The sequence below is a fragment of the Meriones unguiculatus genome, chromosome 1 (genome assembly GCF_030254825.1).
Source record: "Meriones unguiculatus strain TT.TT164.6M chromosome 1, Bangor_MerUng_6.1, whole genome shotgun sequence".
In the NCBI taxonomy this organism is placed as follows: domain Eukaryota; kingdom Metazoa; phylum Chordata; class Mammalia; order Rodentia; family Muridae; genus Meriones; species Meriones unguiculatus.
The window spans coordinates 113,561,713-113,633,801 of record NC_083349.1 but is presented as its reverse complement, the minus strand read 5'-3'; the positions used below and the strand labels follow the sequence as shown (position 1 = coordinate 113,633,801).

Here is a 72,089-nt window from a genome sequence, read left to right as displayed (position 1 = left end):
CTTTCCCCTGCCTTGTCCCCTGTCCATCTCTCTCTCCTTCTCCCTTTCCCTACTCCCCTTCATTCCTCCCTCCCTCTTTTCCTCCCTCCCTCTTTCATAAGAGCCACTGTGTGCATTACTCTGTGCTACTGTAGCTATGGGTGTATGCAGGAACCTCTGAAAACCACCAGCGAAAGAAATCCCTCTGCCTTTGTTTCTGCCATGTATTTTGTCAGAGCAATTTAAAATTAACAGGTAATATCCATAGCAAAACTCTTGGTAACCCTCAACTAGGAAGAGTCTAACTACTCTTTAGTAGGCAAATGAACAGAACCTGTGGTACATCTGTACGATGGACTACTATCCTGCAATGAAAGGCATGGACTCCTGACAAGCCCAGGAATGTGGAGGGTCTCCAGATAAATCATGTTTAAGGAAAGGGGCCACACCTGTCTGCGCTATAAATTTCACTCATAGAAAAATGTTATCGAGGGCAAAAGGAAATTCTTCACTGCAGGGTAGATTCATAGGCGTGCATAGCACATCTGAGCAAACAGCAGCATAGAGATACACTAGTTTTATTAGCCTTTATTTCCCTATTCATCTGTCTTTGTCAGTTACACTTCTATGACATGGCTTTTAAAACTAGACATGAGAAAATCTATCTCTGTGCATATCCATGTAAACCTCAACAGAAGCGATTAGCAAATCATAAGGCCATTGAGATCATGAACTATTTTATAGAGTGCTTAACATTTTCACCTGATAGTAATAAGCCTTTTTCAAATATTTACATTTTTAACATTATAGACTTGCTGTAAGACTGTATTTTTGAGAAAAATAGGCAGGACACTTTCTGTGGCATGTCATGACTGGAGAATAACTCCTTCTTCCAGTAACAGGCTAGATAAGGCCCTCTCCTAACTTCTTGTTCATAACATATTTTGAAATCCTAACTTGAGGGTCTCAAGAATGTGACTTCATTTGGAGATGGGGCTGTAAAGAGGCAATTAAGGCAAAATGAGACCATTTGGGTGGGTGCAGCCAAATTTGATTAGTATCTTTATAAGAAGACACACTTGGGACTCATAGACACGGAGAAAAGACCTTGTGCACACGCCAAGAAGCTGGCCATTCATAAGCTAAGAGGAAAGGTATCAGAAGAAAGGGTGTGCAGAAACCTTGATTTGGGGCTCTCAAGCTGTCTGACCTCCCAGATCAGTGGGTCTCGGCCTTCTTAACACTAGAACCCTTTAAAGCAATTCCTCATGTTGTAGTGATCCCCAACCATAAACTTATTTCCATCGGTACTTCTTTTGCTACCAGTCAATTTTGTTATGAGTCATAATAAAAATATTTTTGGAGACAGAGGTTTGCCAAAAAGGTCTTGACCCACAGGTTGAGAACTACTTCTCTAGCTAAAGACTTTGTCCCCCGAAGCCTCACAAATGCGGTACTGTGTTTTCTCAGTCTTAAGCACACACACACAGCCGCAGCAGGTCTACAACGGCAGACTTCCCTGTCTGCTAGGGCAACTATTTGCCAACATGCCTTTCTCTACAGAGCCCCCAGAATATCACACAGAGCAGCAGCAGGCTGTCAGTCATCTTAGGGCACATTGTAATGACAAGCCTTTCAGCTTCCACACCCAGGCAGGCAAGCACCCTGCGGCACCTCTTTAAGTGCCTGCCGTGGTAGGGTGCCTGCTGGGGTTTGCAGCTGCTGTGTGCTGGGCTCCAGACTCGAAGTTCCTACCGCTGAGAGTGCCATTGTCAGGTACAGCCAAGCCCTAGCTTTGTATAACCAAGTGCTGTGTGCAGGGAGACATCAAAAAGGGAAGGAGACAAATGAAACTCGCAGATTACTTCACTCATGGGGATTTTCTTTCCTAGTTCATTTGTGGCACTTTTCATCTGAAAATTTTATCTTGAAATGTAGAAGCTTAAATATCTTCAATGGAATTACTGTTCCCTTTCTAAGACTGGCGTTCTTTGTATAAAGTAGGGCCTGCTCCTGCTCTCTCCCTTAAGATACCATGTCCTCATTTATTTTCATGCCTTTTAAACTTTTCTTCCCATCTAACAAGCCCCTTGAACACCTCTTAGGATTTTTTTTTTTGATCATAAACCAGATTTTTCACTCTTTGAATGCTTGTTCTCTCCAACCCTCATATTAAACTCCCTGCCGCGTGAATCCATGAGTGATCTGTCAAACATAAGCATAGAAACTCCTTGGAGACAGAGACGTGGTTTTATGTCTCATGCATAGCCTTCTGGGCACTAAGTGTTCTTAATAAATCACCATAATGGCCTCCACAGTGTCTAAAACATTTTCCTTCAATAGAACTCGACAAGTTTTAACATAACTCAAACTAATTGAGAAACAGTTATCCACTCATTTGTCCATTGGATGCATATTAGTTGGTGGGGTTACCGAGTTGAAGAAGAAATTGCTTTGCTCTACAAGAGAGATCTGACAATGTGTAAGAATAGAGTGACATCATGTTAGAAACAGATGGAACATTGTGTAGACAGAGTAGAGGTTTGTTTGAGAAGGCTTGGAGGACCTGAAGGTGAGACTTGAAGGATAAGGCTCCTGCTATATCCTTAGTGTAATACATCTGTCTAGCTCTGGTATAGCTACTCTGAGATGGGTGGGACAGAAGGCTTTTCTGTAAACGTGTTTGTCTACTTATAACTCTCTGAGCATAGGTTATGACAGGGCAACTGAATATTTTTAAATATCTTTTATTTGTAAACAGGCATTGACTTAGGCTGGCAAGGTGATTTAGCACATAAAGGCATTTGTCACTGGGCCTGACAATGTTAATTTAATCCCAAGAACCCACAGAGTAGAAGGAAAGAATTGGCCTTCTGAGTTCCACATAGGTACAATGTCACATGTACACCCAGAGCACACACACATAGAATAGATAAGTAGATGCTTAAATAGCTTAACAAAAAACTTCCCAGGAATTGGCCTGTGAAAAAATGCTTGACAATTTGACTTTTAAAAAGAGTTCCAAGCTAGGCAAAATTTGTGTTTATTTGCAATTTTTTTCAAAGTTATATTAGGTGACAATTTCGTACTCACTTTCTGAAGTTTATTCTAGCTTTTACTACAAAGACCATCAATCCCCTTGGGGGATGGGGAATGGCAATTTATAATGTAACACTTAGAAGGCAATGAGCTTTTGTATTTCTAGTTTGTTGTTGCTGCTGTTATTTCTTTTCTGACATTAGATGTATCTATTATCTCCCCCTATTTTTAATTCTCAAATCCTAAAATATGCAGATATATAACTCATCAGGCGCATTTTATTTATATCCTGTTTCTGGTGATTGCATTTTTATCCCTACTAGGTATCCCAAATTTAGGGTAAAATCTCCCGGAGAAGACACACCATTTCCCAAATTCCCTCACAATTCCTGGCAGAATATGTGAGCCACAGTTGTCATCTTGTCATCATGGACTTGTGGCAAAGGATGCCACTATTGAGAAGGACCCTTTCCCACAAGGGCCGTTGGGTAGATGGCTGCCTTCAGAGACTAAAGAGTTGGTGAGCTTGAGAAATGACCTCCATTGGTGTGGGTGTTCTGAAAAGAGTGGAGTCTCTCTTTGCTTCTGGTGAGCTGAACTTGGGAGGTAGCGTACTGACCCAGAGCCAGTGTCTTGTAAATTCATGTGACACACCCAAGAGGAAGAAAACCCTGAGAAGAGAGCAGAGCAAATTCAGGGGGAGAGGGAGAGGTTCTGAGGAAGGAACCAGTGGCCTTTTGCAGGTCTCCTATGGCTAGAATTGGACAGACACTGAGGTAATCTTTACTGAGATCGGTGGTTTTTGAGCTTATTGAAGGCAAAGCCAGTGAGGTGTTCATCTGCCTTACTCATGCTCCTTTGAGCTACCTATAAAATATGGTGAGATTGTTCTTCAATCAAGAAAACTGTCACTGTATGTATATCTAGGCCATGATTCACCATGGGCCCATTCTTACTTCCTGTAGGAAGCCCCCAGTGTACTGCTGTGGCCTCCATTCTCTCCAACAGAATTACTCACAATTAAAAAAAAAAGATTATAAAGCTAAAATGCTGTTGACCTGAGTGCTAACAAAAGTAAAGACATTTTCAAAAGTAAAGAAATGTCCAGAATGACTGCTTTCCACTGCTTTTTCCTCTAAGATGTGTCCCATTCGCTTGACTGAACAATGAACCACTCTCACTTTCTTTACTTTTAGGAGAACAGAAAAGCCAAAACCATTCTCAGATGGAGTCTGGTGCTGCCAGCCTAGAACTGGCACATGTCATGCACAGAGCCATCATGTCCTCCCTACCTATTTACAAAAACGGATATTCATTTTCTCATGAATGCTGCACAGATCACAATTTTCAATATCATTGCTAATGAAGCTCACTGTGTTGCTTTGATTACCATCCCCGAACTCGCAGCTAATTAGATTGATTGTCTATTTGATGCGTGCTGATTAGCTTATGAAAGCCCTCTGAATTCCTGACTTTGTGAGGAAAGGGCCCCTGACTTTATGATTACTGATTGATGCTCGAATTTCTGATTGCTGTGTGAATAGACACTTAATAGCTGTGCCACCTTGACAAGGGTTTTGGTATTCATCTGATGAGGAGCACACAGCACCCTGCTCTGTCAAACATTTAAAGGGCTCCGGAGTGTAAAGACCACTATCAATGACATCAGAGGCCTCCTGACAAGGCCAAATAAATAACACTACATGGTTACCAATGGCAACACAGAAGGAGACATGCTGGTAGGTGGTCCTGGAGCCTTCCTTCCCCCCCGCCCAAGGTTGTTTTTAGAACCAGTGATGGTCTCCAGGAAGACAGTTTTGTGCTTAGCGTTAATTATCAATTTGACACAGTATAGAATCATCAGGAAAGGGAGTCTCAGTGAAAGATTGTCTACATTAGGTTGCCCTGTTGGCATATCTCTGGGGGCTTATTTTGATCATCTTAACTGAGACAGGAGGACCCGTCCCATATGGGCAACAGCATCCCCTCAGCAGAGGATTTTGTACTGTCTACAGTGGTTATAAACAGGTCAAATAATGACCATAAACAGCCCTCAGCTCTCCCAGGTCTGACGCCCAGAGTCAGAATACTAAACTGTGCCTCAAGCAAAGAATAAGGTGTTTTGTTTTTGTTTTTTGTTTTTCCTCCTCCTGCCCTGTGGGAGATGCTTTTGGAAACAGGCCTAATGTCTCATTCATTTCTTTACTTTCTGCATGCAAGCAGAGTGACATTCAGGTTTACATTGTCCTGTGGTACAAAGGCCTGACAGCACACTCCTTCCTGCTGGCAAGCATTCAAGACACAGAGAAGAGGCATGCACTGATTGCCTGGAAAGGATAGAAGGATAGGCTGGGGTAGAGAAGAATGCCAGGTCAACACTGAAGAAGCAGAAAGGAAAGAGGAGCGGGACTCCTTTCGCGCTGATACTGGCAATGACTCACTTTCATTGTGCTTAATTCAGTCCCCAAATACCAAGCATTAGTTAGAACCATATGCAAACACTCACACTGCCAGCTGAAGTAAAGGCAGAAGGTAACTATGGAGAACATGCTGGCATTTTCTGTGACGATGGTCATCTCCTCTCATCACAGTCTTCAAACTTGAGACCAGTCCTACCAAGAACACACCACTATGTGCCTATTGTTATGTTTTGGTGAGAGAGACGGGAGAGGCAGGCCATGAGAGGACAGATAATTGTCCTCCAGGCAAGAGATTTATTAGTGCTCCAGCGAGCATTACAGTGAGGTCTGAAGTAAAGAAAAGAGCCTGGTTCTAAAGACTGCTTGCATTTCAGGGAAGAATTCTTATTATACATGAACACACACACACACGCACGCACGCACGCACGCACGCACACGTATGACTTATGCTATGGGACTGAGTCAGGAGAGCTGAACACGAATGACTTGGGCTAGGCGAAAAGAGGTCAGTCTTTTCACATATCAGGGCTTGGGATACCGGGCGTGGGGAAGTGTGACCCACGCAGTCTGACACTGCTCAGGTTGCCCTCCACCCCTTGTGGCAATAGGCGTGTGAATCTGGGGATATTCCTGCCCTGGTTACCGCTTTCTCTGTCCAGAAATCGAATAGATGAGAAGGCATGGTATTTTCAAAGGCTCCGAGGCAGGGATGAAGTGGAATATTAAATGGATTTAACTACAATTCCCTAATTACTAATTTTAACATAGTCATGTGTGCATATCATTTATTTTAGGATTGACAGGTTATTTATATTGTCTGAGATGTTCCCACCACCCTGAAATCATAAGGATATTTTCAGCAGTTTCCTTCTGGGTGTTTTAATGCATTTTATCTAATATAGTATAGAGATTTGAGGGTTTTTTTTTCCCTTTTACTTCCTAAATGGAGATGTAATTTTCTGAGTAAAATTCAATGGAAAACTCATCTTTCCCCGATCGAGTGGCAGGTCCAGTGCTTTTACAAACAATCCTTTTGAATGTGTGTGTGCCCTCTTTGCAGAGCCTCTGCTGTTAATTGGATAGGAGTTATAATCAAATTGGACAAAAATCTTTCACTCTTTAGTTTTTATCTTATGTATATGCCACATATCTCTATTTATAGGGCTCAAACACCTTTGAATTACCTTTTGTAGTTTTCTACAAAAAAAGTTCATATACCTTGGATACATTTATTCCTAGGTACCATACATTTTCCTTCTATTTTTAAAGGGAAATCTTTTAGAATGCTTATTGCTAATTAATATAAATGCATTGGTACTTAATGTATTTTTCTTGGGTCAAGAAATTTAATTAATGTTATCTGCAAATGCCAAGCATTTGTCTACAGATTCTTTGGCCTTTTCTGTATAAATAGACATGTGCTCATCTATAATGACTTTTTTTTCCAATCCTTGTCATTTTAGTTTCTTTTTGCCTTGTTCAACCTGTCAGTACCGTGCTATGGAGAAAAGGCAGAATTTGAGTGTTCTTGCCTTTTCCTACCTGTTAAAAAGAATGGCTTGGTGTTTTGTTAAGAATTATGTCTGTTCAATGATTTTCATAGATATTCTTTATCTGAATATGGAGGATTTCTTTTACTTAGATTTTATTTCTTTGTCATTTGTGTCTTTCATAAAGACTGGTTGTTACATTTCTCTGAACATTTTTCTGCAGCTGTGGAGACAGTAATGTGTGGATTTTCTTCTTTAATGAGGCTCTCTGATAATTGCATTAATAGCTTTTAAAAATACATTCCCAGATGAGCTCAAATCGATCCTTGTGTATTATAGTCATAATCCATTCTCAAATTTGCTATGTGTGGACATATTTTAAAGGAATTTTCATCTAATTGTAGAACTGAAATTGGGCTGTATGTTTTGTTTCTTGTGATGCTGTGTGTCACTTTGATGTTAAGCTTCTCCCACCCTTATTAATTTTGTGGTGTGTGTGTGTTCTTTGACTATGTATAATAGAAGATTCCACAGTACCTATTTACACTTAGCTGTTTTTTACATTTTTTTCTGTAACTTATGTATAATCCCAGAATACAACAGAGTTATTTTTTTTTTAGGGAATTTTTATATTTACTCATTGTGTGCATGTGTGTCTACATATCAGTCATGACATGCTTGTGGAGGTCAGAGGATGACTTGGGGAAGTCAGTGCCCTTTTCCACCTTGTGCACTCCAGAAATTGAACTTGAGTCTTCAGGGTCAGAGGTTAGCCCCCTTACCTGAAGGGCAGTCTTACCCACCGTCGCACCCAGCTTTCTTTGCAGAAACTGTTTGTTTCCGTGATTGAATTTTGTGGATATCAACAAACAATTCAGATTTTCGTTTTTTTCTTAGGTAGCATGTTTTCCATAGGTGACCTCTATTTTGCTTGTTTTTGGCGTGTTTACCACATAGAGTTTCATAATCAACTAGTCCCCATGATTGTATCTTGAAAAATATATACCTATTATAATATGCCTGTAATCTCACCCCAGTATTAGTTGTATGTGTATCTTTTATCCTTTTATTTCATGATTCCACCACTTTCTATTGAATTATCAATTTCATTTTCTCAGTGTGATGAATTCTGGGTCTTCCATGAACAATAGGTGTAGATTTTGCATATAGCATTTATTTTTACATTCTTAGGGTTTCTGTGCTTTCAAAAATATTTGTGAATTTTATACAATGTATTTTGATTATACTCACTTCCTCTTCATTCTCTCCTCCCAGATCTATAACCTTTCCCTACACAGCCAATGTTGTATTATTTTAATTTTTAAATTCATCAAGTCCAATTTTTGCTGAGCACCTCCTCCCAGGTGTGTGAGCACCCACCGGAATGTGCTCAGTTTATTAGGAGCCGCATCCCTTTAGAGCCTCCTTTTAGCTCCTAATTGTCAACAGCTCTAAGCTAAGGTTGAGACTCCCTTTTTCTGGCTTGAGCTTGCATGGGTTTTGTCCGTGTTCTCACCTCTGTGATTTTATATGTACAACTGTCCAGTTGAGTCCAGAAAACCTAGTTTCTTTGTGATCCTCCACTACCTCTGGCTCTTGCAATCTTTCTGCACCCGCTTCCACAGTCATTACATAAACATCACATTTAGGAATGAGCATTCTCAATTTTGGCCCCTACTAGAACACCTCTTCCTTCTGTTGTCTATCACTGTCTCTCCTGCCAGGACTTTTGTTCAGGTTAATTTATTTTCTTTCTGACTGAATTCTTTTGCTTGCGCTGTTTTGTAATTGATAACATTCTAATATTTCTCAGGTAATCACTTTTGAGCTTTCAATTGCTGTTGTAAAAAATTACACAATATGGTAACTGAAGAGCCAAGAACATTACTCACAGCTCTAGAGGCCTGGAGCCTGAAAGAAATCTCACTGGGCTCATACAAGCTGTCAGAAGACTGTGTTTTCCCTTGTAGAGCCTCTAGGGAGAGCCAGCTTTCTCTTTTTTCCTTGCTGTTCTAAGCCACCTCTGTTCTACCTCTGCTCTTAAAGACAGCCATGCTTCCTCAAGCCTTTCCCACACCACCTCACTCTTCAATTTCTTCTACATTTAATGATTATTGTGAGCAAATTTTGCCCGTATTCATAATTCAGTATAATATACCGATGTTATCTGTCATCTCAAAGTGCTTGCCAGGACGTGAGTTCTGATTCCTAGGCTACACACACACACACACACACACACACACACACACACACAGTGGTCCAGCGTGGAGACACATCTCTGCAGCCTCAGCTTCATGAGGGACAGAGGATGTAAAGGAATCCTTGAAAATCATTTGCCAGTCATTTTTGCTGAACAGATGAATATAGCTTAGCGAAAGAGCTTGTCTTGAGGAAAAAAAAAAAAGAGAGAGAATGATTGAGGAAGTGGATCTCATATATTGACCTCAGGCCTCCACACCCATACTCAAACTCATACAACTGTACCTATGCATCTCTCTGCCTCTCTCTGTCTCTATGTCTGCCTCTGTCTCTGTCTCTATCTCTCTCTCTCTCTCTCATACACACACACAATTAGGACTGGATGATTGGAAACCTCAAATCCATATTTTCTCTTTTTTTCAAACAGGTGTCCATTATACAGGCCAAGCGGGCACAGATTAGTGATCTTCTTCCTTCAGGCTCTCATAGGCTGGGATTATAGTCCCTCCCCCACCAAAACCTTGTTTCAAATTTATTTTCTACTTCAATTATATATACATATATATATGTATATATATATATATATATATATATATATATATATATATATATAATATGTGTGTGAGGTCTGTAATTAGGTGACAGCAGACACTCCTGGAAAGCCATTGCCAGCTTACAACAAATGACTTACAAGTTTAACTTGGTCTTTTGACTTAAGAAATTGAATGCTATCTCAGACAACCTACCAAACTAGATCAGCTGACACTTGAAAGCATTTAGTTTTATCCTTCTTACAAGTAATTATCACTCAACATTTCAGTTAAGACTTACTGTTTCTCAGGCTCAACTAACAGTCATTGTCACTTGTTGCCTACTTCTGCATGTATCACATTTGTTTTATAGTGTTTACATACCCTTGCACGTCATCTTTATTTCCCTGGGATCATGCTGCTTCTCCTTGCTGGTTTTTGAACTTTTGTTCTTCAAGTGAAGGCCTCTTAAAAACGGGCTTTCCCAATCTTCAGTTTGTGTAAAATGGTTTGTTTTGCCCTGTTTTTAAAGGTAGCACTGCTGTAGATATAAATCTGGATTGAAAGTTTTTTTACATGGTATTGCTGACATGCTCTTTTCTTAACTACTGAGAAGTTGGTTGTCAATCTGTCTTTTTTTTAAAAAAAAAATCCAAACATGGTATTTTGTAGTTGTTGTTTCATTGGTTTTTATTCGTATGCTGTGCTTGTATAACAGTTCTCCAGCTTCATGGACAAGTGTCCTGATCTCATCTGAGAGTGATTTCTTGTTCTTTATTTCGTTTTGGATTGCTTGGTTTTCCAATATGTTAGGATGAATACCTTTGTCTCCAGTGTTTTCAATCCCTTGCTGTTATAACTATCATATTTTCATAGTGCTGGCTGAATTCTTTTTGCTGGTATGTGTCCGTCTTTCTCACTTTGGCATCAGACCATTTCATTTCCCACTTTCCTCTACTGGTTTTTTTGGGGGGTAATCCTTTCAATTTTATGCTACAAATGGCCTGAAAAATACCTGAAGAGTCTCAAAACAGCACCTTTCTGATAAATTTTATTTCATGTATTTTGAACTGGTATCACACACACACACACACACACACACACACAGAGAGAGAGAGAGAGAGAGAGAGAGAGAGAGAGAGAGAGAGACTCACATAAATCCAAAAGAAACAAAAACAGGGACTTAAACAAATTATGTGTAAACCAATATCCATCAGTGTTCATCATAGAGTTATCACAATAGAAGCAGAATGGACTATCCAATGAAAATGCCACTGGTCAACACAGTGCATGCACACAAATTATACGGCTTTAAAAAGAAATCATGTGCTGGTCCACACGACAACATGGGTGGACCTGAGCACATAGCGGCTCTGTTCTCACCTATGGCTCTCAAAATTCCTGGCTTCTGATTTTTACTTTTTGTCTACTCCTGTCTTAACTATGTTTGAATAATACTTTTTAAATAATATTTTAATTTATTCTTTGAAATTTCATATGTGTATATAATGTATTTTGATCTTATTCACCCACCATGACCTCCCTCCACCTCCACACAGGACCCAATGCCATTTCTGATTCTGTAAGCCTGGTCAATATTTTCCATAGATACCTGGGGTTTTTGTTTGTTTGTTTGTTTGTCTTTGTCACATTGAGATACTGGATTGAAAGATTCTTAGAACTACTTCTCAATAGCAATTTATAAAGCAGAGAGCACACCTATGACATATTCTTTTTTTTTATTATTAGTTACATTTTATTAACTCTTAACTCTATATCCCAGCTTTATCCCTCTCCCTCATTCCCTCCCAGACCCACCCTCCCTCCCTCATCTCCTCTCTGCCCCTTTCCAAGTCCACTGATTGGGGAGGACTTCCTCCCCTTTCATCTGACCCTGTTTTATCAGGAGAGGCATATTCCTATGGTGTCAGAAGCACATACCCAAACAGTGTTGGGAGGTGGCCCAGGCATGTTACTTACTCTTGTTCTTCCATGCCCTGCCCCCAGCCTTGCTCTCCCAGTCCTTGTGCCTGGTCAGAGGCATCACAGGCATCACGAAGATGATTGCTGCACTCAAAACCCACTCATCACCAGCTGCCTGCTAATTATCCCCGACTTTCAGGGGCGGGGGAGAGCTTCAAAATCTGTGATTTTTGTTTCACTTTTGGGCTCAATAGTTGTATTTGCTTGCCCAGAAAGAGGCTGAGTGCAGGCTGAGTGGATTTTTGTGGTGTGAGTTGCCTCAGACTGTTTCTCTACCCTTAAGTAGAACATGAGGATTAATCCCTTTATTTCAGCAATAAAGCAGCGTGCATCCATTGGCATGCTGCTAGCAAAAGTTCCTTGATCAAATACATTTTTCACAATGTACAGACTGCCAAGTGTCGTTACAGCACTCCGAAAAAGCACATTTTCTTGACTTGAGTGTCAGTTTGTGTTGACTTTGAATTTAGAGGGGAAAAAAGCCATTAACCTCTAGAAATTATAGGGGAAAAAAATAGTGTAGCTGTACCGTATGGTGAGGTAATGGACAAACAATTATATGCAAATGAACAAAGATACTAGAGGTCTCCGAGTGCAGACTGTTACGTTCTCAAATGATTCCTTTGCCATAATCTTGTTAATAGCAGCACATGTTGAATCCTAGCTGGCCTCTTATCACGTTAGTGGGGATGTGGTAGGATTACCAAGTCAGTCCAGACTGTGGCTTTTTCAATTGTCTTCCTAGGAATGGCTGGTGGTAGGAGAGCCCAAGGTATTTTAAACAGACTGATTACATGCATTGATTGATGATTGGATTCAGAATAATTTTCTTTCCTTGGATGAGAAAAAGTGATGTTATTGACCCTGTTCATTCAATCAAAATGGTAATGCAACGTAAAGCATGCCAGCTTGCGGAAGCAGCCAGCCAGGGGAGAGTCTAAGTTATGCAAGGTCTGCCTGTGCTCTGTGTTTATGAATACCGTTGATTGACATCACCTCTTGCCCCTCCTCAACATGCGTGTGTTCACATGCACTCATGATGCTACAGATAAACAAGGCATTGGGATTGCAGAAATTGTTTCACTCTGCATTTCACTGAGGAGATAATTGCTACTATTTGTTATTTGTGGTTAATGTGCCATTATGTGTAAAAGGGAAAAATGATTAAAATGTATTATCAGAACTACTCAGAGTCTGAGCTTTGTAAAGAAAGTTGATTACTCAAAATCTCTGTCAAGAGAGTTTTGTGTTATCTAGATCACTTGGGATGCCTTTCTAATTATGGCATGTGTCATTGTGCTCCGTTTCCTTTTCGTTTCACGCCCAGCTCTAGAATTGCCTTCTTGACTTTGCCCTGGCAATCTCTTTCTGAACACTTACTCCCAGAGGGTAACAGGCAGGTCCAGAAGGACTATTGCCATCTTATTCTACAACCTAGTTTGTAAAACTGACTCCCATGCTGTGGGTGGAAAGTGAAGAGACTTGCTGTCAGGGTGAGTGGAGATGAAGTAGGAGCAGAACACATGCAAAAAGAAGCTATGTGTGGTGAGGCAGATCTGTAATTTATGCTATTGGCAGGGAGTATAGGGGTGGGTGTGGATATGGCTGGGCTAGTAGTTCAAGGCCATTCTGTTGTATAGAATGAATTCAAGGACAATTCAGGCACCTTCTACTCTCTCTAAAGATTAAGAAGTCAAACAAGGGCTGACATAATGGTTACCTTGGTTGTCAATTTGACTAACTGAATCAACCAACAGGTAAGCCCTTAGGTACAGCCTGGAGGTATTGTCTTGACTGGTTTAATTGAAGTGGGAAGATCCACGCTGACAGTGGGGTAGAACCCTCTAGGCTCAGCAGAGTACAAAGAAGTCTGTAAAATTAAAGTCCTTTGCTTTTGCCTACTTGTCTGCAGCTTGTGTTGGCAAGCTTATCTACTTTCCTTTGGCAAGTGTTCGCTGCTGCCACCACTAATGCTTCTACTCTTTGCTGGCATTAGTATCTGGTGTCTTAGCCTTCCAGTATGGATCGCAGACCAGTGGCTCTCCATGAATCCTATCCTATAGCAAGTTGTTCTCAACCTTCCTAATGCTTCCCCCTTTTCATACAGTTCCTCATGTTGTAGGGATCCCCAACCATAAAATTATTTTGTTGCTACTTCATGACTGTAGTTTTACTACTGTTATGAATTGCAATGTATGTATCTGATACGTGGGATAGCTGATATATGACCTCCAAAGGGGTTGAGACCCACAGGTTGAGAACCACTGCTATAGACCTTCAGTGCCATGATGGGGCTGCTGAGGCTTCTCACTTTATGAGCTGAGCAGCACCTGGCTCTCAGCCTCTCCAGTGTAAAGGCAGACATTGGACTCTCTAGTTCATATTCTGCAAGTCGATCTAAAATATCTTTTTAAAATATATCCATTCTATCAGTTCTGTTTCTTGAGAGAACACCGACTAATAGAGTTATATGATATTTTTACCAAGTATGTTTGAAGCTCTAGGTTTGTTCTCTAGCACTTGAAAAAAAAAACATTGTAATTGCTTTTTCTATATTTACCGTCCAGTGCTGGCCTGGGACCTTCCTGCTTTAACCACATGCTGTTGCCCCTAATGCAGAGAGGACAGCCCCACTCATCCATAACACAGAGCCACTTCTCTAGGCTCTGGGGTATCTTGAAGGGATGCAGTGTCCATCCTTGCCTTGAACCCACACTGCTAAACCAGCTCTAAGATTTTGAGACTCTTTGCATAAAACTTGTTTTCTCTTGCTAGGATTTGAAAAGTCTTGGATGGTAAAAGCAGGAATGGTTATTATTTCCTTGTGAATATTCTCATGTTCACATATCTCATATAAACAGCTATATAACATTTCTGTCCTCCAGGAACCCAGGAGAGTCTTAAAGGCGGGTCTTATGTTTTGACTTCACATCAAATAGTTTGGGGAACAACTGAAGCATCCAAAATGGTTCAAGCATTGTGGTTGTAATTGAATGCAAAGGCTCCTCTGTATTTTATACTCTGCTGTTGCTGCAGAATGTTCACCCTTACTCCCTCCCCTCTTCTTTTTCCTAGTTTTACTCTGCTGCTGTGTGTTTCTCTCTTGATTTCTTTGCTTGCCCCTGCAGTTCATACCCATCATTTTTTCATTCTTGGAGCCCTGACTCCCAGGAAGGTTCAGGAAGCCCAGATTTCTTTGTAGCTTCTTCATGAGTAGGTTCTTGATGCTTCGCTTCTCTTCCAAGACAAAAATGCCACAAAGTCTATGCTTCCTCTAGTTCCCATGTACTCTTAAATGTGACTTGGAGAAGATATTCCATAAGTTCCTGCCTTTCAGCTCATGCCTGTTGTTGTTGTTGTTCTCTGTAATAGTATTTTTATGAAGAGAAGCAATAGTACCCATATCAGGTTCATGAATGACGCATGGAACAGTGGGGCTCAAAGAAGAACCTGAACTTTGTCACCATGAAGCCCTCAGAATTACTCAGTCCCCCTTGATGAGGGTTAGGTTCCTAATACCCAAATTATGACCTCACCCCAAATTCCAGCTGTCTTCTAGTACCCTATATTCTCTCAAGGAGAATGAAAATGGCGCTTTTGTTTTATTGACAATATAAAGCTCTTATTTCTAGAGTTTCAAATAGCGTTCGTTGCGGTTCCCCGCACTGATTTGTCTTGTTCAGTATTGGACTTAAACTCCAGGGCCACCCACACAGTTATACAGCTCTGACTCCATGCAGGACCATACTTTGGTGTCTTCGTCTTGGATCATGAAAATTGGTTGATGACAGGATTTGAGAGCAAGAAATGTTTATTTTTGTTGTACGATTGCCACCACACTCCTGTTACATGATTTTTAAAGTAATTTTGTTCCAGAAGTGTCATTATGTACCTTCACTGTGCATGGCTTTGTATTACATAAGAACATTTTTATGGCACTAACAGCTTCCTTGATCTTTTTAGCTATAAGTACCAACTGCAATCCCACTCAGCTCCTGCTAAAGGCATCCACTGAGCTGCTTTCTGTGTCTATAAATTTGTTTTGTTTTGTTTTATCTGGGCATTTCCTATAAATGAAATCATGTAGTCTGTAATCTCTGTTGTCTGGTTTCTTTCATTTGCTGTACTGTTTTTGAGGTTAATAAACACTACAGCATGAATCAATATTTCATTTCTTTATATTGCTGAATAGTTCATGGTATGGATGTAAAATACCACATATTGTTATCTGATCCATTTACTAGTTAATAAATACTTGGATTGTTTAGTTTAGACTATTTTAAACTGCTTTTATGAGCATTTTTATATAAATCATTCTGTGGACACATTTTCATTTCTCTTGGGTGGACTGCTAAGATTAGAGTTGATGGTTCATATAGTCAGCTCATGTTTTTCTTTTTAGCAAACTTAAATAGTTTTTCGAACTGGTTATATCACTTTAAGTTTCCAACAGCAATGCATTATGGTTTTCTTTTGTCTATAACCTTGTCAAAGTTTAGCATGGCCAGATATTTTTATTATAATTCTATTTGAAGGTTTTATGGTATCTGTTGGCAAGTTTGAGTTAATCTCCTTCATCATTTATATAGCAGCTTTTCACATGCGTGTTATTTGTTGGCAAGCCTTCTTTCATAAAGCCATTTGTACATCTTCCTTGATACATACAAGCTTTTGCAAGTTATTTTTAAATTGGCCATTTGTGTCTTTATGTTTGTTTTAACATGTCTTATATCAAACCACACTAGCTATTAATATTATTACTAAGGTGAAGATATGCATTATGTTGTATTATATGGGTGAAAGGCTTTTATTAGACATGTTTTCCAATGATTTTCTTTTTCATGTTTAGTCTTTGCATTTTCTTCACAGTGTTCATTCAAATGCATATGTGTCCTATTCCCCTACTTGCTCTGCCTTAGACCCTTCCTGATCCCAAAATATTAGATTTTATTCTCATGCTTTTATTTGAGTAATTTTGTAGTTTTAGATTTTGCATTAGGTTAGTGGTTAACTGCAGGAGTTCCTGCGACCACCATGGCCAGCAGAGTAATGATCTGAGGAAAGCAAAACGGTAGTTCATCTCAACCCAAGTAAGTAGCTGGTGTTGGCTCAAAGTTAAGGAGTCTGATCCCAAGTAGTTTATTTGGGGCATATTTAAGCACAATTTGATGAAGATTTTTCTGGTGATAATAACTCAATCCCATGCGCACAATAAAACACAATGTAAGCTAAATAAAGATAAGTAAGATGTGACTACATTGAAACTCTTTGTAAAGAACCTGTGACACCTTCCACAAAGATAAGTGCTTTAGTGGAACTCTGATCTGCAGATTTACTCTGTATCAGAACACATTCTCTGTCTCTTTGTCTCTCTGTCTCTCGGTTTCTCTCTCCCCCCCCCCCCATATTATACTCACAATGGACAATGCTTTCCAGTAATAATGCTTTCTATTAATATGCTTTGATGTCAGATAATGCTTGTCTCATATAATGACTTATAAAATAGTTAGTTCTCTTATATTTTCTAAAACTTGTGAAAAAATAATATCCCCTTTTTGTAATTATTTTGTACAAGGAAAACTACTTGTGCCTAGCATCTTCTGTGTGAGACTATCCTTAATTGCTAATTCAATTAACTTAACCTATCATAATTTAACTAGAGTCTAAATTTTGTTTTATTTTTGTTTCTGGGTAAACTGTTAGTGAAGGTCTTTCTAAAAATTTACTCACATATTCTAGCTTACCTAATTCCAATTGCTACAATATAATTATGCTAATATTAATTTTAATTCTTTAAATTTGTATAAATGATAGGAAGTCCTTATTAATTAAGATAATCTGTTCGTTTTATTTTGTCACGTATTCTTTTTTGTTCTTTTCTTGTTTGAGACAGTCTCATCAATCGTAGGCTGACTTCAAACTTGCTCTATAGCTCAGGTCGACCTTGAACTCTTAATTGTTCTACCTTTATCTCCCAGGTGCAGCATTACTGAAGTGCTTTACCATGCACAGTAATGCCACTCATACTTGCTTAGAGGGTTTTCTCATAGCTCATTTTATTTATAAATTAACATTCAGTTATCCTATTTTGTATGTATTAAATTAAATTAATGTATTTAATTTTCATTGTTTTAGATTTAGTTTGTTCTTTTAACATTTTGTTAATGTGAAATCTAAATTGTTGACTCATGACTATTTTAGGTCTGATCAGGGGCAGCGAGAGACCCACGTGCTAAGCTGGGGTGTGGAAATGGGTTTTCCATGGAGTGTTACAGATCCGCATCCAAGCTATTGTATATATTCTAGATTGTGTTACATTGTGTTTATATAATTTTTATTATTCAAACCATTTCAGGATTTAGAATTTGATATGTGAGTTATATCAAGTCTTTTTTTTAATGTCTTCTTACACGGTTGTCTCGGATTTGCTTCTGTTGTTGGTTTGCAGCTTTCCAACATAACTTCTAGATTTTAAAATTACTGAGACCATATGATCCTAGACTGGCGAAATCTGGGTATTGTTTCTTATGTGTGTGACAGCATTTGTGCTGAAGGCTTTGAATTGTGTGATTGACATTGGATCAGAGAATGTGTTAACGAGGTTACCCATATCTTCGGTAGATATGGGTAAATTTACTTTGGACCTGTTTTTTTTTTTTTTTCATTTTTTAAACATTTAAATTTTTGAGTATTATTAAATTATCCACTTCTGCTTTCATTTGTTTCAAGATTTGTTTCGTGCATTCTGTGACTTTTTCATTAGGTATATACATATTAATAATCCTTACATCTTCTGCTGTAAGAAGACTTTCATACTTTTGAAACTTTCCTTTTTGACACCACTAATATTTCTCGCCCTAAAATCTATTTTGTGTGAAATGACTACAGCGAACTGCTCTTTCGTGGTTAATATATATTTTAGGTTTTCATTATTTTACTTTCAATCCGCTTTTGTCTTTGCATTTAATGTGTTTCTCTTATAGGCAGCATTCAGCAGGCTTTGCATTTTTACTCAGTCTAAAATCTTTATCATTTCACCAAGGTTGTACTGATTTCAGCGGGGCAGCCTGGAATGGGGGTTCCATTTCTCTCAGGGGCAGCGAGAGACCCACGTGCTAAGCTGGGGTGTGGAAATGGGTTTTCCATGGAGTGTTACAGTTCAGCCCTTTTAGAATGAGATCTCCTGTGCCCAGATATATTTGGTCCTTGTGGAGCTCCTATCCTTTCCCCATCAGACTAACTCCCCTTCTTTCTTATGATTCCCTGTACTCTGCCAAAGGTTTGGTCATGAGTCTTTGTTTTGAAAACACTGCTAGTTAGAGTCTTTCAGATGCGCTCAGTAGACTCCTGTCATATGTTCAATGCACATCCCATCTGTCTTTCTAAACGAGGATTGATCATCTCACCCCATGTCCGCTCAATTGATTATCGTTTTTAGGTGTATAGATTTCATTATGTTTATCATATCTTATAGGTCTATATAAGTGAGTATATCCCATGTTTATCTTTCTCCTTCTGGGATATTTCACTCAGAATGATCTTTTCTAGATCCCACCATTTGCCTGCAAATTTCATGATTTCTTCCTTTTTGATTGCTGAGTAGTATTCCATTGTATAAAAATACCACAATTTCTGTACCCATTCCACCGTTGATGGACATCTGGGTTGTTTCCAGGTTCTGGCTATTACAAATAGAGCTGCTATAAACATGGTTGAGCAAGTGTCCTTTTTGTGTACTTGAACAAACTTTGGGTATATACCTAGCAGTGGTATAGCTGGGTCTGGAGGAAGCACTATTCCTATTTGTCTTAGAAAGCGCCAGATAGCTTTCCAGAGTGGCTGTACCAGTTTACATTCCCACCAGCAGTGGAGGAGGGTTCCCCTTTCTCCACAACCTCTCCAGCATGTGTTATCGCTTGAGTTTTTCATCTTGGCCATTCTGATGGGTGTAAGGTGATATCTCAGGGTCATTTTGATTTGCATTTCCCTGATGGCTAATGAGGATGAGCATTTCTTTAAGTGTTTTTCTGCCATTCGATATTCCTCTGTTGAGAATTCTCTGTTTAGCTCTGTTCCCCATTTTTTAATTGGATTACTTGGATTGCTGCTTTTCAGCTTCTTTAGTTCTTTGTATATACTGGATATTCAACCAAGGACCATGTATGGATATAACCTAGAACCTCCACTCAGATGTAGCCTGTGGTAGCTCAGTAACCAATTGGTTTCCCAAAGTGAGGGGAACAAGGAACTCAAGGACTGGCTCTTTGGTCTCCCCACCCCCGAAGGGAGGAGCAGTCCTGTTAGGCCACAGAGGAGGGCTTTGCAGCCAGTCCTGAAGATACCTGATAAAACAGGATCAGATGAATGGGGAGGAGGTCCCCCCTATCAGTGGACTTGGAAAGGGGCACAGTGGAGATGAGGGAGGGAGGGACTGGGAGGGAATGAGGGATCGGGACACGGCTGGGATACAGAGTTAATCAAATGTAACTGATAAAAAAAAATAAAGTAATAAAAAAAAAAAAAGAATGAGATCTCCTGTGGCGGCTGGAAACTCAAGTATTCCAAAGCCCATGAGGATACCAAAGTGGTACAGCTCTTGGTTAAGGTGTGACCAAAGCAGAGGTGCAAGCCAAAGCCCATGTCCGGTCAACTTCCAGCTAAGAAACCCAGGCCTGGCGAGGCCCAGACTCAGTGGACCAGAGGGCAGGCCTAGTGAGACTTGGCCCGGCGGGGAATAAACGATGAATCTCACATGGCTCTGGAGGAAGGCTGATGGTGTCACGCAGCATGCCAACCCCTGCAGCACGCATGCAACCCGCGCACGTTTATTTGAAATAAGGAATTTATAAACTTTGGGTAATGGGAAGGCTTTTGAGGGGGAATGTGTGCAGGGGTTAGGGATAGTTGATTTACTTCGAGTGGGGCAGTGCCTCATTTTCTATGCAGTAGAAGGGTCCTATCACAAGGAGAACACAAGGAGAACACAAGGAGGTCCTATCACAAGGAGAACACAAGGAGAGGAAAATCTGCAAGTACAGTTGAAGGTCACTGCTGAAGACGAAGCAGGGTGGGGCATTTCTAGGAATTTTCAGATACTTGCTTGACCAGTTTCCTTATCAGGAAAGGGTCCCCTGCCTGTAATCTACCCTGAGGCCTGTGTGATTCTCCTTACAAAACCTGGGGTCACCCAGATCAGTAGGGGGCTTTGATGTGTTGTGGTGGTAAGAGCATGCAAAAGACCTAATTGGGAGATAATTGGTCTTTCACTCAGAGTGATTAATTAACAGACTAATGGTCCTTCAGGATAAAGAGGAATGGTGTGTGTGTGTGTGTGTGTGTGTGTGTATGTGTGTGTGTGTGTGTACTCACAGTGCTGAGATTTCTGACAGTTTCTACACATATCTATAGATTCCATGTTGCTAAAAAAGTTACCCAAAGTAGGACAATTGAGATTAATGATTTAGATATCACTTCCATTTAGATTTCAGCTCCTCTCAGTGTGAATCATTGGCTAGAGAGGGGTTACTAATTCAGAATGTTAATTCCATTCCACAAACCTGTTATTTCACACCAAGATCTCAAATCCACCCAGAACATTTAATGCACTTGCAATAGCTCTGAATAAGAAATGAATAAGTGGCTTCATAAAAGGTCAAATAGAAGAAGTAAAATCATTTCATTTGGGTTTAGTTTATTCACACAGCCAATTTAAATTTTATAGAACTTTATTCAAAACTAAAAGGCTTAAGGTTCACAAGATAGCATGGCATAGGTGCTGAGCTGGCTTCAGAAAGCTGTCACTAGCACAGTCTGCATAGGCACTCTGCCACTGTCTGTATAGCCACTTGACCATAGTTATGCTTCTGACACTTCTAATCGCAGAGTCCGTAGACCCAACCCCCACCAGAGTCTCACTTGAATCACTAGAGCCTTGTAGCTCTTCTCCTTGTCCAGATTCTTCAAATCTTTGCTTTCAGGTTGATTCAGTTTATTGTCTTCCTTGTACGAACTGGCTTACATAAACAGACATCGCTGTTGAATATGTCATTTGCTTATTTTCTTACAATAAGCATTCTTTAGTAAGAGTCTGTCTTATTCAGTCTTGGCTGCATATAACTCACTGGTATATCTGGCCTCCACCCCTGGAAATGAAGCAATATGAGTCTGATACTGTGGAACGGTGCTGGTGTACACATGGTGTCCTTTTTCTCCTACTTCTAAAAGACAGAAATTAGAAAACTAGTTATTTGTGTTATGGCCAGACGTCAGACATTTAGCCAAACAGCTGCATGATCAATTCAACCTGACAATGAAATCAAATGAAATAAGCGTACCTGGCTTCATGATGAAGCCAACCCATTGTGGCAGCCAATGCAAATGGCTTAAGAATGACTCATTAAAAGGCTAAAAGAACATTAGTCAACAAATCTTATACACAAGACAGAGAAAATATGTTGATTTTATACATATATAACAAACTCTTGCATTTACTCATTTGCATAAATCCATTAGGGTTTTAATTAAAAGAAAAGATCTTTGGTGTCAATTAAAATGTACATTTATAGCCCTCTGACCCCCACCTCCACCCTGCAAATAGATGTTCTGTTCACCCAGAAGTTACCTTAGGTGTTCCTTAAGATGTATTTGAGGAATTCCCTGACATTCCTTTGTTCCTTGTCCTTGATGTTGTCTTCAGAGCCCCCATCCATATCAGAGAGCTTTGTGTCACTGCACACACCTTCTAAACCATGAGCTCCATTAAGATGGTGTCTTATTTACTAGCCATTGACTCTCTAGCAGCTCTCATGACATACAAACACTCAAATGTCTACTAAAGATAAGGAGAAGTGGGAACATACATTTACTGATTCCTTTGTTTTTTTAATGTTTTCTATTTTATGTGTATGAGTGTTTTGCCTACATTATGACTGTATGTCATATTCATGCCTGGAACCTGTGGAAGCCAGAAGAAGGTATCAGATCCCCTGGAATGGGAGTCATAGACTATTGTGATCTAACATGTAGATGTAGAAAACTGAACTTGGGTCCTGTGGGGAACAATGACTGCTATTAACCCATGAGTCATCTCTCCAGTGCCACACTTACTAGTTCTTGATTCACCATAGTGTGCGGACTGGGAGTTTTAGGTCTTCTACTGTCCTTTGAATGTAGCTGGTAAGTGAGTCTTCAGTGTAAGACTTGGTTTGAGTGACAAAGTCTATGGCTCTAGACCTTCTAGCTTTACCTTGCTGAGTTAGACGAAAAACTTGAGCACCTTAACAGCCTTGAGAGCAAATATTTTGAAATGAACAAAGGGCCAAAATTTGAAAATAGGAAAAGTTAGAAAGAATAAAAGTATGGAAAAGTTTTAGCTTAAGTATTTAATTTAAAATTCCTTTTTGACATAAGCAATTATATATTGGTTTTTTTGTTTTTTTGTTTTTTTTACAAGGATTATTTTATTTTATTTTATTTTATTTTATTTTTTTGGCCAGTAGTACCATGAAATCACACCATATTTTAAGAGAAATTATTCCATGAACACTTGGTACAGATCAGGCACAACGATCTATATTACAAATAAAAATAAACAGGATGAAGTCTGATTCCTGCCATCCAGGCCTAGACATTATTGGAGGAGAGATAAGATTATAAATAAATGCAAGAAAAAAGTGTAACACAATGCTATTTGAGATAACTTTTGTGGTTTCTTGTCTCCCAGGAGGCCCTGATGCCCCCAGGCCTGAAGTGCACACTTCTGCAGGAAGCTCTGAGCACCATTGACTCCTGGGCAGAAAAGGGTGAAGTGTGGGCTCAAAGGCGCAACCCCTCCCAAGACGCTGGTCTCTGGGCAGAGAAGGGTGGGACATGCAATCAAGATCCATGCCAAAAGATCTCCGGTTCAGCAGGAGATGCAGGAGAAAAGATTTCTCCACAATAGGTGTTACTGCTCTTATAGCTGTTCTGCCAAAACCAGGCCAGATGGCAACAGGGAGCCCAGGGTTCTGAAACCCAAGCAGGTTGACAATGAGGGCCTGGCCGGACTCAGGGGAGTTGATGGCTGCTTTGGGCAATGAGGTGGGCAGAGCTGCCTGCATGGCAGTTGAGCCTGGAGGTGCAGTGGTACATCATTTCAGGAAGACGGGGGCCTTCTTTCCCCAGAATAAACAACAAGTCTCAGGCAATCTGTAATGAAATAGTGTTCTCTATTTATTTCATTTGAAACAGAGACTTTTAAACCTTGAGCAATGCGAGGTGTTTTGAAGATTGTCATTGGCTGGGACTAGGGTGATGGCAATGCTGTATTTGCATGGGGAAAGATAACAGGAGACAAGCTCCTGTGACTGGCCACCTGTAATCTTGGGGCTGTATCATTTGCTCATGGGGCAGGAACAGAAAACAGTGAGAAAGCTTTGTCCTACAACTTCTCTTCCCAGGATAAGTTTTTAAGACTCACATGTGAGACTTCTGGGGTTTGAACATACTCTGTCTCAGGAGTTCTGTGCCTATTCCTGTGGGGCCTAGCCCATGAGCCCCACATCTTTAAGGGTGACTCTGTGTGTGTTCCTGTATGTGGGTGTGTGTGTGTTTCTGTATGTGAGCGTGTATTCTAGATCACACTGTGAGGTCATTTGCAAGATGACTCTCAAGGTCAAGAAAGGCTTGGTTGAGCAGTCAGCCTTCGAGCAGAGCATTGTTGATAAATGAAGTTAGTTAGAGAGATGAAGGGAAGACATAGGAAGTGCTGTGAGTAGAGACATGATAAAATGAGTTCCCAGAAGGCCTGCGCAAGGAGGGATCCTACAGTCAGGAGCTGTCAGGTGGAAATGGCAGGGTAAGTAGCATATTTGATAGCAATGAAGATAAGGCTCCTGTGCAAATTGAACTTGAAACAAGCTAGATATAAATATAGATCTATTAAGGCACAGAGCTTCATGTGTCAGTCTCCATTAACTGTATGAGGCTGGAAAGTATTTGTGCTGAGTGGCAGGAATTGGTGGGCCTGCCAGCCCCAGGAGGGTGGTGAGATCAAGAGAGTTATTCCCACCACCCCAAAGAGAAACACTTGTGCTTACAAGTATACACAGCCTCTTGTTGTATTACGATGTGATTATACTTCAAGATCTTTTAAGACGTAAAATTGCCTGTGATGGAAATCAGAGCTACAGTACAGTGTAAGGCTAGGGGTTGGTTGGCAGCATGTGAGATCAAACTCTCTTTTAACTTTTATCAGACAAGGGATTAACACTGGATTCTGTAAATTTTGTTTGAGTGACACTCAGAGTGTTCCAGTATAAAACAATCTTGGGAAATTATCTGATGGCATCTATTTAAGTGACAGGAATTGGGTGAGGATTGTTATTATCTCCATAACCGTCTTTGAAAGAGAAGGAATCTGCAGTTAGACAATGGGGAGTTGCCTTTGCTGTATATCTTTACAGTTATATTATTTCCTCATCTTGGATTAGCTTAACTGGAACTGGTGGTGTTTGCTAGCTCCATAGATGGCAAACAGGTCACACTGCCAAGAATTTGGAATTCTCTATTTTCTCTGTCTAAATCATACAGAAGATGCCATACCACACACATTTCTCACCAGGAATAAAAATGTACATTTCTAAGCAGAATATTATTTGATTAGATAGTTCATTTTGTGTCCAGATGTGTGGCCCGTCTCTGAACTGAGAAAGATGTGTTACTCTCATTGTCTAATCTCGATTTTTTTTTCTAAATGTCTCCATGTCATTCTCACAGTACCCTATGTCTTACAGGCCAGGTTTATGAGATAATAGTTCTTTGCTGTGGCTGCAGGGAGAAGATACAACATTGAAACTTTGGAGTTCAATAAAATTTTAAATGCTTTTTTGTGCTTTGCTTTCCAATATTTTTATGAAATTTTCTACTTTCTGGGTTTCATGAAATCCTGTGGCTCTTTTAGCAATAACCAATTACAACCCTTTGTCCTGTTGCCCAAGGTTAAATTTAATTGAAGTAGAACCAGCTATGAATGCCCAATGACCATTTTATATCTCAGAAAATTAAATAACGGTGCACTCTCCATGCAAGTACTTTGGACAGTTTAATTGTACTGATGAGTGAAAGCTGGCAATATTACTGGAGTTTGTATATGCCAAACACCACCTGTACGGGTTTAGAAATAGCCTTTCAATAACAATTATATAAAAACTAAATTGGCCATTTGTCTTTGAGAAGCCCACACCCAAGGATCTCAATGAATCTGCCTTCCTTTTTTCTAAACAGCTCTTTTCTCCATGTGTAAGCCTGGCTTGAAATATCTTTAATAAAACCTTCAACTTTGCTTCATAGTGTGTGTGTGTGTGTGTGTGTGTGTGTGTGTGTGTGTGTGTGAGCTGGGAAGATAGGTCAATGGGCAAAGTACGATACGTACTTGGTAAGCATAAGAACTGTAAGGATGCCAAGCTGGCCTGGGGGACAGCCTGTAATCCCAAATCTTCGGAGGCAGAAACAGGATCCTCTAGGCAAACTGTATAGCTGCACCAACAGAATCAGCCAGTTCCAGGCCGGTTGTCTTCCTAGAGAGTGCTCCAGGAAGACACCTGGTGTCAAACTCCTACTTTCATGTGTACCTACAAGCATGTATAGAGAACCCTTCTCACTCACACACAAGCGCACTCACACACACACGTGCACAAGCTCACCATACGCCTCAACAAACAAACCTTTCAAAACAAATAAACAGTTGCAACTTATCCAATACTCTTATTTACCCTCAGTAATTCCAAGACACCCTAAAATTTCTTCTCTGGCTCCTGAAATAATGAGTGTTCCTAGGAACCTTAGAGAAATTAGCCATCCTTTCCAGTTATGATGTGATTTTCTCTAATGATGTCTGCGACTTCAACACGCTATCTTGCTGTCCCTATTAAACTGTTCAAAATTTTTTAAAGTTTTAATAGCTTTCATCCAGGTCACATCATCTGAGTTTCTTCTGAGCTCTGAAAACAAGATAAAATGTAATTACTTAGCTCTTGATAAATATTCACAACTTATATCAATTTTTTTTGTAAAACGAACACTACTTGTTTTTTTTTTCCAAAATCCCTTTTATAAATTACAAATTGTGAATGAAATATAATATGATTTGTAAATGAACAAACTACATCTTTTCCAGTCATTGCTTTTCACTGTTCATGGGGTAATCAGGTAAGGCAGGAGAAAAATGCTTATGGTTTGACAAAACAGGATAATTTACCTATCTAGTGAAATCTCTTCTCAGGGTCAAACTCAAATGAGTCATCTTTCAATCAGCACCAGAAGCTTCCCCAGTAAACAGATCTTTCTCTTTGGCCCAGTGTTTCATTGTATGGAGAAAACAGTTCCCAAAGTGAGACTCATTTGTTCACTGATGTATATAAACCTTTAAGTTTGAATTGACAGAGTCTTCCATATTTCTGGAACAAAACACTACCCATAATAACTGGTTACTAAGATTGTATAAGGCAGATGAGAGGGTTTGGACGAACAGCTGTTTAAGAGGTATTCCAGTTGGAGTGTGAGGCAGCTGGTAGGGAAAACTAGTAACACTCTTGGAAGAGTCACCTAGTGACTCACATGGGGTTGAAGCGTCTACTAGGAACTTAACGCAGACAGTAATGGCTGGTCTGGAAGGGTAGCGAATGCGAAATCCAATGTGCAATGGAAAGGTGGCTGGTCTCTGTAGATTAGCCATGGTAATGGAAGACAAAGTCTGGCTTCTTGACTAACATTCTACAATCAGGGATAGGGGTGAGAGGACAGGCACTGTCTGGCCCTAAGGTGCTGGCTGGTGACAAAATTCTTATCTGGAGCAGAACAGATGACCCTGGCTAGCTCCATCAGGAACAGTACTATTGAGAGTTACATATATGGATGACAGTTTCAGGTTCCGTAATACAATTAGAAGTACAAGTGCATATTTACACACTTATTTGTATCACAGTTTTAAACCTCAATTCGTGTATGGAAGCGGCGTAATTACATCCACATATAAGCATTTGCATATGAAAGTCCTTGATTTGCATGGACAATTACAAGTACTCTTTTTTTTTTTTTTCTGATGATGCAAATGAAGAAACACCTTTGGAAAATTGGCCTCATAATTTCTAATCACACGTCTTTGAGTGCCATGTTCAGTGTTAGGAAAGAAATAGGCATCCTTTCAAGAATGTGAAGTCATTTAGTCAGAGTTGGTTTTTTTTTTTTCTGGAAGAGGTGCTTGACAGAATAATTTTTCTTCCTAATAATAATAACACTTAAAATTGAGCATTCAATAGACCAAATTAGAGAGAGATAAAAAACTGACTTGGTTTCTGTATAGGCACAGAATCCTGTGCTTGAATTCACTATTCTATAGAAAATTTTATGGCTGTTTTATTATAGGCAATCATAGGACTATTAATTTATTGGTTTTGCATCTCAGAAGACTAAAATCTCTAATAACTCTTCATTGGTAAAATTGAAAAGGGTCAGAGCTCTTGTTTCAGAAGGCAAAGGGCCACAAAAGGAATTTTCAGAAGTATCCCCAGGTGTCTGTCTTTTGAGATAAATCTCAGTGTGAGTTAAATATTTCCCAGGGGAAAGTGAAGCTAACATTTGGATTTTAACAGCTGTCAAAAGCCCAAGGTCTCTCAAAAGAATGATTATTTAACATGATCTCTAATGTCAACTTTGTGTCCAAAATGCTGTATCTGGCTTGGAGTGTTTCCACTCAGTTCTCAGTTATTTAAATATGTGAAATTTCTTCTTATCATGAGCATGATCAGGAAGAGAACATTTTCAGTTCTATCATTTATGTACTTTTGGTAATTACACTTCATTTATTGGGTCATGAGAGATGACATTTTGTTTCTAAGTGAATAGAGTTATAATGACTTCACCTTAGATAGTTGTCTTAATCTTGTCACTGAGGTGATTCTGCCCTTATAAAATGACTCCGTTGAAGGATGCAACACCATTTTGAGCACATAAAACAGATGCCTGAGTTCTCTGCTCAAAGGTGGAATGAAAAGATGGAATCTGTCTCTCCAAAGAGCATCAGGAGATGCTGGGGTCTTGTACCATAATCATAGTTCAGGCACTTGGGGTCCAGGTAGGCTGCTTTCCCAGATGAATGGGCCAAGCTATCTGCCCTCGTTTTCTTAACAACCCACGTGGATTTGTTACTGCAAGGAAAGATTCTGCGTGCCTGTAATTTTGTTTTCCTATTGAGGTGTATGTGTGTGGTGTGTATTATGTGATACCCATAAGGAATTCTTCCATTTAATATTGTTGTTGTTTGTTTGTTTGTTTGTTTTCTTACAGAAATAGGTTTTAAATATGAAGGATTTTTAGGTGCACACTAATAGGTACCAGAGCTTTTTACATCTTTTTATACATCATGATTATAGTAACTTCATGTACTAGTTATTTTTCTTGTTGATGTGACCAAATACACAAGAAGCAACTGAAGGGAGGAAGGCAGGGTTTGTTTCTGGTTACAGCTCAAAGGCATACAACCCCTTTCAATGGAGAAGGCATGTCTCCAGGAATGGGAGGGGGCTGGTCACAGTACACTTGCAATCAGGAAGCAGAGAGAGCATAGGAAGTGCTGGACCTGGTTATAGTATCTGATTATAGCCCGCCTCCACCAACCAGGAAGGCCCTACCTCCCAAAGATTACACACCCTTCTAAAGAAGTACAACTGGCATCACAGGGAAAGAAGACTTTAAAGACATGGTACTCTGGGAGACATTTCACCTAAATACAGCACCTTATCATGAGGGCTATACCAAGCAAGTTCCTACTTTCCAAATAAGAAAACTTGTATCTGAAGGATATAAATAATCTGTTTAAAATGATAACAACCAAAGAACCAGGGCTGAGTCCCACTTCAAGAACTCTTTGTTTGGTTGGTGTATTGATGCTAATAGATGTCTTCCTCGTACACCCGATATCTAGTAGAGTTAAAACATGGATTCCGAATTGATACCTGAGAGATGTATACATGTCTCTTTCTAAAAAGAAAAACAAACAAAAAAGAAAGAAAGAAACAAAAACATGTTATGTATGTTTTCTTCTTCCATCTTGAAAAATGCTGAAAGAGTGCGACTCAGAAAATAAAATTGTGCTACTGGAGCAATTTGCTCAGGGCTTAAGAGTGTTTGCTGCTCCTCCAGTGATTCCCAGAACCTGTGTTAGGTGGCTCACAACAGCCTGTGAATCCAGCTACAGGAGATCCAATAAACTCTCCTGGCTTCTCTAAGCACTTTCATACAGGTGGCATATACATACACACACACACATACACACAAATGAAAATAAACTTTAAGAAAAATAAGGTAAAGTTGTTAAATACCCTAAACAAAATGATTCTATTTATATAATAATATGCATAACATATTTTTAAATGTATATAAGGAGCTGTGGAGCATTGCCATTTCAATAACTGTCCCTACAGATGGTCACCTGTTATTTGATTCAGTAGAGTTTGTGCCTCCTTTTCTATTCTGGCAGTTTTTCCCAGTGACTCATTTTTCGAATCTGCCTTGCAGCATTTCTTACTTCCCCAATACTTATATTTTGTCTTGTTTCTTCTAGTTCTCGCATCTTTGGTTACACAGGGTTGAACACACCAGTCTATTGTTTCAATGCACCTTTTAAATCCCCACAACCAAGAGTGAGGGACTAGTCTACAAACCTTATTGTATTTCTCAAGACCTGCTAGTTACTCAACATACTTTTTTTTTACACGAAGAATAAAATTGAAATAAACAGATTTTTCTGTTATGTTTGTTAGCCATCTGTAGGCATACTGTATTAAAGTTGAGTCATGTCAGGTCAGGTGACATGAGAGGATCCAGAAAAAGAAGTAATTATAACAAATCAAATGAAAAGCAAGACTGTGAAGATATTAAAATGAGATAATGGCAGGTGGAGGGGAGTTTTGATGACATCTCCGTATGCATATTACCGAAGCAGACTGTAAGATCGTTGAACAAGCCCAAGATTTGTACAATATACACCAAAGAGCACATGTAGATAATACTTGTCAATTGAACTGATAGATGATATTTGTGTAGACAGGAAGAGAACATTCCTGCACTCCTACATCCTCACTGAGTCGTTAAAACTCACCATTTGTCTAAACATCTGCCTTCTCACCCACAAGATTAGAGTCTCCTGGGAAAGAAAACTAGACAGTAGAGAGGACGCCACACCCTCCAGGATGAATGAGCCACAAGGGCAGTCTTTGTACTTCAGCTTTCAAAAGTCAAGAAGCTTGGCTGTTTCTTTGAAGCTGAAGGAAAACAAACTTTCAAGATATCAACAGGAATACTTGAAAGACGTAACACTTTTTAAATTACTTTATGGTATGTGTATGAGGATCTTTATCAGCATGTCTGTCTGTCTACAGGGTGTGTGCAATGCCCAGAGAGGCCAAGAGAGGATCTCCTGGGACTGGAGTTGCAGGTGGTTGTGATATAACATGAGGTGCTGGGAACTGAATCCTGGTCCTCTGGGAGAGCAGCCAGTGCTCTGAACCTCTGAGCCATCTCTCCAGGCTCCTGGTCTCAAGTTTTGTAACTGTAAATAGACCTTCCTTTCACTCTAAGTGCAAAAGCAAGAAAACAGTCATAGGACCTGAATGTGAACTTGATATTTGCTATAGACATGGATAAGAAGTTGAAATGTGTCTCGTAGAGGAAATATTGGTTTTTTTTTTGAAGCAGGTAAACCGATATTTTTTAAAAAAAGCCACACAAGAGTTGGGAATGATAAAAATTTTACCCATTCAATGAACACCAGACGATTTTTAATCCCTTGTGTGTATTCCTTTCTGGTGTTGGCTCATCCTCTGAATACCAACATTTTACTATAGTACCAGGAGAAATAGAATGTGATTCTCTCACATGCTGATGCATTACTCCATGTTCTACTTGAGCTGTGATAGCCATGTGGGGGCCAATCATGAGGCTTTGCATGGAGCATCACAAGACCGTGGTGTGTGGAGGATTCTGTATCATCCCTTCTGCATGAGAGACAAGCTGTAGGTGGCTGTGCATATGGGATCCTGTTTTTTTTTTTTTTTTTTTTTTCAGATAAGAATTCAGAGATGTTACCCAAGATGTTCAAAGATCACATCAGAGAGAATAATTTGACATAAGGATAAATAAATAATGCATTCATTCGTTAGCTTGGAAATAAATGACGATGCCTAAAAACTACACCTATTCAAATTCTACCTTTTGAGCAAAATTGGGGCTGCCATATAGGCAGAGCTACTCTCAATTTCTAGTTTTAATATTCCTGCGTTGGCATGGTACTCCTTTTTCATTAGAGCCTTTCAACCAGAAAAGCTAATATCTGAATATATTATTTCACATATTTACTTCAAGCCTAACAGGACAGAAGCTCAGCAAAGCAGTCCCCACACATGGAATACTAACAAGGGTTTGCAGATGAGTGGAAGGAGGGAAACAGTGGAAAGGTGGGGAGCGACAGGGTCCCCTGCACAAAACTCAGACAAAAGCCAGAGCAAAACTCAGCTGATAAAGGTAGACAGAGCAAAGCGTTCCAAGAAGAAACAAGCAAACAAGCAGCAGTAATGCCTTCCAAAAAAACAAAAAACAAATAAATAAATAAATAAAAATAAAAAAACAAAGAACAAAACAAAATAAAACTGAAAACCAGAAAACAACAGCTGTTTGAATAAGTAAATTTTTTATGATTTAATCAGTCAGTAAGCACATGAATATTTCTTTCTTGAACTATAAGATTTGTAAGATATGAATCTAGGTGAACCACTAAAAGAGATCATTTTTGTAAATAAAAATTGGCTACTGGATTCTCAAACACCCAAAGTACTAAAATTAATTTAGTTCTGGATTTCAGAAGAGGGGTTCTTCAAAAACAGAGTTCATGAAATTATTGTTGAACTTGTGATTTATTTAAAAATTAACATTATTTAAAAATCTTAACCTACCTCACTGAACCTGTGCATAGTTGTAGGATACCATGAGACATTTCCACACATGGTAAAATTTATTTTTGCTACTTTTGACAAATGGATAAAAATCACCAATAGTATGTCTGACCCATGTGAGCTGTCCCACTGATCTCCCTTGCCTGCCAGGCATGTTCCTTAGGTTAGATCAATATAATGCTTGTAAATGATGAGAGGGGAACAGTTGGGAGTCTTGTTTGGACTTTCTGTTATAGCTTTAAAGTATGGTTTTCTTTCTTTCTTAACTTTTATTTTATTTGTGTGTGCTCTTAGCTGCTGACCCATACTCCCCTCCAGTCCCTGAAGTCCGTGTTCCATGCTGCACAGAACACAGTTTTCAAGGCATACATTTACAGTGTGTCAGAACATCTAGCTTGTGATCCTGATTGATTTTTTTTTTTAATTATTTGCATGTCTCTTTGTCGTTACACGTTCCTGCATCAGCCTGTTCTCAGATTCACTATGTACTTAAGGATGACCTTGAACTACAGAGCCTTCGACTTCTACTCCTGGATGCTTGGATTAAAGGCACCATGATGCTGTGCCCTGTTGGTTAGTGTTGATGAATGAACACAGGGCTTTGGACTTGCTAGGCCAGCGCTGGATTGACTGAGCTACAACATCAGCCTTCGCATTTCTCTTGTTATTAGGCCATACAGCATGTAGTACATTATTAAATGCATGTATATACAAAGACAAACACTCCTTATTCAGAGACAGGACTAGGTGGTAGCTGGATTGTGAATAGCACTGCCTTCCAACACATGGATCCTGCTTATGCAGGAAGTATATACTCCTGTGAACACAATGGGAGCAGGAGGGTCACAGTATAGCCAGTATGTAACATACAGTCTAACACTGAGTGGGGAAATAAACACTCATACATGTTTGCAACACGTGTCTCAGAAATTCTATCATGCCGTTGCCATCTTAAGTTATGATTAAGCCTTGGGCATAATTATAAAATTTATGAGAGGAAATTAGGTCAAGTCCGTAGAGGGGTTGAATACGGCAGCAGAGAATGCCTAAATGCCCAGAGCTGAGGTGCCCTGCAATGAAGTGGGAAAGGACTGGGGGACTGACAGCTATAGAGACCAACGTAAGGGCAGAGGCTGTGACCTGACAAGGACACAGAGCCAAGATTCAGGAGCCCTGATAGGAAACAGACAACGGTTTGTAGCTGTGTGAGTTTTCAATAGAAATGGAAAGACAGTTTCTATGAAGAAGTTGAATTTGAGATATATATATATGACCAGAAGAAAGAAACACATGCAGCAGGCACACCGCAAGCATATTACATGTGCTTATGCTTGTAATGTCTATCCAGAGTGATCTAAACAACAGGAGAAAATGAATGCTCTCCACACGACTCTTTGTTCCTTTGCTTTAGGCCCTTATTCAGCCATGATTCCCTGGACATGAATTTTTCTTGACCAGCGAATTTAACACATGCCACATCCTCACCCCCTCTAGCCACCTCATTTGGCTTGCCCTGCCTTTTTACATAACATTTGCTGAAGCCAATGCCACTCATTTCCTTCGTCCTTTATGATCTATCGCTTTCAAAAGTACTGTAAGGTCCAGAAAGGTGAGGCTGTTGCCTTGATTTGTGGTATGCTCTCTTTCCAGAGCCTAGAACAGTGCTTGGGACTTAGTAAGCAAGTGAATAAAAGAGAGACAGAGAGAGAGAGAGAGAGAGAGAGAGAGAGAAAGAGAGAGAGGTTCAGTCCCTAGGAGAAATGGCCTGAGGTTTATGCAGCACAAGCATTTAAATATTTTGTTTGCCTGCGTGTGTGTGTGTGTGTGTGTGTGTGTGTGTGTGTGTGTGTTATACATGCATGTGAATGTATTGTGTGAATATGTGTGTCTGTGTGCAGGTAGGTATATATGTCCATAAGTAAACGACCATGCCCATGTCTGCATGCATATAGAGAGGTCTATATGCTGGGTATGTTCCTCCATTATCCTCCACATCCTATATTGAACAGAGCCTTTTTCTTAATCTAGAGGTAGCAGATTTGTCTGGTCTAGAGAGCCAGATTTCTCCTGAGAGTCTGTCTCTGTTTCGCATGCTGCTGGGGTTATAGGCTGGTTGCCATGTCTGCTTTCATGTGGGTGCTGGGAATCCCAAATCTGGTCCTCAAGCTTGCATGGTGAGTGTTTTACCCACTGAGCCATTCCTCCAATCCAAGCTTCTCAACTGGAAAAAAAAAAAAAAAACTTACTTCCTGGATAATCAGGTTCTCCTCACTGGCTTCAATATGTCATCTGTAACATTGTGCTCAGGTAGGAGGGGTTATAATAATGTATTTCTCCGGGGAAAGGAATCAGACTAGCGCATCTCTTTGAGTTTCTCTGGTTTAACATCCAACAATTTTATGCTTTTAAGATTTTACGATCTAAATGATCCATTTTTCTTCCACAGTGAAACTTCTATTTTAAAACAAGTGAATATCCTAACTGTACATGAAATATACACACACTAACATCTCTCTCTCTCTTTCTCTCTGTCTCTCACACATACACACACGCACGCACGCGTGCACACCCACACACAAGAAACAATAAATTTGACCTCACTGATCTACTAGTTATTTTGTCCTGGCTTTTCTACATGGATAAAGTGACTCACATAATGTGGTGGGAGGAGAGACAATCGAGCATTTTTACAGATATATTTTCCTTTACCTGCTATTTAGAGGAATTGATCAATTACAGTAAACAATTCTTTATAGGAGGCCAGTGAAGACCTGAGAGAATGCATGTTGTTGACATGTGCACAGACATTTCAAATACCCCAACGCCTCAGTCCCGTGGGAATGGCAAAGCTTGGGTGAGAGGGATAGCAATGCCTTCCTCAGGGCCAAGCACTAATGTTCACAGTGTGTGAAGAAATGTCTACCATAGCTTTCCCACCCTTGATAGTTATGACCTGAAGACAGCTCCCCCTAGAGGCTGATCTTACTGAGAGGGGCTAAACTTGCCTTTGTCCAGCTTTGTGTAATGATTCTGCTTCCTTTTCCTGATCTGTATGCACTAGCCACCCACTTTTTTGCTCAACTGTAGGCAATAGCCCTGCTTCCCTTTCCAAATGTATGTAATAAATATACTGATTTTCTGATTTCTCCATCAGGAAGACCAAACCGTCTGCTCCTACCTTTTTTGAATCTGTATCTGTCTGCTGTTTCTTTAGCTGTCATTTCTTCATTTCTTGGCTGCTCGAAGCTGTGCAAGGACTCGGAATCTATTATTTAGAAAAAGTTCTGTGCAGGAATCAATATGATATTTAGCTTTGTAGGTATTGAAAATCATTTCGCTGTTGTCACTAATTGCTTTGATATTCTGCAAAAGTACAAAGTGTCAGCTATTTATTAATAAATTTGTTTTTCTAGCAGGGGGTGCATCTTTACTGCTTATCATGTACCAGAGGTTAAAAAAAAATGCTAGATCCCCGAATAGAGTGTGTAATGAAAGACTCAGTCAGTGTGTGACATATCTGTTGATTAAAAAGCAGGTAACAGAATGCCAGAAGAACAACGTGCACACAGTTTTTGTACAGCCCTCATTGCCTGTGATCGCTCTTACATGGATTCAAAGCTGTCAGATATAATTTTTTACCAAGTTCTTGTAAAATTGGAGAAATTTAAAATTAAGAAGAGATATCTGATAGCGTGTCACAGAAAAGTCACTGGACCAGGCTTGCATAGAATTTGTGAGATTAACTAGATAAAACTCATTCATGGATTTTACTGGAATGACTAAATTGAGATGGCAAGGCAAGGTCAACCCTTCATCTGTTTAATACTGTTTAATACTGCATTGAGTGATTGAAAAAAAAAAAAAAACAACAGAAATCTGGCTTCATCTTTTGTCATTGCTTTTCTAGGGATACAGGCCATCACAGCAAGCCATTCTAGAAAACATTATTGATTCTTCAAAGAACAATCGTAGCATTTACTTTCATTATATCTATGCCATCTTATTTACAAATTTGATACTGTATGTACATGCCTTGATACATAATTTGGGCACCACTGAGAAAATGTAGCCACCATCACGCCCAAATGTACACTGCCATCAGCTTACCTGAGTTACTGAAACAATTACCATCTTGAATGCAAATCCTAGGGCCAAAATCCCTGTGAATTGCTTTTATTCTTGGTCTAACTGTATGGTTGTTCTTGGTTGTCAACTTTACTACATCTGGAATTAACTAAAACCCAAGTGACTAGAAGCAACTCTGAGGGATTTTCTATCATTTAAATCATTTGAAGTAGAAGACCTACTTCTAATCTACATCACTGAGGTGGGGTGATACAACTTTAATCCAGAACTTTTGAGGTAGAACTTTAAAGAGGGTGATACAACTTTAATCTGGACCGTATCTTCTGATGCCGGCCTGTATAAAAGACATGGAAAAAATAAGCTAGCTATTTTTGCCTACTTGTTGTTGGTCTCACTAGCAATTCCATGCCTTCACTGCCATTAGAGCCTACTTCTTAGGGATTCCAGCAATATTAAAGAGCAGCTGAGATGTGCAGTCTTGTCTACCTGGACCTTTCATTGACAGACAGCCATTGTTGGATTATCTGGACCACGGCCTGTAAGCCAATCTAATAAATCACTTTTCTATATGTGTTCATTCTGTAAGTTCTGTTCCTCTAGAGAACCCCAACTAATATACTTAAGGATGTGTTTAAAGATCTGCCCAATTAATGAAGAGCATCTGGGTGACAAATGTGATGTCACCCATTAGGACTATACCCTTTTCAGGGCCCCTTAACATGCTTGTTGAACCTCCAGTGAGTCCAAATAGATAACAATATACTTACCTCTGAAAAGCATACATAAATAAAGCATTCCAAACATAGGACTCAAATGCCTTCTATGGGCGAAGGAAGGGGGAAGAATAGAAAATGACTTCTGATCTTAGTAGGTTGCATAGGTATCAAACTAACAACACACATGCAGTGTGACAATTAAGAAACACAGTATGTTACTTGGGGTTTCTAAAAAGATCATTGACATAGTAGGCTTACGGGAAGAGTTCCCTGTAAAGTTATACAGATAGAGTGACTTCAGGGTAAGAGTTCTGTAAAAATTAAGAAGTTATTGGGTAATCAGGCAGTTGGCAATATTGCAAGAGAAAAGTAGCTTTCATCTGCCTCCTATTTTTCCCACACTCACTATTAACTCTACCCCAGCCTGTTTCATTTATTTGCACTCTTCTGGAATGTATGAATGTCTCTACACATTTCCTCACTGGATCTTCTAGACACTGGTGTCACAGTGTAGCAGAGATTGGCCAGTCACTATGGAAATGTACTTGATTGATGATTTTCCCAGTTTCCACTAAAAGGGTACATGGATAATATCATTTTTACAAGCAATAAGAGAGAAGTTAATTTATTACATATCATGGATATTTTAAAGCATGAGGTTTAATTCTCTAGCTAAGAAGACATGGATACTATATTTCCTCTTTGCTCTGAATAGACTATTTTATAGATTATAGAGAGATGAGACCAAGTGACTGAGTTCAACCCAGAAAACACGCAGAACTGATGGATGCCACTTCTTAATCTAAGACAAATCTTCACTCATTCTCCTGTATCCATTTCCACAACTACTAGTAGAGATGGGAGTACTCTGAAAAAAAACAAATGGGCCAACAAAACTGAAAGACAAAATCCTCAAAATAGCATCAAAATCCATGTCAAATATCATCATTGAACTGTAATGCTAGCATTAATACAAGAAGTATGACAGAGTTGCTCCTTTTTTGCTTTGTTTTTATTAATTTATTTATTTAACCACTTCACAGCCTGATCGCAGACCCCTCCCTTCTCTCCTCTCAGTCCCAACCACACTTCTTCCTCCCACTTTTTCTCCCCTTCTCCTCAGAGAAGCATACCAACCTACCCTGTCATATCAACTTGCAACAGGACTAAGCACTTCCTCTCCCACTGAGGTCAGACAAGGTGGCCCAGCTAAGGGAAAAGGAGCCAAAGGCAAGCAACAGAGTCAGAGACAGCTCCTGCTCCAATTGCTAGGGCATCCACATGAAGAACAAGCTACACGTCTGCTACATATATTTAGGGGGCATAGGTCCAATCCATACATGCTTTTTGGTTGGTGCTTCAGTCTATGTGAGCTCCCATTGGCCCAGATTAGTTTACTCGTAGGTCTTCCATGGTGTTCTTGGCTTTTCTGGCTCCTTCAATCCTTCCTTTACATCTTCCACAAGACTCTCTGAGCTCCACCTATTGTTTGGCTGTGGATCTCTTTGTCTGTTTACATTAGCTGCTGAGTGAAGCCTCTCAGAACATAGTTATGCCTGTCTGTAAGCATAGCAGAGTATCACTAATAGTCAGGGGTTGGTTCTCTTCCATGGAGTGGGTCTCAAGTTGGGACAGTTGTTGGTTGTCTATTCCCTCAATCTCTGCTCCATCTTTATCCCTTTGCTTCTTGCAGGCAGAACAAGTTTTGGGTCAAAGGTCTTGTGGGTGGGTTGGTGTCCCCCTAACTCCATTGGAAGTCCCACCTGGCTACAGGGGTTGCCCCTTCAGGTTCTGTATCTCCTGCTGCTAGGAGTCTCAGCCACTGGGGTGGGGAATGAAGGGGCAGAGTGGGAGTGTGGGTAGAGGGTTGGGAGAGAGAACATAAATAGCTGGCAGGCCATCTCTGGGAAGGAGGGAGGCTCCAGAGTTGTTTCTTAAAAGCTGATTGAACTTTCTTCATTAACATAATAGCTAGACCCCTTGTTCAAAAGAAGCCCATTGGCTGCTCAGTTTCCAAGTGGGTTCCCTAGTAAGGGGAACAGCAGCTGTCTCTGACATGAACTCAGTGGCTGGCTCTTTGCTTACCCTGGTGGGTGCAGACTTGCCAGGCAACAGAGGTAGATGATACAGCCAGCCTTGATGAAACCTGATAAGCTAGAGTCAGATAGAGGAGGAGGAAGTCCTCCCCTATCAGGGTTCTAGGGAAAGGGATAGGGGAGAAGAGGGAGGATGGATGGGACTGGGAGGAGACCAGTAAGGGGGCTGCAGCGGCGATACAAAGTGAATAAATTATATAAATAAATATATAATTAAACTTAAAAAAAAAACACAAAAACAAAAACAAAAAATCTTCATTCCCTATTTGGAGACCTGAGATTCTAGATTCCCTTCCTTTGTTAAAAAGTTCAACATTACTAGAAAAGATCATCTTGAGTGAGGTAACCCAGAAGCAGAAAGACACACATGGTATATACTCACTTATAAGTGGATATTAGACATATAATTTAGGATAGACATACTAAAATCTATACTCCTAAAGAAGCAAAGCAACAAGGATGACCCTAGGGGAGATCCTCAATCCTCTTTCAGAAGGGCAAATGTGATAGACATCGGAAGCAGAAGACAGGGAACAGGACAGGAGCCTTCCACAGTGGGCCTCTGACTGGCTCTACTGACCAAGGTAACGAAACAGAGGCTGAGACACATAGCCAAATGTTGGGCAGAATGCATGGAATTTTTTGAAAGAAAGGGGAGATAGAAAGACCTGGAGGAGACATGAACTTCAAAAGAAGACCAACAGAGCCATAAAAACTGAGCCCTCGGGAGCCCTAAAGAGAATGATACTCCAATCAAGGACAATGCATAGAGAGGACCTATGGGCTCAAATGTAGCCCATAGACTCAGTCTCCAAGTAGGTTCCTTAGTAAGTGGAGGCAGGGACTTTCTCTGTCATGTACTCAGTGGCAGACTCTCTGATCACCTCTGCCTTGAGGATGCAGCCTTGCCAGGCCACAGAGGAAGACAATGCAACCAGTCCTGATGAGACATGATAGGCTAGGTCAGATAGAAGGGGAGGAGTATAGGAGGAGATGAAGGAAGGAGGGAGGGATTGAGAGGAGATGACGGAGGGGGCCACAGCCAGGATACAAAGTGAATAAATTAATAAATAATTAATATTTGTTTACAAAAAGTTCGACATTAGCTGATGGGTGCTTGGTTTTCATATGGGCTGCCTGGCAAGTGGACAGGGTGGGGGATTTTCTAACTTGCACTCTATTGCCTGCTTTTGGATTACTTCCCCTTGGCAGGGTTGCCTTGCCTTGACTCAGGGGATGAAAATATGCTCAGTCTTGATGTGACTGATAAGCTGGGGAAGGCTAATATGGGGAGAGGGGCTCTCCTTTTTCTGAGGGGAAAGCAGGAAGGGGGAAGGAGGAAGGGGATATTGGGAGAGGATGAGTCAGGGGGCACCTTTGGGTTGTAAAATAAGTAAAAAAAGAAAATAAAAATAAAATTTTAAAATGTTAAAAATAAAAGACATAGTAGATAGAGAATACCATTTTCTGGGCTCACTGCTAAAAAGGAAAATTTACTCATTGAAAAGAAGCTTTGACCAAGGTAGAATGGCTAGTGGATGATGAAACTCCACTTGGCTTCATTCCAGAGCCCTGCTTGCTCTCATGATTGAGAACTGACCCTTTGTCCATGAAGCATGGATCAAGGCCAACATGGAAGCTCTGATCCCCTTTACTGGACAATGATTGTGTGAGTGTTACTGGCTGAATATACGCTGGCAATATAGAGAACTTACAAAGTCCCGATTGCGATCTTTTCAAAAGCTGGCTGGAGGGCTGAAGAGATGCCTCAGGGGTCAAGAGAACACGCTGTCCTTGTGGAGTACCCAAGTTTAGTTTCCAACACCCACAATGGGCAGCTCACGCTGACCTGTAACTCCGGCTCCAGGTGATCCAATTGTCTCCTTGTCCGCTGCACTCACATGCACATATCCACATACAGATAAACACAAACTTAATGCTCATGCACAGAATTAAAATTTAAGATAACTTTTTATAATAGCTGGCCAAGCAATTGTCTCTTTGGTTGGTTATGGCTAGCAGATTAACCTAATTCCCATTACTTTCTTATGCAATGCTACAAAGGACTCATTTTCTGAATCTGGTTTAGTTTTGGTTTTTTACATTTTGTTTTTGTTGTTGTTGTTGGTTTTTAACAACTCTGTCACTAAGAGCATTATCTACAGATCAGAAAAATGAATATCCACAGGTAACTTTTAGAAATATAATTTGGCAAGCCCCATTCTGGAACAGAAATCTGCATCGTGGCAAGATATCCATGAGATTTTTATTCACATAAAAATTTGAAGAATGTGGGTCAAGAACATCAATATATATTAAGATTGTTTTTTCTGAACTAGTGTACCTTAAGCAACTATGTTTCTTTTCCCCTCCATCCTCTTTATAAGTTTCTATGCATTGCCTCAATTGACCATAGCTTTCTAACAGAAAATGTATTGATTTTATAGATTTCTACTTGGATTCATATGTACCAGGAATCATATTTAGTAAAGCAAACGATCAGGCTATCCAAGACTGAGAATCCAGAACTGCAAACAGGTGTTGAGACTTGTATTTGCACACTTTAGGAGAAAAATTCAGGTCCTACAGAGAAATTAATTCCCCAGTTTATAAAAGGGTTATATAAGTTTCACATACTGAATAGGAATCCATGAGAAATGAGGCCTCAATCAGTCAAGCTATGCAATACACAGCAAAGCAATACCGGTAGCATAGGGAGTTTTCCTTAGAGGGGCTATTTTGTTAGCACCAATTTCAAGTCGTTTGCAAGCTGGTTAATTAATGTTCATTAATCCTGTTCTACCATGGAGCATACTTTCTTCTCCTACTATTGCAACAGAGAAAAATAGTTATGCCAACACTTTAAACACGAGACTATGCCACTAGCCTCAGATAAAATGCCTCAAGTAGAGCAGTAATGGGTCATAGCATCTTTTCTCAACCTGTGTGTTATTGATCCCTAAGCATCTGGCCCTGAGAAACAATGAGAAACAGAAGCTCAGACGAGTCACTGAAAGAGAACTCCTTCAGCTGTGGTCTTTGAGCTTGGTGACCCAAGTATTTTCACAGGTCCAATTTATCGTCTCTGGAGCTGAAAATCAAATGCTTAAAATAACGCAGACACTTATTGATAGTTAACTTTAGAGTGTGTAGTTTTGTTGTCTAACAGCTAACAGAAAGTGGTTTGCAGTGGTACCACGGATGCTGGTGGGAAGGACTATGGGTAATTGGGATAGCTAGCTAGCTTTGAAGAGTAACTCTATTCTTCATTGTTCTTTGAGCATGAAGAAGATGCTCAATTGCTGTTCAATCAACAATTGCTCAATCAGTTTTCTTACCTGAAAATAAATTTGCCCAGTTTTTATAAGGTTAAATAAATAAGACATGGAAAGTGCTGGGGATAGGAGAGACAGCAATACATGGTCATCAGGGAACCTGTAATACCACATCATCCTCAGTGGGCAAGGGCACAAAGAAGATAAGGGAAATCTGTCCTCACCTCCCTGTTTGTTGACTCAGAAACCTACCTTTCAGGAGTTGACAGCTACTACTTCAGATGACAATCGTATCACACAGTGCTGTGCTGGGAGCTAAAGGCACGTATGAGCACTAGATATTGAAAGGGAAGTAGTCACTGACTGAGTTGTGTTGGGAATGTTATTACCAATGAACCACCTTTCCTAAGACTTCCAGACTGATCTTCCTCATGACCAAAGTTATACAAGGGCACAGCGTTCCTGAGTCAATCCAACACACAAAATGAAAATGTATCCAAAGGCCTCTCTCAGCCCCTGATATTGGGAGTTTTTCACTGCCCCCCCACCGCCCCAATGATCCCCATTGGTGTGATAAGGAGCGATTGCTCAGCTGTCAACTATCATGTCTCAAATACTCCTTAAGACTTACAGTGTCTTGTGCAGGGCTGATATCCCATCTCCTATTTTCCTCTCCTGTTGTCCAATCATTTGTTAATGATACTAAAGTGTAACATACTTACCGGCTGTTGTGTCCCCTTCAAATATCTTCAGAACTGATTTAATACCATTTTATGGGCCTGTGCAACTCATCTGAACCCTTAAATCATTTTCCTCTACCCAGCTTAAAGCCTTTCAATTCTACACCTTCACTGATAAGGCTTAACATTATAACAGCTTAAGTCGTTCTTGCTCTTAGCCATGTATGGGCAGAAATCACTGTCATACAAGTTGCCAGTGCTTATCAGAAAAAAAATATATATTTTAAGGACATCACAGAGTACTAAAACAACCAGCATTTACAAAATTCTATTTTCATATTTAGGAAGTGTCTTTGAACAAGAAATAGCAACTGTAGCCAAGTTAGCTACAGCATAACTGTAGCTTCCAGCTACAGCTACAGCGTATTTTCAGTGGAATTACTTTCAGAATAAACCAAGCCGCACTTTGGATTATAATCCTGTTCTTCAAACCCAAATGTTGGAAAACAAACAAGGAGTCTTTTATGTTATTCATCACTTCTGAAAGAAAGTCGAATGTTTTATATTTCCCTCAAAGTTTATTCCTTTTCCACAAAGCCAGTATTTTTCATTCCCCTGTAACTGTCTTTCCAGTTTTGTCTTTAAAGCATGTCAGTTATGACTCATTTCTCACCTTTTCGCAACATTCTAACTACAGGTATATGTTTATTTTGTCAGCACCTATATCCTCTGTTCTCTGAGGGTGTTTTTTTGCGTCATGTTCCGTATCAGAGCCCTTGCTAGCCCTAGTGTAAGACTTTTCATATAGTAGACACTTGCTCAGTAGCTCTCTTAAAGTGACTGTGTGCACACCAGAAAGAAGCTTCAAATATGCACCAAAAGTGTGTCTCTCCCCTTATAAATTATGGGTATGGGTGAGGCTATGGGTAAGTGTGCATGGCACTTTGAACTACTCGTGCAGTCTATGGAACCTTCAAAAGGGTGGAGCCTCACTGGAAGAAGTGAGCCACTGAGGGTAGACCGTAAAGTTTTATAGCCTGTCCCTACTTCCTGTCTGTCCCCTGCTTCCTGAGAGCAGAACTCATGTGGCCTTCTCCTCAAGGTGCTGCTATCACCTTCCCCCCCCCATGATGGGCTCGCATCTCAGTGGAATTAGAAGCCAAAGTGAACCCTTCTCCCCTTAAATTGCTTCTTGTTGGGTCACAGCGACAAGAAACATAATGCAGTATGAATAGGCAGACTTCTAGATGACCCTTTCACCACTGTCTCCTGATAGTCACGCTTATCTATGACTTATTTATAGAGAGTACAGTTTGGAAAGGGCACCACAGGCGAGTGCTCACATGTCTATGACACATGACATTGTGCTAGTCTTCCCTCCGTTTTAATAACATTGAGAAGCAGAATGCCATTTTAGAAACAACATGGTGAGGGACTCTAAATGATTTCTAGAGACTTCAGGTACATTTCTACAAACTTCCTGGAAGAAACAGAAACTCTCAGTCCAACAAACACAATGAACTGAATTCTCCCAACACTTGAATGAGTAGATTTAAAAATGAATCCTTTCTAGAAGTCTCAAAGAAGACTTACACTCTAACAGGAATCTTGGTGGCACCTACAAGGAATTCCTTCAGAAGGTCACAGATCAAGTATGCTTAGAATTTTTGCTCAGACTGTAGGAAAATAAACATGGGTTGTTTTCAGCTGCTGAATTTGTAAAACAAATTTTAAGTGATGATAGAAAACTGATATAGTAATTAATTCATGGCATATTGATCTCAATATATTTGTAAAACGTTAGTAGGCATATGAGTCCTACTCTGACTATGAGGGTTTTTTTTTTTTCTAGTGTTACATCAAAAGGATGAGTGAGTATATATATATACCATGTGTGTCTTTCTGCTTTGGGGTTACCTCACTCAGGATGATCTTTTCTAGTTCCATCCATTTGCCTGCAAATGTCATGATTTCCTTGTTTTTAATTGCTGAGTAGTATTCATTGTGTAAATGTACCACACTTTTTTTTTAAATCCATTCCTCAGTTGAGGGACATCTGGGTTGTTTCCAGATTCTGGCTATTATGAATAAAGCTGCTATGAACATAGTTGAACAAATGTCCTTGTTGTGTGGTTGAGCGTCTTTCAGATATATGCCCAGGAGTGGTATAGCTGGATCTTGAGGTAGCACTATTTCTAATTTACTGAGAAAGTGCCAGATTGATTTCCAAAGTGGCTGTACAAGTTTACATTCCCACCGGCAATGGAGGAGGGTTCCCCTTTCTCCACAACCTCTCCAGCATGTGTTGTCACTTGAGTTTTTTATCTTAGCCATCCATTCTGATGGGAGGTGGAATGTCAGGGTTGTTAGGGAGCCTGCAGAGACTGTTGAATCAACCAAGGGACATGCATGGAGAGGACATAGACCCCCTGCTCAGATATAGCCCATGGGCAGCTCATTCTCCATGGGGATTCCTAAGAAGGTGAGCAGGGGCAGTCACTGGCATGAATTTGGTTGCCTGCTCTTTGATCACCTCCCCCCTGGTGAGGTGGTCTTACTAGGCCACAGAGAAAGAGGATCCAGACAGTCCTGATGAGACCTGATAGGCTAGTGTCAGATAGTAGGGGAGGAAGACCTCTCCTATCAGTGGACTAGGAGAGGCACATTGGGGGTGGGAGATGAAGGGAGGTGGGACCAGGAGGAGATACAGCTGGGGTACAAAGTGAATAAATTATAATAAATAATAATTATAAAGAAAACAAAAGATGAGTCAAATAGTACTTTAAAATGTGCAAACACTGAGTAACATTGTATTTTTAAGAGAAACTCTACAAATATAGTCTAGTTACATTCTTCTAATAACACCACGAAGGAAGTAATATTATTATCTGAATTTTTGTAGCTATGGAAACCACTATACCTATTTTACAGATAAAGAATCTGAACATTAGGCCAGGGAAGCCAAATAAGTAAGCAACATATGACAATCTAGGCTATGTGGAGCTCCATCATACATGTTACAAGTGGAATAAAAACTGTGTGTGTTATATCGATTGCCAGTCAAAGGAAGCATATTAAAAACATGTACAGCTGCCCAGCAGTAGTAGTTCACGCCTTTAATCCCAGCACTCAGGAGGCAAAGGCAGGCAGATCACTGTGAGTTAGAGGCCAGGTCTACAAAGTGAGTCCAGGACAGCCAGGGCTACACAGAGAAACCCTGTCTCAGAAAATAAATAAATAAATAAATAAATAAAATACACACACACACACACACACTCACACACACACACACACACACATATCCCATACCTAAGGATGCTTCTTTTTAGTGGTCAGCTGGATACATGCAGCCTTTTAAAACTAGTACTTTGGTTTGTACTCCCCCACCCCCCCACACCCCACGCATGATTTAGGAGAGGCTTTTGATGCTAGGCAAGCACTCTCCTGCAGAGTTATTCAGTCGGTCCTACATTACTTAGGTTTAATGAAGTAAGCTCATTTTTATCTAAACACTGCCAATATATGCCAATCTAGGCTATATGACAGCACTGTATCTAGTGCTGTCTCCCTTGATAAGTTGTTTCAATCACAATCATCCAGTGCTTACAATTTCTAAGCCATCTTCTATGCATTAACACATAAAATCTAAATTAACAGGAAATGATGGGGCTGGAGAAATGGTCCACATCTAAGAACACTGGCTGCTCTTCTGGTAAACCCAAGTTCCTTTCCCAGCACCCACATGGTGGCTCACAACCATCTGATGCCCCCTTTTGGCCTCTGTGGGCACCAGGCATGAATGCAATGCAGATATAGACACAGGCCAAAAAACTTATATGCATAAAATATTTCTTAATTTTAAATACAGGGATGAGTTTGTTGGTGGTGGTGGTGGTGGTTTTTGTTGTTGTTTTGTTTTGTTTTGAGACAGTGCTTCATACACTTCAGACTGGCTTCCAACTCACTAAGCAGCTGAGCATGACTTTAAGCTTTTTATCCTTGTATTTCCATGCCTGGAGTGTTGGATTATCAGGCATGTACCAACATGCCCTGTTTTTATATGAGGCTGGAGATGAAACTTAGGTAGGCAACACCTTACCCACTGAGCTATAGCCCAGTCCTGAAGGTTTTTCCTCTAAAGACTTAGTTTATTACCTGTGTGTTCAAGTGACTCCAGGTACCTGCAGCAGCTGGAAGGGATCAGATCTCTTGGAGCCAGAATTAAAGGAGGTGCTGAGCTGCCTGACATGAGTACTGGAAACTGAACTCAGATCCTCTAAAAGAGCAGTACATATTCTTACCTGCTGAGCCATCTCTCTGGCCCCTTCAGCTCGATTAACTTTAATTGACGGGCTTTTCCAATGAAATTGGGACTTGAAACAACCCAGGAAAATTAATTTTTGTTAACTATAATAGGAGCTAGTGATATCATTTCTGAGCATTAAAAAAACCATTGAATGGCTTGTGCAGAGATCATCATTAACCTCCAAGTCCTGCCTTGTCTACATTAAATGGGAAGGATCTTTATGGAGCTTAGTTGTTCTCTCTCTTCTGGGCTGATCACAGTATCTACCATCGTGCCATTCTAACAGCAAGTGGAGATACAAGAAAAATAATCAGGCCTAGTTCTGTTTCCCTCTGTATAGCCTTTGCTTATTGGCTGATTTGAAGGGACATTAATTTACCCCACTCTCTTGGGAAGAAAAAAAATTTAACATCGGGTATTAGACAAGGCTCAGATAAACAGGAACATGTATGAAGTGAGTCCGTCACTCTGGAATATGATTTCAATCTGAATGAGGAAGGAGTAGGTATCTTCATTTGAGTATCTAATATAAATAGTATTCTTCTATCCACCACTGTCAAAACAATCGATATTTTGATACATGTGTGTCTCTGTATATAGTTCTTAACCACTTGGGTTATACAGGACAAGACTGGCTACTGATTGGCCCCCAGAGTTGTCAGTACTGCCTTTCAACTCTTCAGGACCCCGTGTTTTCATCTCTGTGGGGCAGGGGCCTTTATTCAATTCTTTTTGAAAGCATACAAAAATGATCTCCAGATTTGCATCACTGTGTATCTTATACCTAATTCTAAACCAGCTGTCTTCAGCTTCCAGTTATTTGCAAAACATTCCTAGTTGAATGCTCAATTATACCTTGAAATTAACCGCTTTGATTTCTAAGCTGTGAACATCATTAGAAAGCCTGGTAAGCCTTGTAGCCTTCAGCCTGTTCCCAGGAGACTTCTTTTGTTGTTGTTATTGTTTGAGACAGGGTTTCTCTGTGTAACTTTGGCTGTTCTGGGCTTGCTTTGTAGACCAAGCTGGCCTCAAACTCACAGAGATCTGCCTACCTCTGCGTACCAGAGTGCTTGGCCCTGGAGACCCTTGATGGGCGTTAGAATTTTCACTTTACCAGTGCCGAATGTGATTCTTATGACATAATAAGATGTGTTTGGTTTAAGCAATTACAAACATTGTCACTTTTCCATTCTTAATGATTCATGGTTTGCCATGAGAACCACATTACACTCCTACCAGTGGGTGTGTATGGTATCAGGAAGATGTATACTCTAAAACAAATTCATGTATGTGTGAGTGTGAGCATGCTCATTCTCTCTCTCTTTTTGTGTGTACCTTTCTTTAAATATGTCTTGGGTATTAAAAATAATTATTATGTGTTAGCAAACAGCTGTCTAATTGGACTTAAGGTCCATGTAGAAGGAAGAAAATCATAGCTAATACTATAAACCTAGCCAACTGTCTGTGGCTAATAAGGGCATGGATTTGAGAGTAGAACTATTACTGCTTTCTTAAATCAGTATAATTTCTGACTGTGTTCTAAATACTTATCCCTGTACCACGAATAAATGTAGCTTTTAAACCTCATCAAAGAAGCTTTCTTATATGGTACATAAAAACAATAACAGAAATGAGCAACTGATAAAAATGCTGAGAACAAATGACCACGGGGTGACCAGCCCTGCTCAATATCTCTATAATGTAATCCCTGCACAGAAGGCTCTGAGAACATCCCAGAAGAGGGTGTGGAAAGAGTGTAAGAGCCAAAGGACCAAGAAGTCTTCTGCAAGACTGTATCTTCTAGGTATGACAGGGAAGCTGCACCCATCACCTCTCAACAACATGGTTGCTTAAACAAAATCTGAACAATGGCAACACCAGTTGACATGCCAACATGGATGAGGGAAGCCTCACAGGGCCCTACCCAATGATGAAGAGCTACAATACTAGAGAGGGAGAATTAGCCTTCCCAGAGTAAGACTCCTTGTTGGTTACCTAATAGTAAATTGTCAACCCTAAAAATGCATGCATACAAGCAAGAGTAAATGGACTCATTTGTGTTTGCGTATTTTTTAATATATAACAATAGTAAATAGAGCTCACAAATATGAGGAATAGGAGTAGGAATGGGTGAGGTAAGAGGGTGGTTAGGAAGAGGAACAGTGAGGATTTGAAAAATATCTATTAGCATCAATTTCATTATGATTGATACATGATATGTGATGCAATGATATTTTGTGTGTATGTACAGGTACATGTGTGTAGGCAGGGGAATAGGTGTGCATGGTGTGTGTGTGTGTGTTTAGAGCATAGAGGTTACTACTAGAGCATGTAGTCCTCAGTTGTTTTTCTTTTTTTTTTTAAGATTTATTTTTTTTTTATTTTTTTTTTATCAGTTACATTTTATTAACTCTGTATCCCAGCCGTGTCCCAATCCCTCATTCCCTCCCAGTCCCTCCCACCTTCCCTCCCTCCCTCATCTCCACTGTGCCCCTTTCCAAGTCCACTGATAGGGGGGACCTCCTCCCCATTCATCTGATCCTGTTTTATCAGGTATCTTCAGGACTGGCTGCAAAGCCCTCCTCTGTGGCCTAACAGGACTGCTCCTCCCTTCGGGGGTGGGGAGACCAAAGAGCCAGTCATTGAGTTCCTGTTAGAAATAGTCCTTGTTCCCCTCACTTTGGGAAACAAATTGGTTACTGAGCTACCACAGGCTACATCTGTTTTGAAACAGGCTGTTTTGAAACAGCCTCTCTCACTGAGCTTGAAGAGCCTCTATTAGGCTAGGCTGGCCAGCCAATGACCGGCCAGCCAATGATAGACACCTGTCTATCTCCAGCCCACCAGTACTAAAGTTACAAACTCCCATCCTTGTGCCCAACTCTTACATCAGATTTGGGAATCCAGACTCAGGCCTTCATGCTAGTGTGACAAGAACTTTACAGAGTGAGCCATGTCCCAGTCTATATATTCTGTTCATGGTGTTCCTTCTTATTTAGTAGCTGCTGTTTTTTCTTACAAGTAAAAGCTTTACTCCGTCAATTTCTTACTTGCCTTAAGGTACATCCCTTTTGGGAAATTTTTTTCTTTTTGTTTTCCAGTTTTCAATTAGCTTCCTGAATACCTTTCAAAGGTGACCTATAAGTCTTTAAAAATAAATACCACGATGGATTTTTCAGATTTAAACATATACGAAATGCCTCCATTAATTTCTGTTATTATCCTCAGGGTTACTCACATTTTCTGATTTTCTTTCTTAGGTATTTTGAGTCTCTTGGCTCAGGTCTTAACTTTTGGTCAGTGGTATATATCAAATGTGCTATGTGCGGTCAGCACGACTCAAACAACCTTTGTCACTGATGGCTAATCTGGCCCACAGGAAACTAGAAGGAGAATTTACTTCTATATAAATTTTTCTCTAAATCTTATGGTTATGCTGATATTCTGTAGATAGCTGGATATATGATTGCTCACTTAGGAAGTGATAGTTGAAGAAATGAAGGTTTTAGAGGCTAGAAACTAAACATCGGATGACAGAGTCTTGTGAATTTATTTTTAAGAGGCAACTGGTGCCCTTCATCAGATGAATAAAGTAGCTTAAATTGTTCAGCCAAGCGGCCCCCAAATCATAGTGGATGAGAGAATCCAAACCCTGATAGTCAGATTCCAAATATCATTATTCTCTGGCTACTGTGCAATGGTAATAAATCAGCTGCAATGTAGTTTCCATGGCAAAAAGCCATCCATGTTATCCCTGGAGTTCTAATCACTATAATAACATCCTAGCTAGATGGAATTTAGAGTCTACTTGGAAATCCCCATTGTCTGCAGCACAGAACTGAAGTTTCCACACTCCTGTCTTTGTGGAGTGTTAGGAAAGAAGTCAGTGTGTCTGAGTCTCTGACATCCATAGCACTTGATTTGAAGGGGAATTCCTTAGTCACAGAGGCTTAGGATAACCTAGTAACAAGTGAATTGGGGATTTCATTTAGTTCTTTGCTTTCTTATGCAGCATCTACTTCCCTTGCCAAACACAATCAACCCAGTTTTTCAGTACCCAGCTATAATAGTTACTTTTCTTGTTGCTTAAATATGATACCTGACAAAATCAACTTGATTAAGAAAGCGTTTATTTTGAATTGCACTTGTAAGGGGCTGGTCCACTATGGTAGTGATGCGGTGGCAACAGCAGCTTGAGGCAGCTGACCACACTGCAATTGTCATGCGGAAGCAGAGAGTGATGAATGCCAGCACTCAGCATTCTCTCCTCTTTATATTTAATCTGGAGCCCTAGCTCATAGACTAGTGCCCCTCATGCTGAAAGTAGGTGTTCCCACTCAAGCTAATGTAGATCCCTCATAGCCACAGTCAGGGCTTCGTCTCCTGTGTGCTTTTAGATACTGTCATGCAGAGATTTGATATTAGCCCTCATACAAGACGCAGTTTTAGAACATCTTATAGACAAATAAACCTGGTACAAATGGATATGGGTGGCTTTGAAGGACTAGACTTGACAAGAAGAAAGTATGAACAAGTCTGCACTCTTCAGTTCTGATCTTTTCATGGCTATAGAGGTCAAGAAGAGAGAAAACAATATCATTTCTACATCAGGCTTTTAACCAGAAAGCCACAATATGAGATAATTTGTAACAAATGACATGTCTGATTTTTCCCCCAAAATTATTCTAAGTTTTAAAATCTGATAGACACTGTCCTATCTATGCTTAAATGATGCTTTCCTTAGAAATTTTCTTTTCTCTCCAAATCTTGTTCATTTCTCTATCCATTGTTTGCTTATTGTGTAAGCATGGTCTTTGTTCATGATATCTCTTTGCACAGAGAGCATTGGCTCTTCCTACTCTGGAGAACTTCAACTTAGACAGTATCATGTTCTTGCTCCCCAGCTAAAACCATTTCCTTTGTATTTTTTTCTGATGCTCTGCTCATGACCTATCATATTGAAAGTACCTGTTTTCCTTTTGATTAAAGACTAAGTGAAGATAAATATTCTGTACGTGGTTTTATCTCATATACATAGGAGTTCAAATGATAACTACTTGTCAGAGTGAACTGTGTTTGTTTACATTTCCTTATACAAGAATCACTGTTCATATCTGAGCAGTCCAAATGTTCTGGTTATCTGTGATGTCTGAAACATCAAGGGAGTAAGTAGAACACTAGAGCATTTCAAAGGTATTTGACTCAGCCTTTACGCATATCTTCTGACACTTAGTGAAAAAGCTCCCTGTGAGGCTGTGTATGCACATGCACTGGGGAAGGAAACTACACAGAGGAATTCTGTTAGTCTCATAAAGTTTCTAGGGAGATTGCCCCCCCTACTTTTAAGGTCCTGTTCTCTCTCCTTTTCCTTCTGTCTCTAAGCATTTTGTACTTTAAGCTATACTCTCAACAAGAAGGCCAAGAAGATGTCTTGTAATTATATGTTGCCTGAAATAAATGTCTAGATCAAACCTATCATATAGAAATTTAATGAAATCTCAAGATGTAAATGCTTATAGAGAGCCTGTATGCCCTGTGTTTACCTGAAGGGCATATGCACTCAGAGACAAAGAGCAAAGGCTTTCTAATAGGGTCACTGAAATGTTCTGAATCTGTTTCCCAAAGAAGGAAAAAAAAGCAAATTCATTTGTTGGTTTGGATGATACCTGATACTTTTTTAAATGATTTAGGGATAATAAAGACGGATCGTCTCATGGAGAGTTCATTGAGGGCTCTCTTGTGAAACCTCAGAGAAGCAAGACCATGGGCTAATGATGACTGGGTTTTCCAGGGATGCTTGCCTTGCTCACTGAGAGAGTTCAGATGTGCAGTTCATGTTTGAAAAGCTTCCCAGATAGGAAGAGAGACATTCAGAGAAAAGTCATTGGGCCTTGAATAATTTTACCACCACCAACAGAGACAAAAAAATGGCCATCTATTTATATTTCTAAGAATTATTCTTTCTCATTGTGTTCATGAAATGTGGTTTTTTGAATGGCTAGATGAAATGTCATCCCTAAATATTTAATACTGTTGGGTTTCCAACTTGAAAAGAAGGAAAAAAAAATGAAGAAAAAGAGAATGCTTTCTATGGAAATTCTTTGAATTTTTGATGCCTGCCTCCTTTGCTGAAGACAGTAAGTGGTTCTTAGCAAATTAATCAGGCTGTTACACATTACACTTTCTGATTAGCCTTTGTCACTCCTATCACCTGAGATCCTTTTCATGAATGTGTGGGGTGCCTTTTACAAATTTTGTGTGTGGGGATATATAGTAGGTGTTTAGTAGTGATATATCTTTGTTTCTTTCTCTAGTACTACCCTGTGGATATTTTGCACTCTTGCAAAGATCAGGGTTGGCTTCAGAAATACTTCACCATGTCTGCATAGATTGCTATGCATGCCTTTATTAGGATGTCAGAATAATTGTACAGGATTTTTCCCCCTTTTTGTTTATTCCTTTCTCATACATTACATTTTGACTGTAGTTTCCCCTTCTTCTCCTCCCCACAATGATCTTCCCACCCAACCTACCTTTCCTTCCAACCCTCCCTACCCTTATTACCCCTGTCAGAAAAAAAAGCAGGCCTTCCAGGGACATCAACCAAACATGGCATAACAAATTACAATAAGACCAAAAACATATTCTCACCTCAAGGCTGGACAAGGCAACCCAGTAGGAGAAAGAGGGTGCCCAAGGCAGGCAATGTAGTCAGAGATAGCCCTCACTCCCACTGTTAGAAGTCCCACAAGGACACCAAGCTAAACAACTGTAACCTATTTGCAGAGGTTCTACTTAAGACCCATACAGTCTCCCTGATCTCTCTGAATTGCTCAAGATTTTAAGATCATAGATCATAGTCAGAAATCAGATCAGGTGACTTCCAGTCTGTTATGATGAAGGATAAATACTCAGAACACAGTGTGAGTGTGGCTTTCTCTAAGTTGGGAGCAGTTTATCATTATGCTTTTAGACATTACCCATCAGTCTAATCTTACTCTCAAACTTAATGTATTTTCGGCATGAAGGATGCCATTTTGGTGACCAGGCTCTTGTCTTTCAGCACTCCCAAATCACCAGGAGATATTTCCAGCTCAGCAAAAGTTGGCCTCGAAATTCTCTCATCAGTTGTTGGTGGAAGATTTGCTTACACCAGTCACAACATCTCTTCAAAGTTGTTTGTAATTATTGTATAAATCCCTTTAGGCCTTTTTGCTGAGACGGTAGCTATTGCTGCTAAACCACAGCTGAACACTGAGTGGAGTAATCTCAGTTTATACTCTATGCCCTGTATTCTGACAAATCCCATTTATGTATCATAAATAAATGTATCATGTGGCCTGTATTACCTTTCTCAGCAGTTCAGCCACCACCACACCTGTGTGCTCTGGGTTCTAAAAGAAGTTATGTTGTGACAGTGACCACGTGACTCAACTGTTGGAGGATATAATCACCTTTTAAAATGCAGGGACTCAACAGGGTACTTTCTAAAGTCTATCCTGATTCCAAAATTCTGTTATTTTATATAACCAGGTGACTAAAATCTAAATGCAAGATATATCAAGAAAGATGATTATATAATGGAGGTAGTTTTTAAGTAATATCAATTTGTCTATAAAATTATTTATTATGACAGAATTCCGAATGCCACACTGTCCTCTGGGTAAAGAGAATGACCACGGGATTATTTGCATAGTAGTTCTACAATACCGCTCATTTTCTATAATATTTTTAACATTTGTATCATTATGGCATTACCATAAAGAAAGAAAGAGGGAGAAAGAGAAAGACAGAAAGAAAGAATTCTGATACTGCTGAATGACTCTAAAAATTAAAAGATGTGTTGGTACTCGGTATAGTTTTCTCCACAGTTAAACAGAGTGCTGCATTTTGCAAGACTAGTATGGCCAATATTGAACTGGCTTCCACTAACTATTTTTTTATTTTGGATTTGTGCTTGATTCTTCATGTGATATTAAAATTCCTGCTTTGTGGTTAAAAATGATTGCTTGCAGGGTTTACTCTCTAATTCTATGCTTTGGTGTGAAGTTCTGTCTCTCTGCCCCTTCGCCTTTCCATATTACCTTTATTTTTCTCTAACTTTCTTATCCATTATAACCCTGGAATTTATCTTACTTTTAAATCAGACTTGAGTGAGATCCTTCAGGTGTCCAAACAGGGAAAAGCCCCAAAGAGCTAAGAATGAAACTTCCATTCAGACTGACCTTTGTCAACCTAGATAAGACCTGGGGAGTCAGATGTCAGGCAGTTCATTGCCAGCATATTTAAAACACGGTACAATTAAAAAAAAAAAAGTTTTCTGGCATAATACAATCCCGACTGAGCAAGAAAACACAATTCTATCAAAACTCAGCTCAGGGTACATGTCATTTCTTCCAAGAAGATAGGGGCTACCTGTATTAGCTTAAGGGCTTAGGAAAGGATTTTTCCTGGTCTTGGTCATACAGATAGTGTAGAGGTCATTTGGGCTATTGGCTATCTCAGGTCTTGGTTGTGGGAACTTGGGGGAGATTCTAGCTGTAAGTGTCATTTTAGATTACTAGCTACCTCTAGCCCTGATTGTAGGAGCTTAATATGGCCTGGCCCAACAGATCACCAGGCTGTTGCTCACTGCCAATTCCCAGCCTTCTAGATAGAAGAACAGGTATTTCCTTCTTTGAGGAGACACCATTGTGTGATTAGCATTCCTGGCTTCCCTGAATGTTTGTGGGTGCAAGGACCTTCAAACTGTACTCTCAACATAGTCTTTGTTTATAGATATCTGTCATGAAAAAAAATGCAACAAACTGGAAGCCTGGAGCATATCCTGGCTCAGGCTCCTAATGGGTTACTAGAAGGTAAAGAGTAGAAACCTATTCTGTGTGGGAGAGATGGTATAAGGAGCTACTATCCTGAACTCCTTCCTCTCCTGCCCACTCCTGCCTACCTCAACCCACTTCTACGTACTCCTGTCCACTCTGTGCAGTCCTGCCTTTCCTTCTACTTTCAGTCTCTTGGCTTGAAATTTTTCATCATACCAGCCTTGCCCAGAGCACTAAGAACGTGAACCATTTTAACACTTAACTCAAGAATCACAGTAATCCCTTCATAAATCCTAGCCCATGAGGTGTGAACCTCCTCCTTCCAGAGGATGGGATTAAGCTCTGTTCAATGACAAGAGGCATATAAATCAAAATATAAGTTCTGAATATTATTCAATGAATATCAGCCAAGTGTCCTCTAAGTGAGCTTTCTGGCTACAGGGAATTTCCATATATTTTTGGTAGATTATCACCCTTATCTCCTCTGATAATCATATTTTAATTTTCTACCAGGACACTGGTTTCAAACTTTTTGGTATAACTTATCATATAAATGTCTTTAGCACCATGACCTAGTAAACACTGTGAGGCAGGCCATTGAAATTTTATAAAGTGATATTTACATTTCTTACCTTTGCTGCCCTCTGATATATTTCTTCTCTCATTTTCCTTTTTCCATACTATCTCTCTCTAGTCTCTTCAAAGAAAACAAAACTAAGAACAAAACTGAATAGAATACTTCATTACAACTCAGCATGTTTTCATGATTCCCTTAATTGTGTTTCCCATTGCAAAAAACGATTATCTACATAGCCCCCTTCCTTTTGTGCTGAAAACTTGTGCCCCTGATTGAACTGTCCGAATTCTTATATGGAAGTGTGGAGTATAAAAAGTGACACAAGAGCATGCAATTCTGTGTTCATGTGTGGAACATGTTCTGCTATACAAACTCAGACCATGTTCTCACTTCCAGTCTTGGTTTTGTGAGGTTCTTTTTTCCCCTTGATGCAAGACCTTGATGCAAGAGGTGTTAACATCACGACCTGGGGCTTCCATGATGTTCTGTCACAGAGACAATAGATGAAATGGTCTCAGAAGGCATCACCTGAGCCAGCATCCAGCCTAGCTCTTCCCATTCCAGTTGTAAGGACTAATTATTTAATAGTAGGTTGGCAGGATCCTAAATGAGTCTTCAGGAAAACATGGGTAGATAGGTGTTAAGCTAGTTAGTTTTTGTCAACTTGACACAAACCAGAGCCACTTGGGAAAATGGATCCCCAGTGGAAGAATTGCTTATGGAAGAATTAGCTTATGGCCATATCTGATGTGTATGGGGAGGGGGAGGGGGAAGGAACCCGTAGAGGGGGTGTACCGCCCAAGGGAGAGTGTGGCCCTAAAGTGAAAGTCAGCATAGAGGGTCAAACCTAGACAATTAAGGCTACGGCTGAGGGGGGGTCCCCCCATCTCAAAAGATAGTAGGAAGTTGCCAGATCTCTGTGGTCAAGCTTCCCCTACCAAGAGAGGCATGTATGCTGAGAAAATGGAGTGAACTCACGAATCTAGCCAGTGGTTGCATGTAGTAAATAGCAGTTTGGTAGCCAGGAAAGGAAGTCCCAAAACCAGGGAAAAGGGAGGAGTCCCACCTTTTGAGATAGGCAGTAAGTATGGTACTTATCTGGAGTCTAGTTGTCCTGAGAGATAGATTTAGGTGGACTTTCTGCAGCTTACAAGAATTACTTTTAAGGTTTAAGAAGGAGATAAAACTTTAGACATGTTAGTATCATAATTGTACTATGCATTGAGAAAAAAGCAGTAGACATACATATGTGTTAACGCCATAAGTACTTTATAAGGTGAACTCTGAAGAGGTAAAAGCCTTCTTTGAAGTAAAAGGGAAACTCACTTGATCTTAACCTTTTGTATAAACATACACATTATGGAAGCTTGCAATCTTGAGCTTAGGACCATAATAGTGGAATAGTGGTATAGTGGAATGTTTTTGTATCAGAGTTAGATTAATAAATTAGAGTCCTACTGATAAAGGTCAAAACTCTGGACAGTCAATACAACAGTAGAAGAACAACAAGAAGAAATATTAAGCCTTTTTACCTATTTAAGATACCTTAAATCACCTTAGACCTTGTAACCTTTATAACTTGCATTTACCAACCTTAAAACATTTTTTAGACCCTCAAATATGTATAACTTGTATTTTTATAACCTAAACTCCTTTTATCCTTAGACCCTACATAAGCTATATATATTTTATCTAGTGATATATCTTAAACTGATTAGTGAGCTAACAGTGGATCTAATTGTCTTCTCTTTAGCTGCAAAGCTACCATTAGCTTAGCATAGCCGTCAAGGTGATCAGAGACTGAGAAGGATAAGTTATGAGCTAAAACATATACCAATTTATGTGCCAATCAAAATGACAGATGACAAGTTAGTCCATCACCTAGGCAGTGTCCCTGGTTCCTGTGGTCTTATAACGTCATGGGCAGAGGTGGTCCAGCTAGACACAGAAGATGAGACTGTTTCTGTGGAGAAAGAAATGAGAGAATGGCCTCACCTCACCCTTAGCAACGTGAAACATTGACTCTCCAGGTGTTTTGTCCACAGTTTTGTGCACAGTTTAGGTTGGGCCCTAGCAGTGGGCCAGTTGAGGCAATATTGCCCAGTGGTTAGCATACCACAATCCAGAGTCGAAGTCATCTGTCGTTGTGCCCAAATCTTCTCAGAGACCTTGGGGAGCTATTGCCAGAATTTTGGGACTTTCTGTCACAATAAGCTTACACAGTTAAAATGCCATATTCATTAGATCTCTGACAAGCTTGAGGGTTAGCATGTCTGAGTTACTTTGTCTGTCTTTATTATCTGCTCTAAACTGTGTCCAATAAAATAGAATGTTATCTAGAACCATATTTTAAGTAGATTTATAAGGGCAACTTTAGTCACCCATCCTAGGCTTAACCTTAAACCTAAACAAAGAGACTAGGTAAGGCTCAACTGTAGTATTTAGCATGACTTTAAATCTGCTCTTTTTGAAAATCAAAGCAAACCTTTTAATCAGATACAGTTTATAGAGAGGCTAGCAAATCTTGCTGCTCCTACCACTTGAGACCTAAACAAAGATGATCGCAAACTCATGGCTCCACCCTCTTTATCTCCAGACCAGCATGGTGGCTGGCCATGTGTAACTGAACTCAGCTGGAAGCCCTAAACAAATATGGCAGCAAAACTACAGCTCCAAGCTCTCTCTATTGCTGAACCATTATGGTGGCTAGCCACGTGTTAGCACAGGCTGTGACTGACAATACCAAACACAGCCATTAGGTACTGCTGATGATACAGCAAACACTGTGGAGCATCCATAATCCCCCACAACCAAAAGTTTTAACATAGTGATCAAATAAGTTTTAGAACCAACTGCATAACAGAACAGTACAGAACAATATTAAACTGTACAAATTATTGTAGCCATACCAAAGCTATCAGCCAGAATTTTTTCCCCTTAAAAGAGCATAAAAAACATTTTGTACTGAGGAATCATCAGCCTTTTAAATGAAGTACAACATATTTAAATACAGTTCTTTCTCAAATCATATTAACTCTCTGGCTTTTTATAATACATCCACTAACCTTTTGTAACATTTTATATACCTTAAAAACTCTCATGAAAATCCTTTTTATTTTGACATGATCCTGCTGGAGCCCAGCATCTACGATTTGTTTTTTATAGGCAAAGCAAAAACAAGTTACATTAATACAAAAAGTTCTGAAACTGCTAAACTCTTTCTCTAAAATTACTTCCCTGTAGCAGACAAGATGGTCCAAGGTCACATAAACTCTAAGGAACTTAGAACAAGCTTTAAGGAACTTGGTGAAACTTCCTCTTTTCTTTGTCTCAAGGTAAAGACCAGGGTGGAAACATGTTTTTCCATAAACAAAGCAGCTTAACAAACAAACAGCTCTCCATAAGATACATTGTAAAAACTGCAATCTTTTTAATTAGTGCAAACCACATGGCTTAGTTTTATTTAGTAAAATTAATAAAATAAATACCAAAGTATTTTTATTCTCCCCCAAAGTATCGAGAAACTTTTAAATTTTGTAAGACTACCCAAGATCATTTTTATACCCAAATGCCTGATAAACTTTAAATATTTTATAGCCTTAAACATGTAAACATTTTTTAAAACCCGTTTTTGCAATATCAAAACAAAGTACCCCTTTTGTAGAAGTCACAAGGCATAGCCATAACCTTAAAAGTCAAAACCAGATTTTACCAGTGTAAACAATTTAATTTCTAAAACCAATACCAATTTGAGATAACTCATCCTTTTAACCTAGAAGGAAATGAGAATTATTTGACCAAGGTTTTCTTTCTTTTTTTTTTTTTCTTTTTATTACCCATACCAAGATGGTGGGCACATTATAACCCACATGGTAAAGTCAAGATGGCGGTGAGGCACTGAGGCACTTTATATACCACGTGGTAGCCTATACATATGCGTTTATAGAGCTTATAAACACATAGGCACACATTTTAAACAAGATTTATGAGGCCTTTTAGAACAGAAAACAGAAGGTATACACAAACAAATACTGCACAGAGACACTGAGACAAAAAACACTAACCAGCTGGCCAAATTTTTTGGGACCAAAACTGACTCTTCTGGGGCAGGCCGAACATACTGATTCCTCCTGCATTGGGTGCATGAGGTAAAGGCCATGATGCCCCAGTAAGACACCGAGAGTGGGCTGTTGCCCCAGGAGACACCCAATGGCACTCACTGGGACCAGGCGTACAGATTACCCACCAAAATACTGAAAATACTGATGAAGCTAGGGGCGTCTCCCTGAACTTCGGCAGCTGTGACCACCTTGATCACGTCTTGCTACCCAGATACAGACACCTCAAGCTCTGAGAAATTTTTAGAACAGAGAACAGAAAGTACTACACATACAAACATTGCACAGAAACATTACACTTATGGCCGGCAGAAAAACCTCTGGGTCAGATTCCTGGAGTCTTGGGGTCCTGGGACGAGCCCCCAAAATGTTGTGCCCAGTTTACGAACCCCAAAAGACCAGGAATGTAAACCCAATGAGAAAATTATAAAGATTATATAAAGCATTTGAAAATATGTGAGTGGAATATAGGAATCAGGATGAGCGCTTTTAAATAGAAGCCGCTTGGGACAGGGGCGGAGGGATGGCGCTGGAGAAAGGCACACGGAAGGCGGGGCCTCTTTGCCCGAATTAAAGATGGTACTGGCCAATGGAAGCCTCTGATGAAACCAAGGTCCCGCCCATGTTTTTTCCCAAAGCCAAGATGGCTGTGCCCAGGCACCGGCCACATGGAAGCCTCTGATGAAACCAAGGTCTGCCCATTTCTTCTCAAAGCCAAGATGGCTGCACCCAGGGATTTTTTGTGGGAATTTTAAATTTTGCAAAACTCCCTACCAAGTTTTGAAAAGTCGATTACAGCACTGTGTGTCTCCACATCTCAGAGCGCTGTCGGCCGCTGGGACTGGCGCGACTCAGGCTGTTTACCTTGGCAAAGACCCGGCCCTACCGCCTGTGGCCGAGCCGGGCAGGGTGGGCGGCAGGCCACCCAGGCAGGAGGAGTGAAGCGGCGGCAGCAGCGGCGGGGTGGAACTTTGTCCGCTGGGTCAAAGGCAGAACTCCTTAGATTTAGTTTAATGGTTAGAAGGAGTTTAGTAGGAGAACAGGAGGAACAGAAAGGAGTTTTAGAGCGAAGGAGAAAGAAAGCTGGGGGAACAGACTGCGGCATATGGGCGTTACCCATGGGGAGGTGAGAGAGACTGGCCCCTAACGGCATTCCAGAAAGAGGCGGGTCTCTAGGCAGATTGGTCTGGTCTGGTCAAATATCTCGTCAGATTTTGGCCAGAGACCGAGGCACGTGCCCTGTGGCACGGCCGAGAGAACAGGGTTTTGCCTAGCCAGGGCTTTCTGCAAGAGCAGGTAGAGAGGAACCGTGTTGTAGAAAGTTCTCCCAGGGGAAACTGAGGCCCTAGTAGAGATGGGGTCTAGCAATAGGGATATGCTGACCAAAAGGGAAACTTACCAATGTAGCCGGTGTTGGATGAATTTGTAGTGAACTGGTAGCAGGAAAGTGGAGATTTCGGGCGGATTTGGAGAAAAATAGGTCTCCAGAAGCCCCGGCGCACTCAGTGAACTTGCTGGAGGTAACCTATCCCGGCCAAAATGCACCAATGTTAGGACCAATGCAGGAATGTGGAGGTTACACGCGGGTTCACAAATCACACCACGAGATCAGTTCCACGTGGGAGGTTTATTAGGGGAAGAGGGAGGGAGAGAGAGAGAGAGAGAGAGAGAGAGAGAGAGAGAGAGAGAGAGAGAGGAAGAGTAAGGAAGAGAGAAAGGAAGAGGAAGAGAGTGGAAGAGGAAGAAGAGAGAGAGAGGGGAGGGCTCCAGTTCTCTTATAGGGTGACCCAGGGCATGTGCAGGTAGTTCCAGGTGGTCAGCAGGTGGTCTGGGTGTCTTCACAAATGCCTGATAACTGGTCTAACTGGGGCTGCCTGTAGAAGTGCCTGCTTACTGATCCCAACACTCTCTCCCTGTATTTCTCTCTCTCTCTCTCTCTCTCTCTCTCTCTCTCTCTCTCTCTCCATACAATAAATTTCTTTCATATTAGATCTGTTATGTGGCACATTTAAAAAATATATTATTACACTAAATGCTTTGCTTGTAAGATGAAATAAAGCCTTTCTCCAATAAGTTGTTTTTCATTTGTGTTTAGTATAGCAACAGAGAAACATAAGTAGGACACATGGAGAGGAACTTCATTAAGAGTAAAAACGGCAGAGATAGGAGAGAGAAAAAGACTAGAGAGAGGAGAGAGAGAAAGAGAGAGAATGAGCCACCATGAGAGGAATGATGTAGAGTTAGGAATGAAGAGCCTTTAAATCCTGTGAAACAGGAAAATATTTACTAAGTTTTCAGGGGTTAGGGAAGTTTTACATATTATTTAATGTAGAACTAAATGTAACATAAAGTAAGCGTTGTTAGCCACAACTTCAAGGATTGTTTAACCTCCTTTTCTACATTAAGGAGAGCTCTCTCTTTCTCTCTCTCTATGTGTGTGTGTGTGTGTGTGTGTGCGCGCGCGCGCGTGTGTGTGTGTTTGTTGTGTGTTGTGTGTGTGTGTGGGGGGTGACCTGAATTATCATGCTATGGGACCTGGTTTGTTTCTTAGAGTGACCACTGTCTTAAAGGGTCAGGATGTGGTCTAATTTTAGTATATGTGCTGCCGAAGCGAGCACCAGGATGTGGTCTAACAAAGAGGATTCCATATTTCCTTTTGCTGACTGTTTTATGACACAAACTCTGGATACATCATGGGATGTAGCTGTCAAAAACGACTTCAGTGGAGAACTTCCCACCTTACGGAATGGAGCATTGCACTGAAGAAAGTTGAGCTGACTACTGAAGATGACGTGCACAATAAGACAGTGCCAGACTTAAGGAGTTTGTTTGATTTCAAAACTGATGGCTTATATATCTTATCTTTACTAGAATGACATAGAAATAAGAGTTTTATGCAAGTGATGTTAATAGTTCATGGAAAGTGCTCCCAGATAAGGGAACATCATCACACTGCAAAAAATAAAGTGAGTGTATGTAGGGTTCCCTGGGCATGAACAAGGAGTTTGCTTATGTGATAGAACAAAAGGTTGGAGAGCTAAGCTTGGCCCAGGCAATCATGGCATTCATTCTCTTAAGATAATTTTATTTTATTTTTAATTAAAGAGAGGATATTCTATGAGTCTAGAAAATACTATCCTTTCCCAAGGCTGAACGGATAATCACTTTCACCTTCAATTATGTATCTCCCTAAAGAACGAACAATATTTAATGAACTCCAGGTGCATGCCTTAAAAAAAATCTTTCATTTTACTAACATGTGCCCTCTAAAAGTAATTTTCTTCAGTGTAAGGTGGGTTGCCAATTTTGTAGTGTTGCAGTTTTGTGTGTGGGGGTTGGGGAAGGTGAAGAGAAAAGTATTGTTTCTCATTTAATTTTCAGCATTATAAAAGCTTATGTCTCCATTTCCTCCAAAAACATCTGTTAAACTACAAAGCTGATTCAAGCAAACAAAGGAACTTGAAAGAGAGACCAAATGCTCTGTCTCCAAGAAGACGTATTTAGCCTGGCTCTAATTGACATTCATATGCATTCAAAAGCAATTAAAGCCTCACAAAAGCAACCCAGCACAGGAGTCTGCAGCTCTCTTGTTTTTAAGCTTTTCAGAGCTCAATTTCAAGCAGGAAAGGCCTGCGGAGTCTGTTTCTATTAGTTGTATTTGGAACTCAGTAAGGCAATAAACAACCTTCTCTGGTGCTATTTTTTACCCTTTTGGTATGTCCCAGAGAAGGATTAAGGACGGTTTTTCTACCCCCACAGATGCCAATCTAAAATAGTCTCCTCTCCTGGAGGTTCTATCACATCCTCCTAAGCCTTTTATGACACTTACAACTGTCAAGAATTGTTTGTTGACTTATGCATTGTTTGCCTCCACATTACAGCACTGATTCAAAAAGGCTGGGATGAGAAGGTGCCCCTACGTGCCGCAGACCTCACTACCTTGCCCACTGTTGATATTTGACGATTGTTTTTAAAGAATACACATATAAATGAATGGAATTTCTCTTCCAAAATAATAGAAATCACAGTCTAGGCTTGCGGAAGCCTTAAGTTAACAGTACACTTGAGTTTTCTCACCTGCTCCTCAATATCAAACGTCTTAACTGTGGTACACTAATTGATGAAATTTAATTTCAGATACATTAGCTAGCTACTGATAACAACCCTTCCAGCTTATGACCTGTCTAGAACTGCAAAAATGAATATTCTATAACATTACTATTTATTTTCAAAAGTCATTTTGTTTTGTTTTGTTTTGTTTTGTTAAGCTGTAACTTGTAAAAATAGCGGAAGAGCTAGAAAGTCAACACACCATGGAAAGCTCTGGATGCTCTTCCAGGAAGCTTGGATTCAGTTTCCAACAGTCACAAGGAAGCTTACAGCCTTTTGTAACTTCAGTTACAGGTGGTCCAATACTGTCTTCTGCCCCTGAGAGCACCAGGCAAACAAAACCTACATACAAGCAAGCAAAACATGCATGCTTTGCACATTTGAAAAAATAGTGCAAGGGAAGCTCAGGTAGACTATCCTTCAGATGAGCAGTCTTAGGAGAATTACAGCACGATGGCCATAGACAGTCATTTATCGCTGCAGTGGACAGCATGAGGGTCCTGAAAGAAAAAAAAAACCTTCAGTTTAGAGAAACAAAGGGAATTTCTTGCCCTTGGAGGTTTCAGGACATGGGGGCATTCCACACCATGTGACCTCGCCCATCACCTAAAAGCAGTAGGCAAGGGGTGCTAGATAAAAGTAGAGTTATAATTATAATTCAATGTTGTCTCTGAGATGGGTATCAGGAGGCTGAATTTGCAGTTGTAATGAGTTTGAGGGGAGGGCGGGAAAATACAAGACCACAGCAGAGTAGTTTATCAATTCTGTGTCCAGAAAGGGAGAGGCTACAGCAGGGCACATAGCCTGTTTTTTAGAGAAGGAGTCAGAAGCTGGGAAATCTGTAGCTCAACTTGTCTAAGAAACAGAAATAGAAAATCAGATTAATTTTCCTTTCCTATCCTCTTCCTACCTGATAGAAAAGATGACTAATGTGGTCAAGTATTGTTGACATGAGCATGAAAACCTAAATTCAATCCCCAGAACCCATGTAAACAAACACAAAATCAATCAACCAAACAAAAACAAACAAACAAAAAAGAAACCAGGCTCTGGATCAAAAAGAGGAGAGAAAAGGGCATCTATTAATTTTCTAACCTAATTTGCAAGATAACCTTTTTGTAGATGTTGGAGTAAGGATAGAACAGGCAATGTTGGGGAAGCAAGTCCCTATTTTTGCAGTCCAGCCTAGAATCCTGATAGGAGGGATGTGTCTTTTGGAGGCAATGTCTCAGAAATGCTAGAGAACAGTCACTCACAGGTTGATCAAAGGTAAAAGGAGTGTCTACAGGCCACCCAAAGCACTTGAGCACCTTGGGGTAGTCTAACAGAGTAAGTTAGCATTCCAAATGCTCATGATGAGAGGATTTGAAGGAAGAGCCAGGGTTACCTGGCTGTGTTACCAACCAAACACAAAGGCCAGGCTTCTAATGTTTCAATAGGAAAGAAGGATCAGAGAAAAGGAATCAAATCACTTGACCAGGTGATAGCTCTGTGGAAGTAAAGGGACATGACCTGAAAGCACACAAGGACAGGTACATCATCATCATACTAAGAGCCAACCCAGGAAGTAGCCATAAAAAGGCTGTGAATTAAACATTCTTTTTCCTTTATTGTTTCTGCAAGGGCAGTTATTTAAATTTTGTAGAGATTTGAACCAATATATGGAAAAGGGAGAGAATAAAATTTGAGAGTTATTTTAAAAATCTGAATGCAGTTATGCTGTAAGCCTGAATTGACTGAGAAGTGCTTAAATGGGAAGAAATTTACCTGAATGCAGCTTGATATCAGTTTTCTGCTATGAGACAGAAATGGGAGCTTAATGATAGAAATTATATTTGACTATAGAAAAATAAGTTACATTTTTTGCATATATCAGTTTGTGATTGTAAATTTGAATCCATTTTTATAGTCCTAGCAGTTTAATTTTTCTCTTATGATTTCAATTCCTGATTATTTCTTTTTGAAAAAAAAATCTACTGTCACTCATTTGTATGTCTCCTGTATTTTTCTGAATCATTCATCATTCATCCAGTACGAAGCTAGTTGTTCAAACAACACAGGAAAATCAAGAAGAAAAGAATTGCTTATTCACTGTAGTTAAAGGTATTTCACACCTCTGTCCCCTTTTCCTGCCATAGCTTAAGCTGTGTTTCTCTTACCTGAAACAACTTCTTCCTTCCACTGAATCAAATACTATTGATCAAGGCTTCACTCGATCACACCACCTCAGTTCAGTTTTCCTGTTCTTCAAGCTCTTATTATATTCCCCTCCATGAAACTCTTGAAAGATGAGCAGTCTACACTTAAAAGAACTGAATGATAATGGCCAGTCCTCATTATTCTCCTAATGATTTTTCTCTTCTATTATTAATTAGACTCTGAACTTCGCAAAATCTTTATAAAACTTTAAATAGAAAGTTTTGGTTAAATGGATAAGAATCACTAATTCAGAATTAGAATGAAGAAAATTTGTATCCTAAGGTTGTTCTAGGTAAATCCAACCTCTCAACCAACTACTTTCAAAAGATGTCACCCAACCAGACATATCCTGAGAACCCATAGTAAGTTCAAAGATGTTTTAGTCATTTTTTTTTCATTTATCCATCAACTGCCATTTATTATTTCTTGTTTTTTTTTTAATTCTTGTCTCATATAGTACATCTCAGTCAGTTTTTCCTCCCTCTTCTCTTCTTAGTTCCTCCCATTCTTTCTTTTTCCCCAGATATACTCCTCTTTCTCCATTTCTTTTCAGAAAAAGGCAAAACTCCCAGAGATATCAACTAATCATATCATAACAAGTTGTGATAAGACTAGGCACACCCCCTATATTATGATAGGACAAGGCAATGAAGTAGGAAGAAATGGGGTCCCAAAAGCAGGCAAAGGGGTCAGAGACAGCCCCCACCCTCCCTATTGGAGTCCCACAAGAACAACAAGCTATACAACCATATGTGCAGAAGACCTAAGTTAGAACCATGCAGACTCCTGATTGTTACTTTAGTTTGAGCTCCTATTAGCCCTGCTAAGTGTGTTCTGTGGGTCAGGTTCTTGTGTCCTTAACTCCTCTGGCTCCTACATTCCTTCCTTCCCATCTTTGCAGGATTCCCTGAGCAATACCTAATGTTTAGCTATGGGTCTCTGCATCTGCTTCTATCAGTTGTCGGGTGAAGCCTCTCTAAAGAAGACTATGCTAGGCTCCAGCCTACAAGTATAACAGAGTATCATTAGACATTATTTCATTGACTTTTGTTTCCACCAGTTATATTTGATTTGTATCCTAGGTCTCTGGGCTATCCATCTTGTTTCTTGGCCCTCCAGACAATGTCAGGCATGGGCTTCCTCTTGTGGCATGGAACTCAAGTTGGACTGGTCATTGGTTGGCCATTCCCACAATTTCTATGCTGCCACATTGACCCCAGAACATCTTAAAGGCAGGAAAAACTGTAGGTTGAAGGTTTTGTGGCTGAATTGGTGTTCCCATCCCTCGACCGAAAAAGGAAGCCTTGCCTGGTTACAGGAGATGGTGGCTTCCAGGAATGTAATACTAGGTAGATTTCTGTAATATCAAAAAGAGTTTACATTCCTACTTCATGTGTCTTTTACTTTTGATTCTAACACAGTCATATCAGTTTATCAAGCCCATGCCTTACCCCTTTCTAGTCTCTTCTCCCCAGTTAGACCACTTCAGGGTGTTCACTGTAAAGCACCAAGGGCATATCGAGACCAAAATCCTTTCACAGAATGGGGGCTGTCAAGTAAAGTTGACAACATGGTTACTAGGATCACTGTCTCCAGGTGTTGCAAGGCTTCACAGATTGACCTGATTGGAGTTGTGAGGGATTGAGGAAAGGGCATGCACACATAGGGGTGAACAGAAAAGCTGAGAACTGGGTGGAGTAGGCTCTCTGATGAAGAAACCGCACCACTCTGGAAACTCAGCATGTTTTATTATATATTATAATAAAACATATATTATATTTTATTATATATTATAATAAAACTATATATTATATAGCCGAACAGGGAGGTGGAGTTGTTGCATACAGCTGAGCCAAGGAAGCCAGTTTAGCTAATCTCAGTGGGAGCAGTCTCTGCAGGGAAGCAGTTGTCAGGCCATAAATATCAGAGAGGAGAAAGCTATGAAGGATATTTTAAGCACACACTGTTATCATTTACACTAGGACCCCTTAGGAAGGTTCTGCCATCCCTCTGAGCCTCACCTGGGGAAGGCTTTGCCACTTCCCAAGAAGCTGCAGCATTGGGCTTCTTGACATAGCTGAGCCCATGACAAATACACACTCACTCAAGACTTAACTCACTCCCTATATTCAGGAGTGTAAAAGTTGTGTGAGGTTGAAATTTGAAGACTAGAATGAAATACTATTTTCTTCCAGGTCTTTAATTTGAATCTCAGGCATTTGACTCCACTTTGGCTCTGAAGACTTTTTGATGTTCTGCCTGTTTAGTTAAGGATGTTTTACTGGCATATGCAAATTAGATATTCTCTCAACTCTCTTTTTGTAGACATTCTCATGGGTGATGGAGATGGATCTGTATCTATTGTTTGTAACTTCACCTCTTACTTGGCTTGGCAGGTTTGATGAAGAAATGGCATTTGCACATTGGCAGATTCCTTGATGGTTCCATTGTAGTATCAATAGCAGAAGGAGACGCTCCAAGTCTGAGGTTTTGTTTTTTAATGTTTGTTCTCATTCTTCACCTTCTTATTCATATTGTCACCATCTTTTTTTCCATTTCTTTTTGTATCTTTGACCAAATTACTAGCATTTATTATACTCAGCACAAAGCAATCTCTATCATTTCTTCTGTTTGCTGAGATGGTGTGCTAGCTTTTGAGATAATACAGGAATTGTTTTCCATTTAACCTTCAATCTTCCATCATATCTCTGTGACCTGAGTCTTCAAAGGTTCTGCCCTTCTCTTTCCATTCCTTACATTTGAAAAAGTCGTTCCCCTTCTCTCCCCTCCCCAGAACCCGTTTCATAAATAAATGACATGCTGATTTGGATTGCCCGTGAGTTATGGCAAATAAAATCTCTCTTTAGTGGCAAGAAAGAGACCTGATATGTGGAGACTCAGTTGTTGGGATACACGGGCAATTCCTGGAACAGGCACAGTTGTATCAGAAAGTTTCCATTCAGGACTTGTGGGTATCTATTACCTTGAACAAAGATGCCCCAGAACACCAAAGGCGTTCAGAGCTCCACCAAGCAGTTTTTAACCAGCAGCAATGAACTGTGGAGGTGTTTAGAAATCAGCTTTCCATTCTTTACTGACATGCTTGGAAACTGTGCTCTTCTGGTGGACATATACTGCCACTGTGACGAATCCCTTCTACTAACCTTCTCTGCTGAAACACATACATATTTATTTTTTTCTGCTTGAACTCTGTCAGGTTGGTCAAACAGTATCTATGAATTTAGGAAATGATCAAGTCCTCAAAGCTAAGATCCTGTTGGATCTTACAAAAGAGGATGTGAATTGTGTCTGATCTCTACTCTCTGGCATCCTCCAGACCAGGCTCAAGCAAATATTCTAGGTTCATGGAGCAAAGGAGATGAAGAGATGTGGTATTTTGTTGTTGTTGTTGTTGTTGTTGTTGTTTGAGACAGGGTTTCTCTGTGGAGCAATGGCTTTCCCGGAACTCTGTAGACCAGGCTGGCTTTGAATTCACACTGCCTCTGCCTGAGGTGTGCTATCCTTAGAACAGTAATCGTAAGTCTTCTTTGTTGGTGGTCAAAAAGCTTAGATTCCGGTAGGAACTGAAAAAGCTGCCTAACATTTACTTAACGGTAAAGATTTGGTCTGAGAGGTTCCCGTCTGGGCAATGTGAGAGTTACAAAGTTGACTTAGGGTGCTGTTAGGAAATCGGGATCCTTTCGTCTTTATGTCTGGCCGTCTGCCCACGTAGCTGTTGTGTTTGTCTGATCTGAAGTTCTGCCACCTTTACTTTTTGGAGGACAGCGGTAGAAGAAAGCAGAGTGGTCCCCACAGATCCCGCTCACATCCCACTGCTCAGAGATGAACCAGAGAGCTTCCTTTGAAGCTGAAAAAAGAAAATGGGAAATTGAGTTTTTAGATATTTTTTAGCTCTGTAAGTAGAGGCTGGCAAGAGAGGAGGCAATTACACCACTCATTATGCAGATACATGGGCCCATTACATTACATGGGTGCCCCATGGCAACTGCTGCTCTCGGGCCCCACTCTGTAGCATTTATGTTACCGGTGCAACAGGCTGATTATGTATTGTTCATTTAAGTAGAGCCCTAAGTTCTTCATTATTTGCTTTCTATATTTGTACAGAAAGGAAATTTCATAAGTTCAAAGGGGGCAGAGAACAAAGCAGGCACACGCTAGCATACTTAGCCACCCATTCGGTAGCGTTTGAACTTTCCTGACGATCATTTACCACGCAACAGTGACTCTCTTCTGTATTTTCACCACTTGCTACAAGGTCACCCTTGAAGAGCTGCAAGGCAAAATTGCTGAAGTCTTTAGCACAGTGCTTTACCCTCCTTCTTAATTAGCTGCTGGGAAGGAGTGGAATTGTTTTGCCATTCCTGTGTCCCCATTTAACTCATTGGGACTTGGCTCTGCCGGTGGAGAAAGGGCTGGGGACAGCTCTTGATGGCACAGTCTAATGAGGCTCTCAGTAACA

General features: G+C 40.1%; 1 long non-coding RNA gene across 1 annotated transcript; it reads right to left on the bottom strand.

Moving 5' to 3' along the window:
* Nucleotides 1-21,457: 21,457 nt before the first annotated feature.
* Nucleotides 21,458-65,747, bottom strand: LOC132649427 (uncharacterized). The gene is made up of 3 exons (XR_009587861.1): nt 65,613-65,747; nt 62,700-62,825; nt 21,458-21,857 (listed from the first exon to the last, which is right to left on the bottom strand). It is a non-coding gene; the product is annotated as an uncharacterized LOC132649427 (long non-coding RNA).
* Nucleotides 65,748-72,089: the final 6,342 nt, after the last annotated feature.